Source organism: Vanessa cardui, chromosome 3, assembly GCF_905220365.1.
Source record: "Vanessa cardui chromosome 3, ilVanCard2.1, whole genome shotgun sequence".
Taxonomy (NCBI): Eukaryota; Metazoa; Arthropoda; class Insecta; order Lepidoptera; family Nymphalidae; genus Vanessa; species Vanessa cardui.
In genome coordinates, this window is record NC_061125.1 from 3,505,687 (window position 1) to 3,577,775 (window position 72,089).

At 33.9% G+C, this 72,089-nt stretch overlaps 2 long non-coding RNA genes across 2 annotated transcripts; both read left to right on the forward strand.

Moving 5' to 3' along the window:
• The first annotated feature begins 48,681 nt into the window (after nt 1-48,681).
• On the forward strand, nt 48,682-49,820 carry LOC124543729. The gene is made up of 2 exons (XR_006967489.1): nt 48,682-48,912; nt 49,623-49,820. It is a non-coding gene; the product is annotated as an uncharacterized LOC124543729 (long non-coding RNA).
• A 2,618-nt stretch (nt 49,821-52,438) lies between these two features.
• On the forward strand, nt 52,439-52,982 carry LOC124543921. Its single transcript, XR_006967505.1, has 2 exons — nt 52,439-52,591; nt 52,824-52,982. It is a non-coding gene; the product is annotated as an uncharacterized LOC124543921 (long non-coding RNA).
• Nucleotides 52,983-72,089: the final 19,107 nt, after the last annotated feature.

The window sequence follows — 72,089 nt, forward strand, 5'->3', positions numbered from 1 at the left end:
GCAATCACGTTTTTGAGGGACCTAGAGGCAGAGTTGTATTCCTTTTTAAATGCGCTGGTATTTACATCACGAGACGCAGATGCATTAACCCAGGTTTGATAGCGTTCCCACTTTCGGCGTGATGCCGTTTTGCAGAAGCGACCAAACCAAGGCTGGGACTTGCCACCGATGGGTACTGCAGAGTAAGGAATGAATAGTTCCATACCCTGAAGCACCACATCGGCAACAGAGTCAGCAGCAGCGTTCGGATCATCCGGCGAGAAACAAATCTGCCCCCATGGGTAAGATGCAAAAAAAGACCGCATCCCATCCCAATCTGCTGACTTGTAGTGCCATACTCGGCGGCACCCAACAAAGCGAGGCCGTGAGTACCGCACAACCGGCACTGTACTCCGGACGAGACAGTGGTCAGACGAGCCCAGAGGGGGATCGACGATAACCTGATAGCCATCCGGATGTGAAGTCAGCAGAAGGTCCAACAGGGAAGGTGTATGATCCTCCACATCCGGTATTCGCGTTGGCGAGTTGACCAGTTGTGTCAGATCATATGCTAGAGCGAAGTCCAGAACAGATCTACCCGCATGATCGGTGGTGCGTGAGCCGAGCCATTCTGCGTGGTGAGCATTAAAGTCACCCAGAATAATGATCTCTGCGGATGGAATCTGCTGAAGCACGGAATCTGTAGCCATTTGGACGTGCTCAACCAGTCGGTCGGTTTCGGCATTACCGCTATGGGACCTATAAAGGCACGCATAGATTCGCGGATGGTCATCGCAGTCTACACGCAGCCAGATAATCGATAGGTCCTGTCCTTCAAGGCTGCCGAGGCGTCGAGAACAGATATCATCTCTGACGTAAACGCATACCCCAGCTCGTGGTATAAAGGAATGTTCCAATTTGTACCCAGGGTACGAGAGAAAAGTCGTATCGGCAGGAGAAGATATCTGGGTCTCGGTTAGAAAGAGCAAGGCCGGCTTCGCCGTTTCCAGATGGTAGTGAACGGCGTTGAGGTTGGAGTTGAGTCCCCTTATGTTGCAGAAGTCCACAGCGAGGGTGGTAGGGGTTGCCTTATGATGCCTGCTCCGCTTGCCCCGAACAGTGGCGAGCGCAAAATTGCCCCCCCCAGAATTCGGAGGGCAGCCTGGGCATCCCTGCTCAGGTGGTGTATGTCCTGAGCATGGATGCCCAGAGAGGGATTCTCCACCGCTGTCGCTGATGGTACCCTCCTGGGGTAATTTAACCAAATTCTGCACAACCATCAAGTTTTGGGGGGGGGGGGATTGGGCCTCCGGAACTCTCACTTACCGGACGAAACGCGGTAGCATAACTACCACTTTACGCCGATTTTAAGTGAGAGAGTGGTACTTCCCCGGGCGTGCCGGCCCATTCGGCTGTAACCCGAAGGTATACAGCGTGGCACTACCACTTGAATATTTTTTAATTTATTTTTCTTTATTATGAAAAAGTTTCGACGTTCGTTATAAAATGTGGCCAGACAACGTTTCTTTGACCTTTCATTGTTGCCTCTTGTTCTTAGAGATTATTTGAGGGAATTTATTATTAAATGTTGAAAATAAGTCTTCTATAAGGGTAAATTCAAAGAAAATCTAATTATGGTACCTGTGATAACTTACTGCTACAAAATGTTTACGTAATTAAGGGCATAATAGTACGTTAAGATTGTCTCCTTGGAAAAGGTCCTGTGATGTCTTAAGGGGCTTTAAAAGGGTATTGTTAGCGGTTTTCTTTGTGAGAAATGGTCAGGTAGGTAAGTTACCTGATCATTTATTCTTTAAGTCGCTTATGGATGTAACTCGCTGCGTCCGCTCACAGTTAGTTTGATAAGTATTCCCGTAATAAATTTGGAAAACCAATGATAATAACTGTTCTTTTTTATATGTTACGGGTAAGTCACATACTAATTTGATTTACACTTTCTTGATAAAAGATACGGGTATGTTAAAAAGTATTCTGAAATTTCATTAATTGAATTTTATCATATCTTTTGTTTGGACTAACGCATCAAAAAAAAGTGGATGGTTAAAAGTATCACGTTCGCGCGTCTGTGTTGAAAAATAGCGGTGGCAGCATTAAATGGCCTCTATTTCCAGTCGTTGGTCCAGCTGTTAGCATACCAGGGCTTAGGTCTGAGGTTCTGTAATCAAATCCCGATTTCAGCTTCGAAGTAATAGGTATCTTTACATTAAATTGAATCTTTAAAAAAGAGAGTAAATTCAAAAGGTGTTCTTTTGTCTAGAAATTTGCAGAGCAGTCCGGAGTTGGACGTTAGCAGTTATACTGCGCTGCATATAAAGCTGCTGGTCCGTATCGAATTGTCTCTCAAGCGCATTTGAGAGACGCCACCTCGGCGCAGATTCGGTGTTTGTGCATGACAAATCCCAATCTGTGTCTAATAATACTATCTACTTGCCTTCATACGGGCAAAATCCTTCCAAAGTTAAACCATGCCATATCTTTTAGATCTTAACTACTGAATTTATCAACAAAAAATTGACGTGCACATTTTTAGGATAACAGAAAAATACATATAGTATATAATCAAAAAAAAACAAAATAAAATTTATTCAAGTAGGCTTTTGCAAGCACTTTTGAATCGTCATTTTACAATTAAGTGAAGCTACCAGCGGTTCGGAAAGTAGATTCTACCGAGAAGAACCGACAAGAAACTCAGTAGTTACTCTTCTTCAACATTTAAAAAATACAAAAACAAGTAGTTAAATACAATTATTTAAATTAATATATCCTGCTTGGAAGTCAACAGGTTTTAACTTCGCGCTTTTTTTTCATCTATAAACTCTTGTATCGAAGAACATACTTTTTTAAAATATGTATTTTTTATAAACGATTTAAACTTTTGAATATATATGTCGGAGACGGTCATGAATTCCTTAGCGTAACGAAGCGCGGCACGAATCCCGCGAGGCGGCAGCACTATCGTTACGTCACGACGCGACTAACTTCGTGCTACGACGGAGCCTACCCGGTGGAGGCGCTCAGAGACGACTCACTTACGATTCCGCTCTCGTGAAGATCAGTACCTCCATCCTAGGAACTGTCATTCGCTTCGTTGCCAAGTGTGAAACAGTGTGATACTGAATTTGTGTATTAAGTACTTTAAACGTTGAATAAACGTGTTCCTGTATTCGCGGTTTCCTCTTTGCTCGATCACCCTAGTAATACGCCCCTATGATGTCTGACGATCGTACTGATGTCGCTGTCGATCCGACATCAGAAGTGGGATTCAATCGAGTAAATGAGAAACCAAGTGAAAATAATATTCAAACAAGTCAATGGCAGAAGATGCTCGACATGCAAAATGAGCGAATGCACGCGCTAATACAAGCACTGAATACGCCGCGATCCAGCAATAACGTGACTCTGCCCGAGTTCAATCCTGACAAGCCAGAAGCGGACCCTCAATCGTGGTGTGCAACCGCAGACCTGTGCCTTTCGGACAACCCACTCGAAGGATCTCAGTTAATAGTCGCGCTCAGCAAAGCTTTAAAAGGAACTGCGTCGACTTGGCTGTCACAAGTTACCTACTCCGGAATCACATGGCCTCAACTCAAAGAGCTTTTTTCAGCGAGGTTTGTTCCGACGGAGACCATCCCAGCTATCCTCGCCGCCTATGCTAGCCGAGTACTGTCGTCATTGATGAATCGATGGAAGAATGCAAGTACTGAACAAATTGCGGTATCGGTTGTGCTAGCTCATTTGGCACAAATCGATACTAGATTACAACGACTTGCGTTCACTACCGAGATTTCTTCACGCCATAACCTACAGAAAGAATTACAAGCGTACTCATATTTGAAACGCAAACTGTCACAAGACGTAAACGACGCAGCGGACACTGCGCAGCGAGCCCCTATGTCAACGTTACCGCTCAAATGCTACGTATGCGGGAAACTCGGACACAAGCAAGTCGATTGTCGCTTCAGAGCGAAGGAAGTTAAGAAGCACCCCCTGCCAGTGACTACACAGGCCCGGTCAATGCAGCAGTCAACACCGAAAGGAGCCGTGCCCCGAGCTGAACGCTGAGTCGACATGTACATGGTCAAGACTCCCTCAGGATTACTAACGCATAACGGTCAGTCAATAATTTTTCACTTTGATTCAGGAGCCGAGTGCTCGTTAGTACAAGAAAGTTGTGCTAAGAATTTGTGTAGTAAACGTTTAAACAATGTTGTTACGTTGTTAAGAGCACTGTTTGAATGTTTTGTAGTATAGTGATTAACGAGTATCCGACAGAAATCTTATTTCATGCCTTGTCTAAAGAGTATTTACGTAGCGATATTATTATGATAGGTCGCGAGATTTTGTTTCGGGTTTTGTTGTTAACATTGGAACGATCGAGTTTACTCCGATAAAAAGAAACTTTATTAATTCGCGTGCTACTAAAACTGTTCAAAGACGACCGTATCGTTGTTTACCGGAGAAACGAAAAGTAATGCACGAACGAGTAAATAAGTTTTTAGATGCCAAAATTATACGACCGAGTAATTCACCCTTTGCAAGCCCCGCTAATAGAGTTAACCGTGAGCTGATCAAAAATACCGTCCCGGATAGGTACCCGTTACCGTTAATTTCTGATCAGATTTCGCGACTTACCGGTGCAAATATCTTCACAAAATTAAATTGCGCTAGTGGTTTCCATTTAATACCGGTTAAAAAAATAATCAATTGCACGAACCACGTTTGTAACGCCTAATGGGCAGTATGAATTCTTAGCTATGCCTTTTGATCTTCGTGACGCTATTTCAGTTTTTCAGTGTGCTTTGATGATTGCATTGGATGATTTAAGCTACAGCTACATTGTAGTGTATGTTAATGACCCTTTGATTATTTGATTGAAACTGGAGAATAGGGCTTAGAGAGATTAAAAACGGTATTGGAGGTTTTATCTAAAGCAGGTTTCTCACTTAACTTCAAAATAATGTTCATTTTTAAAGACGCGAGTAAAGTTCCTAGGTTTTGAAGTAGAGGCAATTGAAATTCGCAACCTAAAAAAAAAAAAATCGAAGCTTATCGCGGTTGAATCGAGCGATAAGTCGTGGCAGGATGCATTAAGCGACGTAAAGCTTGCGTTAAATAGTACAGTCAATAGGGTGACGAAAAGCGAGTCCACTCGAATTACTTATCGGTAAAATCGCACGCCCTCTTAATTTAAAGATTTATGACGGTAATAAGGACGTAGATATCGAACGAGTCAGAGAAAACGCAGCTCTATCGATTTCAAGTGCGGCTCAGTATGACAAAAAACGGTTTGACAGTACAAGGCGAGTTTGAATAAGTTTTCTGTCGATGGCTTTGTGTTACTTCAAAACAAAGAATTCAACCAAAATAAATAAGACCCAAAATTTGAAGGGCCACTTAAAGTTGTTGACGTGTTAGATGGGATACGCCATAAATTATGAGCACTAAACTGTAAACGTACTTACAAGTACGCGCATGATAGATTAGGTCGAATGCCCGAGGGCCAAGTACCACTGGAAGTTGAAGAAATTGAATTGAGTGATGACGGTAATGATGGTGCATCTTAGTTCGGCTGGTCGGACCGTACCAGTAGCCATTTCGTAGCCGTAGTCCGTTAGAAATCGGTATCTGCTTTAAGTAGTCCGTGGATACGCGGTGCGCGAGTGGCTCTGGCGGAGGTCGGGTCTTGTAGAGACCATAGACTCTGGGAGAGTCGGCATTGGTAGAATGCAAAAGAAAGAACACAAGGTGTGTTGGATGGGCTTATGGAAAAGCCACAGGCCACGAATAAGATTCATTGTTCAAGATTCATGTATAGTGAAGTCAGATCAAGTCCAATAAATTTTAATGATTTAATGATTGTGGATAGTGACACAAGCGGTACTTAGCTGCTCTAGCATTTCTGGTTGTCTTAATTGTAATTTCATTAGATGATTTGTTTGTTTCTGTTTTCTTTTGAAACTTAAATGATAATAAATCAAAATTGTTACATAAGCCAGGAAGTTTATTTTAGTTTCATTACAATGCCAAGTTAGTTGTTATGTTTAGTGTCAGAGGTGGCCGAACGGTGTATACTGTGCTACGATTTCATTATTTCAGAATAACACACGGGGACGTGTGTAAAGCAGGATGGCCGTGTCGGAGACGGTCATGAATTCCATAGCGTAACGAAGCGCGGCACGAATCCCGCGAGGCGGCAGCACTATCGTTACGTCACGACGCGACTAACTTCGTGCTACGACGGAGCCTACCCGGTGGAGGCGCTCAGAGACGACTCACTTACGATTCCGCTCTCGTGAAGATCAGTACCTCCATCCTAGGAACTGTCATTCGCTTCGTTGCCAAGTGTGAAACAGTGTGATACTGAATTTGTGTATTAAGTACTTTAAACGTTGAATAAACGTGTTCCTGTATTCGCGGTTTCCTCTTTGCTCGATCACCCTAGTAATACGCCCCTATGATGCCTGACGATCGTAATGATGTCGCTGTCGATCCGACATATATATATATATAGACTATCATGTGATCCTCGTATGTGATCGAAACTGGGGAAACATTACAGTATATGTGTGAACAAAGTAAATAAATAAATAAACACCTTATAACTTTCCATATCATTACGTGTGATTGGTATCAGATTCCTGTTCTTTCAGCAATACAATCCTTTGTATATATTCTCCCTCGCTTATCTGAAACAGAAATAACCGTTTCTAATTTTATTCGTATCCTGTAAAGAGGATTTGTTGCTACTTTTGTTTCAAAATATACTAGACTCGAATACGTCATACAGACTTCCCCTAAATATTTAATTTCAAAAAAGCTGCAACAACAGCCTGTAAATTCCCATTGCTGGCCTACAGGCCTCCTCTCCCTTTGAGGAGAAGGTTTGGAACATATTCCACCACGCTGTTCCAATTCGGGTTGGTGGAATACACATGTGGCAGAATTTCTATGAAATTTGTCATATGCAGGTTTCCTCAGGATGTTTTTCTTCACCGCTAAGCACGAGATGAATTATAAAGACAAATTAAGCACATCAGAGGTGCTTGCCTGGGTTTGAACCCGCAATCATCGGTTAAGATGCACGCATTCTAACCACTGGGCCATCTCGACTCAATATTTAATTTAATCTAACAAATATAAGCCACCCTCGGGATGATAAGGGTTAGTGGCGCTAGAAATCTATACACCTATACTAATATTATAAATGTGAAAGTAGCTCTGTCTGTCTGTCGCTCTTTAACTACCAAATCAATGAACGGAATTTGATGAAATTTAATGTAAAGCAAACTTGAACTACTAGGGAGGACATACGCAGTGGCGGCGCAAGGTCGAATCTTAATGTGGGCAAGATACCTTGCGAGGCCCTTTTTTTTGCTAAGTACTCTGATCCCTGATCTCTGATCTGATGATGATGATGTTATGTTGTACTTTTTCATATTTCGGGCGAGAGGCATTTTGCACCGCGAGACTGTGGCTGTTTGGCTGGCGCAAGATCGAATCTTAATGTTGGAAAGAGTTTGCGAGGCCCTTGTTTATTTCAAATTTCGGGCGCGAGGCCCTTTGCACCGCAAGCACGGCCTTACGCCGTCACTGGACATATGTTACTTTTTTGTCTAACAAATGATAACAAATGCTCTAAAACGCTAGCGAAGTCCCGGACAATAACTTTTTTTTATGATATAGTTTGGCGGTCGAGCATATGGGCCAACTAATGGTAAGTGGTCACCATCACCCATAGACTGACCCACCCAATGACGTTGTAAGAAATATAACAATTCCTTACATCGTCAATGTGCCACAAACCTTGGGAACTAATATGTCATGACCCGTGTGCCTGTAGTTAGACTGGCTCACTCACCCTTCGAACCGGAACACAATAATACTGAGTACTGTTATTTGGCTGAAGAATAAATGACGAGTGGTTGGTACCTACCCAGACGGGCTTGCACAAAGCCCTACCACCAAGTGAAGTAGTCGCTTATATTAGCCGAATATGCAAATCATTGTCTTAAAATAAAATATCAGATATATAATTCATGATTTACTCAGAACTAAGAAGTTTAATGAAGACGATATAATTTTATTACTGTACGAAATTTCTACGAACAAAAAACTCATTGTTATGTAAGAGACTTGACGGGGAAGGTCAATGAATTTTTGATGTCGCATAATTAGGGTTGGGCAAGATAATGAATCTTTATAGTTATTTTTTATACATGTTTTTTAATTCAATAAAATTAATATAATAGAATAGAACAGAAAGTTTAAAGAGCTGAGATGGTCCAGTGGTTAGAACGCGTGCATCTTAACCGATGATTGCAGGTTCAAACCCAGGCAAGCACCACTATATATGTATATGTGCTTAATTTATTTTTAAAATTCATCTCGTGCTCGGCGGTGAAGGAAAACGTCGTAACTTCTCTTCAAAGGAAGAGGAGGCCTTTGCCCAGCAGTGGGAAATGTACAGGCTGTTAATTTACTTTAATAGAAAGTTGCACAAAAAGCATTTATAACTCGTTTGGTTAGTATTTATATAAAATATATTGAATACTATGTGTTTAATTTTTATTGATTGTGTGAAAAACGACATGTTCGGGAAGAATGTTACTTGTGAAATGACGTCCGATAGAGAATATGGAAGATAAGGAAGATGATGCAGGAGGATGATGATAATGATGTTAATGATAATTGGTAGTGCGTTTGTAAGTTTGAGGTAATCTTGGTACGAATCAACTCATTCGATATGAAAAACACCAAAATTTAATATTATACTATAGGATGAAAATGTATCTTGTTTTTTATGTTATTAAAAACAGGCACAAAATGACATAACATCTCATATCCCAAGGTTGAGGTGCATTGGCGATATAATGGATGGTTGGATGGCTTGCTACATGACATCGGGTAAACAATTTATCGACCGGCAATTTTTTTTTTTCTTGTTGGTAGGGCTTTGTGCAAGTCTTACCACCCACTCATCAGTTATTCTACCGCCGAATAACAGTACTCAGTATTGTTGTATTCCGGTTTGAAGGGTGAGTGAGCCGGTGTAACTACAGGCACAAGGGACATAACATCTTAGTTCCCAAGGTTGGTGGTAAATTAACGATGTAAGGAATAGTTAATATGCTCGTCCAGCAAACTGTATCATAAAAAAAAATAACATGATTGTGAAAATAGCATGAGTTCGCTTAGACAGCTAAAGTAAATAACAATAATACCAAATATTGGGGTTTTTAGTACCTATATAAAAGAGCAACTACTGAGTTTCTTGCCGGTTCTTCTCGGTAGAATCTACTATCCGAACCGGTGGTAGCTTCACTTACTTGTTAAATGACGATTCATAAGTGCTTGTAAAAGCCCACTTGAATAAAGTTTATTTTGATTTTAACAAGCATTGGAAAATATACCCAGTAAATAATTATACCAATCTTCGTACATTAAGTAATTTCTGGTACGGTACATATTTCTCAGACCGATAGGTACGGAACTTTGTTAATATCTGCTTGTTACTTACCTTGGCCGTTTTTATTTTTATATGGCTGTCGCTATAATTGCAATAATAATTATTGCCTCGTTAGACTTTCTTATTAAAGTCCTCTTGGAGCATTTTAATAAACATTCTTAAGTTGCTTTGTTTAATGTTAACGACTTTTTCTTTACATGAGCAGTTCCTGAGATAAGTGAGCATTCCATCGCTCAACATAGGTATCCTTTTTCTTAGAGTATTCCATAATTTTCTTTAATAGTTTTAAAATAGATATTATATAAATATCTAATAATAAATAATTGTTATCTCGTAGAAAACTAGTTTTATATATTGCTCATACTCAGAATTGTTTTGTAAATTTTATTTATAGTTTACAAGTATACTTATTATTAATAATAGTGACTTAGTTATTATTGAAAACAAGGATCTCTTCTTTGGTTTCAGAGTTTAAGAGAATAGGAACAATTATACTGTCAACTAAGAAATTCTTAAAAAACAAAAACATTAATTAATTATCGAAGATCTTATTCAAAACGATGGCTAACACGCTGAATTGTATCATACATTCTTTTATTGTTATCAGTATTAGGTTTATTTTGTAATAATTATACGTATTATACAGGTATTCGGAATATACCCTTCTCTTATCCTTCTGGCTTTCTGACAAATAATACAGACAATACAAATGTGAGATCACTCCCAAAGAAACACCACAATCTACTTATTAAGTTTATTAGACTTTACACTGCACTCATTTACATATAATATTCGATCAAATATTATAGCAGTACTACAATATAAATTATACAATTATATCAATATATCTCGACATACAATTATATCAATATATCTCGACTATAATTATATCAATATATGTCGACTAGACTTTCGTCTTTTCAAGTTCGCGCCAGAATGCCCCACCGCCAACCAGCCAAGAAGAATGTCACTTTTTCCCGCCATAAAACTCTGCTCCCGATTGGCTCATGTTCCTGACATCACGTTGTCATCAGCCAATCGTCGAGCAGCCCGCCAAATATTTTACGTATTAAGTGTTGCTATACTAGAAATTAGTTTTTATAAACAAGCCTTTTTTTAAATATAAATCAAAAATTAAAAGACTTAACACAAATAAGATATAGGTATTCTTTTAACAGACTTTCCTTTTTATAACAATTGTTTAAACTTGGAAGTTTGACAATAGTTGGATCAAATCCAAGACTGCGGCCATTGTATGCGATACACAACTAATATGTTGTTATTCGTAAAAGAGAAAAAGGTATCAAAACAATTATGATATAATGCATAAATAAGTCGTATCTACACAAACTCTGTATCTATGTACAGCCAGTATAAAAGGTTCGTCACCTTAAGAGCTATTTTCGTGTGAGCGATAATCTGCTTTACCGATCCAAAATACAGACTGTCAAGTATAAGTTGGCGTTCCTGCAGCAGCACCTGCCACACCCTTTGTCTTGCCACGTTTTTGTTTATTTTACCAATATCTCCCTACAAAATAATTCTCTACGTCTCATTTTTAATAGATTTTGGGTAAATTTTCTTAAAAAGGGTAAATAAAACAAATAAGATATAAATGAACAAAAAAAATTAGTACATGTTTTTGCTGCACACCAACTTACACTTGACGCGCTATACCGAGAATATATGACACTGATAGACATATTTTGACAATTTAGTAGAAGACATCGTATCTAATTTAAATTTGGAATGACTAATTACCCCATTAAAGAGATTTCATTTTGATATAAAACTAGACGTAGTCCAAAGATGTTACACTATTATTAACCAAGTTATCATACTATGTATGTTTAATTTTAAGATACTTTACGACTTAATAAAGGAATGAATTTAAAAACTGACGAAGGTTTTCTTACTCTGACCACAAAGAAATGTCACAAACACACACAAAATATAATAATTAAAATTAAGAAAGAGCCTTACAGTAGTCGTTATATGTAACATCTTATCACCAAGGTAATAGGAATTAATATCATGATATTCCGAAATATACATAAATTATAATAATACTATCTGACATCATGATATCCTCCAGAAAATGAGTTCGTATACCCGAAGGTCAACTCAAGCACCGCGCGCTCATTGGTCAAATCAAAATAGCTCCCTCCCAACTTCCTGTTTCACACACATTTCCGTCCCTTTTGCTGAAACCTCTGACCCAGATTGGAGGAAAGCGATAGGAAATATGTTACATATCTAATCTCTCTTGGCAGAAGCTTACTCTATACAGGCAGGATTGCTTACTATATTTTCTTTCAACACTAAGCACGAAATCACTCAATCACCGTGGAGACGTTCCACTGGGCTCTATTATTATTTATAGTAAACAATTAGTAACTAAACGAAATAATTCTACGTGACTCGCAACATGTATGCTCTAATACAATTATAAATATACATTTGTTTCATATATATGTGGGGTTTTTATTAAAATCATATCTATTTGTATCCTATTCAAACCACAGGATTAATAAAGTAAAATAAACAACTTTTGCATTGAATGGACGCGATATCCTGAAAAATATTTGAAAAAAAATATTAATAATGGATTCACTAAAGGTATATAATCACTTGATGATTGATGGATAGATGAGAAACATTGTAATTTATCTTTTAAGTTCGAAAGACTACAGTTTGCGCTGAAAGTCAATTAAAAAATAATGTCAAATCTTTAATATGGACTGCATGGAAATGAATGAACTATCAGTGTTCTTTACAGAGAGGTCCTAAATTAAAGTAATATTTCAAATTAGTCTGTTAAATTATTTATATTCATATGTTACGCGAGCAAAGCCGCGGCAACAGCTAGTCTTATATATTATAGTCTGAAATAGTTTTTCTTACAAAAGAGAGAGAGAGAGTTGTTTATTAATCGGTTTTGAAATTGAAATAATTCGATTGTTTTTCATTTTAATATTACAAACTTGGTACCGTTTAAATCATAGAATTTTCGTAATTTTTACATAAGACAATAAATACAACTATACTGTTTTCAGACTAAAGGGCCCCCAGAAAAAATCTTAAAGAAAACTTGGCTTATAGTTATCTACTCTAGCGAGCATATTTAAATGATCGTTTTGTGAGATTTATAGGATTAAATTAATTGTCTGACTGTAGACTTTATTGAGAGGAACCGATAAGAAACTTAGTAGTTCCTCTTTTCTGAAAATTAAGGTATTTACTTTATTAGGTAAATGCAATACTATTTACCCTGCACGGAAATCAATGAATAATACATCACATATTTATATATTATTATTTTTGTATATCTATTTGAAAAGGGCTTATACAATCAATTATTAATAAGTGTGCATTATTAGGTAAATGCAATTTAATTATGATTTATCCAGCACGTAAATTCATGAATAATAAATTTACATTTGAAACGGGCTAAGATAATCATATTTTAATGGCTGTGAAGTCATGGGCGGAGCTAGTAATATTTTTAAAAGAATAAACTAAAAATCTAGCAAATAAAATGCAAGCGCATTCAAAATAAATTCAAACAAAATAGAAAGATGCAGCGGCACGAACGACACGTCTGTGGAAACTTGTTAAAAAAATAAAACAGTGAACTATGAAAGAGGATTTTCTACTTAATTAATGCAAATATAGTTAGAAGCACCTTTATTTAATTTACGATCTTTTATTTAAAAATAAGCATCGTTGAGTTAAGCTGGAAGATTATGCCTTCCACTTACTTGTTTTGTTATTTCTAAACATGCGCTTGTGTACATGTTCAAAAATAACTTTTTCTTAAGAAGTGTAACTTATCGTGTCTGTTAATTGACTGAGTCTTTGACAAATTAAATTAAAAAAAAAAACAAAGTAATTTGAATTATTTTATTTAATTGGCGTAGGTTTATTTTAATCAACAATTAATATTGTTCCCTATTTAATTACTATGGACAATAACAGACTTAATCGCAAATAGTCATAACAACAAATTAGCGTAAATTGATCTATTCTGTATTTTTATATTCGTAAATATGACGTCAAATTATATCATTTCCACAATCTGCATGTACGCATGTTTAACACGTGTATTGTTTATATTAAATACAAGGAAATAGCATGGGTAAAATTTTCTATAGATTAAAATAGGATTGTTAAAGCATGGATCAGCAAAATAGTTTATCAGGAGGAAAATATTCAGAATATATTTCATTTAAATAGAGGGGTGCAATATGGATACTATCATTCACAAAGAAGGAGAGCAGGACGTCAGTTGAACGAGAAAAGATTAAAGAATAATAACGATGAAGTTTTCAAATATTTTTGTGATTTTGATGGCAGTCCTCGCTCTCTTCGCTGGCCAAAGTAGTGCAGATCCTAAAATCAACTTACAGGCTGTTAGAAAAGGAGGTCGTATGATCGTGAGTAGTTATTAAAAATTGCTTTTAGTGGTAATAAAATTTTGCAAAGCGGTCAAGCTCTATTACGACTAGAAATATAAAACGCGATCCTGAGCTTCAATTATGTGTTAAATCCTTCAACTGGTATTCCAAAAAGTTTATATATTGGCAAAGCGATATAAATATTTTGTATGTGAATTTTAGTTGGTTAATGACAAAGCCATAATAATAATCGGATGTTTGTTTAAGACTTCTATTGAAAAACACGATTAATATTTTAATTTTTTTATAAATAAGAATGTGTATTTTTTTTTTATTTTACAGAAAAAGGGTCTTGGAATAATCGCTGCTGCGGCAACGGCTCATGAACTATACAACGAAATCCGTAATATAAAAAGAGCTAAAACTGTAACGAAAGACTAATTTTACATACTACGAATGAAATAATGGAAGATTAATTATTTTGTATATAAAATGTTGTGGCCTATACATACAAAAATGACTTACTTATGAATAAACTTTCTGAAATTATTTTGTTTTTCAATTACAATAATATGTTGAATAACTTTTTAGAATTTTCAAGCTTATTATTTCAGTAATCTCTAATAATATAATATACTTACTATTCCTGGAAAATATATTTGCTTTTAATTACGTTTTTCTGTTTTAATTCGCAAATGGTTGAAATACAAAAATATAATTTATATTGTCTATAAAATTAAATCAAAGAGATACGACATTTGTAACTTATTAATTAAATTCAACAAATTGGAAATTGGACATCAAATTAGCTGTAAGCTTACATCTTTGTTTTTTAAGAATTTTTGATATTTCATTTGTACACGTAAGATCTGTCTCACTATAGATATGCGTGCTATAAGAAATATTAGCTATACCTTACATCGCAAACGCGCCATCAACCCTAAGTTGTGTCGTTACACAACAATGCTATACAGACGGGCATTCACAAAGCCCTACCACCATTTTAATCCATATGTGTAATGACATAGGCTAAAATGTCAATGTCGATAATACCTCTAAATATTAATTAATTACGGAATGCTGTATTCGCAGACAATTAAAATTAAACATTAACATAGCCGTCCAAGTATATTGTGTTTTTTTACAAGTATCTTTATTAAAATAAGAATTAATAATAATATTAAATGCTTAAATATATACAAATATGAACTAAAACTAGTTACTGTACAGATTTTGACCGCGTGGAATGGTGGCAAGAATGCTAGCAGCATTTCCCCGTTGAATCGCAATTCCGATCCTCTGGGCAAAAAACGAACCAGCCCTCCTGTCACCAGTGGAGGCAATAAGGTGAAGTGTTATACTTTTAATGAAGCTTTTTGCACCACTACTCCAAGAGCCAAGTGTTTCGACAGAAAATGAAAGAAAAAAGTAATCTGACATAAGACAAGGGTGCAATGCTGATACTAAATATACTACAGAATATTTTACAACGGTCACAAATTTTTAGTCTTTAGACAATAGGGGAAGGTTGCTATGACTGGACCATTTAACTTTATAAAAAAAAAAATATTGTTATGAAAAGTTAACATAGTCGCAATACATCCATTAGCACAAGTCAAGCCTGTTTTGCGGGTACCAGCTACCGGTTACAATTTCATGTTATTAACAGGAGTTCGGACTATATTATACGATCACATATCCAATTATATAATAATACAGCATATATATAACAAATAGAAAAATATGTAATACCCAAAGAACAAAAACAATAAGTGAAACAAAAATAAATATAACAATAATCCGTATAATTGATAAGAGAGCCGATATAGAATAATGCGCAAGTGTTACTGAATAGAGCTTGAATATTCTCTTAGTTTATAAACTAGTTTAAAGGTGCCAAAAAATGTTCAACCTCGTCGTATGTCATCGAATTTAACCAGTCAAATACTTTTTGTTTTGCTTCGCGAATTTTATGACATCATATCTCATGAAATATCATCGACAAACGGAAACCAAATGTTGTAATATAATGCTATTTATGTAAATTAATCATATATAAATTATTGGCAATGTAAGTTGGAAGATTTTAAAAATATACTAAAATAACTATTTAACGAGATATAGATATACCATTTTAGACTTTTTTGAAGATCTTGTTTAAGGTGTACATTTCGCTGTGTACGTGTACTCTCGTACATTATTTCGATCTGTCTCGTAGGGTTCAGCCAGCTCTTGCAATGTAAACGCAAAAAATGTGTTCATTATTAACAGTGTTTATTTACTATACTGTCCATTATTACATACAAAAGCTTTCCTCTCTGATCACTCTATCTTTTTAAAAGACTGCATCAACATCCGTTTCGTATTTTTAAAGATATTAGCAGACATAGGGACAGGCGGCAGTAAGCGACTTTTATACTATGTAATGATATAACACAGTATAATTTTAGCATTACTTCAACATTTTGTACTAAAAGGAATGGGATTTAAAAAATGGTCTATATTTTTACCTCGCTTCGTTGACAGCATATAAGAATGAAAAAATACACAAAATAAACATTACAAGTTGGTCTCCAATTTCAAATATATCCGCAGATACAGGAGGTCAGTTTCGAATGGCCCATTCACTAGAAGCAACGCAGGCGGTGTTGTAAATTAATGCAGAAGCGTGTTTGTTTGTTGTTTGTGACGTGGGCTGCCGAGTGTGATGTGCTTTCCGAATCTGAATCATTTATTCTACAGCTATTACCGGAATTTTACTATCAAATTTTGAGTTTATCGATAGCAAATCTAAATATAAGCCGAAATTCGAAATTTCCGATTCTACAAACGCAACGACCCAACGGTTTGATCAAAGTTGGATCGGAATAGAACCGAGCACGTATTTTACCGTTATAAGTTTGTAGAATCTCTCCCAGGTTATGGCACTTGCAATACATTTAAATCCACGTAAGCACCAAGATTGGTATGCAAACATAAATTTTTTCAATACAAAAGTAGTATTGAGCTTAAGTACAAAACTACATTTTATTATATTGTAGAACGTAATATTTGACACAGATTATTAACGACAGAACGGAGTTCTTATGGTGTGTATACTATGTTCAAGTGTGCGATAATTTATAGTATTTCCAAGATCCAAGAATTTTGAAATCCTCGGAAGTTGTATTAACGTCATCTATTCGAAACTATATTAAAGTAGTAATTTTATGGAATAGGTAATAAGGCCAAGGTAAAGAATTTTAGGCATTTCTTATATAGGGAATTTGCCAAATACCTTAGACACTTATATGTCCCTTGTGCCGGTAGTTAAATTGCCTCATTCACCTTTGAAAGAGGAACTTAACAATACTATATATCACTGCTTGGTGGTAGAATGTGTAATGACTGGGTGGTATACTCAGACAGGCTTGCACAAAGCCATGCCACTGTAAACAAAAGTATGTCAACGGTTTTTTTAACAATTATGCACATATTTTAAAAAATGATATAAAATATCTGTGAGACGGTTGTTTTTTTGTCAAGGTGTGTTATCACTACGATCTCAATATTTGTGTAATAATCTGTTAAAAATAAACATTCCTTTATGTTTTTTAGTTAACAACAGCGAAAATTTAAATGCTTTCGGGAATCCTGTTGTAAAACCGTTTATATGGCCTCATAAAAGTTACTGCCTCTAATGATGTCGAGGAACAAAGGTAATGAGTACGTTGTCGTTTCTTGTACCAATATTATGAGTTCACATTTTCTCGAGAATTCATTCATTCTCTCCGGATATATATAACATTAGGCCGAGGTTATTGAGAGCCGAGATAGCCCAGTGGTTCAGACGCGTGCATCTTAACTGATGAGTGTATGTTCAAACCCAGCAAGTACCCAAGCACTACTGAATGTTCATGTGCTGAATCTGTGTATGTTATCCGCCTCTTACTCACGTTTCGACGAAATTCTGCCACGTGTAAATCCACCATCCCGCATTCGGGATGCGTGGTGGATTATGCTCCAAACTTTCTCCCCAAAGTGAGAGGAGGATCTGTTATGTGTAATATTAGACAATATTAATATAATTATTTATTTTTAATTAGTTGCGACCAATTAGAATAATACAATTTATTTGAATTACTTTAATTACTGAAGTTACAGTATAAATTTGACGACTGTAATCGGCGTGGTCTTTTCAGTTCAGTGTTTTTAAATACACTCGTAAAAATGTAGCGATCTTGAAAGGAGATCTCAAAAATTACAATAGATAAGTAAGTATATTTGTTTTAATTCATACGTGTAAAATAAGTATTTTATTCAAAGAAATTTTTTAACATTCGCCGACCGATTTAATCTTCCACACAGTGCTAATGCATCGTGAAACTCGCCTGACGCTTTCACCCGTTCATTTAAATTTTCCGTAACGTTCTTAAAACTATGATTCGTATTAAATTTTTTTGTTTCTTATATGGTTCACAAACAACTTACAACATTTGTATAACAATGGTTATGATTACATCATATATTATTTATTCACGTAAAATGTTAAATGTTTTTTTTTTTTAACCGACTTCAAAAAGGAGGAGGTTATCAATTCGTCTGTACTTTTTTTAAATGTTTATTACCTCATAACTTTTCACTGGGTGGACCGATTTTGAATTTGTAATTTGTATAGAACATATTTCTTAAAGAATTCTGGTATTGTTTTTTGATAGATATACTATAGGGTTTTCTTGGTTGACACCGACTCCAAATGCAGCAATAATTATAACTACGTTATATAATCGTAAATCGACTTTTAAGTAGTCTAATATTTTTCATTTCATTTTACCTAGGAGGACTCTAAAAAATATGTTAAATATGCAATTATTTTTATTACTTTTTAGTGCATTTTTATTTGTTTAAAAATATTGTTTTGTTTGAAGTCGGTTTTTCTTTTTGTTAAAATATTTATTTATATTTTATTTCGTTAAATATAAATGTGCTGAAAAAAGATCACAGTGGCGTGCATCTAGAGAGGCCCAAGTCCAGCATTGGTCAAATATGGGCCGCTGATGAAATTTTAATGTTGCTTATAGCATTTTAATAATAATGAATTTGTTAATCTAACATAACATATTATAAGTATATGTAGGTATTTGTTGTCTTAATTTTTCGCGATTATTACACATTGAAATAATTTCACGAACGTTCGTTCGTCTACCCGTGACCACGAACGCTGTAAAGTGCTCGAAACGTCGGGATGTAAATAATTAATATACGCGATTCAAATCCTTTAAAACTAGTTTTATTTCAATATGTTGTTGATGATCTTAGATTTTGAATTAGTACACGTGATCAAAGGTGCAGGGGAGGACATCTAACACCCGTCACCTTACACGTGGCCGTTCGTGAATTTATGTTGCAACAAGAACATGAAACTCACCCCTGTTGCGTCGATAAAATATTAGTCTTATAAGTCATCATTCTGCTGCCCTTATCCCAATTTTATTTGGTGCCAGGGCGGCATGTTTGCTTTCATACTTCTCTGTCGGACGTCATCTCATAAGTAGAATTCTTTCCAGCGATGTATTATTTGGGAACTTTCAAAAAAAGAGCGTATTTTTAAGTTGCATTTTTGACAAATTTTGAAAAAAGGTAAAAAATGTGATAACTCAAAAATGGTTCACTTTTGGATTATGCATATGGGGGTTAAAATTATTGCAAATAGTCACCCTTATCACCTCCTAACGAATATACTTCGAGTTACCAATAACCCTCTATATATGTATTATTTCACACAAGTTCTTTGCTTATAAGTAACTATCTTTAAAATATTATTCAATAAAATTTTACATTTTTGTGGTTTGGGGGGTTTTCAGTTAGCTGTTAAAATGCATCTGATATACATACATTTCATATAGAAGATTTTTGAAAGCAAACATTTTTTTTAAAATAATGACTAATATAATTTTGCATTCCAAAAAATAAACATGAATGATTCTAAATCTTGCATTATTTTACCAAGTTTAGCTTAGTCATGTAAAAGTAAACAGTAATAGCCAGCAATGTCGAACTTCTTATTTTTAATGAGAAGGCATGAAGCAAGCGCCGGGAAGTTAATTCAATGCGATTGAATGGATACTCGTGGCAGATTTTCATCAGCCACATACAGGTTGCCTTACGAGGTTTTCTTTTACAGCTGAGCATGAGATTAACTATAACCACAAATTATGCGAATGTACCTGACATGAAATTTCAGTGGGGTTTGTCCGGGTCTAAATAGGAATCTAACCTGATTATATTATAGAATGAGATAGAAAAAAGAAATTTATAATATATATTCTTGGAATAAACAAGCAACATCTGCGTCAAGTCACACAACTTCCCTTAAAAAAAAGGCGGGAGATTTGCGGCTGACACATTGGGATCGCCATTATGATTATTACGGTGTAATGTGATTATTGATGAGGTTAGCTTATTTAATACTTCTGGTTCTAAAAATATATTTAATTGACGTATTATACACATTGAAACATATTATGTACACGTACACACTGACGCATGAAGGGTAGGTTTCGTATGAACTAGTTTAAGCCTTGCGTCAATTCCTGTATTGTTATATGTTAAATAATAGTTTAAAATAGAGTATTTGTTATTGTTTACAGTCTATGTGTATAAAGTTTACTGTTATCTTAATTTTGCTAGTCTGTGAACGTGCGGTCTGTATAGTATGCAATACTGTGACGTCCAAAATGTATCGCATAGATAAAATATAGGAAAACCCTATAGACTACAAATTTACCAATTATTTACGAGGAAAACAAGTTAATACTGTTTTAAATAAGGGGTTAAAATTGTGGTTACATCATTAGTAAAGTAGGTGTTCAACACTGAACTTGATCGTCTGTAGGCAGTTCGTAAGAAACGTTATAAAAATGAGATTATCTATAATTTTTGTTATGTTGGTAGCAGTGCTTTGTATCTTCGCCGGGCAAAGTAGCGCAGCTCCTAGAATGAACTTTAGTGCTATCAGGAAGGGAGCACGATTCATAGTAAGTTGATAATATTTTATTGTGCTTCTTCAGTTTCAGAACTAAAGTTATTTCTCCTATGGATATATGTACGTAGCTACTAGTTGACGCATGTCCCTTCGCTTACGTTTTGGTCATCAAATATTATTAGCCTGGAGTTCAAGCTGTTTCATACCAAGTTTTATTAAAATAGACTTGAATTATTATATTATATCAGACAGAGTTACTTTTGCATTTATTAAATTGGTTTGGATTATATCTACTTTATCAAAATAAATGGCTTTTACAAGCACTTTCGTATCGTTGTTTATCAAGATAAATTTCATAATGATTCCTGAAATTTTGGTAAGCAACTCAGCGGTTAAAATAAACATAATATTTTATTAAAACAATATAATTTAATGTTAAAACATCTGGTTAAGCTTCGGCGATTGTTTTAAATTATTATTTTCATCATTCAGATTATCCCGCTTTAAAATATATTCATAGATATTTTTTTTATATTTTCAGAGAAAAGGTCTCGGAATCATTAGTGATATTGGATCATTAAATGAACTTTACGACCATATTCGGTTCAAAAAATAGTACTTACTGATGCTGCTGTTTTCATTAATAGGTGTATTTTTATAAAACAATTGAAAATATAAAATCATAGTGAATTTATGAATATGGATATTAAGTAAGTTTGTAAGTGTTAATAAATGTATGTATGAAATTGAGTGACTAGTTTAATTACCTAACTATATCAAAGCTAACGCATCTCAATCGTCCGCTGTCAGAAGTTATATGTGGTCGTACGCCTTATCCTAAGGGTTGTTCATACTGAAATATATTTTATAGTACTAAAACATACTTTGACATCAGAAGCGACTCTTAGGATAAAGTGATGTGCAGCCATTGTTGCGGAACTATACTATGTACTAAATTAATATGTCTATGTAAATTGTTTCTTACCTTATATGATGTCACTCGTTTTATCTCGTTACAAATTGTGGCATACAGAATCAGGATCTTGATTAAAATATTTAACAGTAAACAATATTTTCTTTTTTCATTTCGTTTCAAAACCCATATATTCCGCTGTCGGGTTTTAATTTTGACGTTATATTTCATATTTTGTTTATATTCATAACTTTATCATATAGTTTTATATATATTTTCGTACCCTAGAGTCGTGGGGAAGAATTATATAGTTGCATAAATAAATACTGTACCTAAATCGGTATGAGAACGTTGATGTAATTATTAAGGACATTTATGTTATTTTTGTAATATTAAAAGTAAAGTAACAGCCTGTAAATTTCCCACTGCTGGTAGTAGCCCAGCAGTGGGAAGGAGCGACTATGCGAGTTTCTTGCCGTTTCTTTTCGCTAGAAGCTGCTTTCCGAAACGGTGGTAGTATTTAATTGTTGACGATTCAAAAACTCTTCATTGTGAAGTTTACTTGAATAAAATTGATTTGATTTGATTTAGTTTGTATTTAGATTCATATTTTTTCCGTGATGGAATAAAATGCTTAGATGCAAGCAAATCTAGTAAACTAAGTTATAATTGTGTTAAAGTATACCAGACTGACATTGATAATGAACGATTAGGAAATTGGACGAGGGCGGGCAAGGAATTATCTTCTATAAAATTCTGCTCATATTATACTTAATTTTATTATTTATATTGAAGAACAACAACGAGAAATGAGGTTCTCAATTCGACCTGTACTAATATTATAAAGAAATTGAATTTGTTTGTTTGTGTTTGTTAAGTAATCTTCATAACTGCTGATAAAATAAAAAAAAAAAATTGCTCGTCACATAATGTAGTTTACATTATTCCTGAGTGAAAATACTCCACTTTTTTTTCATCCGTTCTTGTTTTGATAGTAACTGTATTAAAGTACAAGCGACCCGCCCCGGCTCCGCGCGGGTACTTGATATGTATCATTATATTATTACCAAATAACGTAAAATTATTATACCTGAACTTGGCTGACACGCTACCACGTGTCTAGATAAATTGTTCATCATCAATCATTAAAAATTTCATCCAAATCAGTTTAATAGTTTTTTCGTAATAGATTAACAAACATACATACATACATCCTAACAAACTTTCATATTAAGGTATAATATTAGTAGGACAGGATATACGTTAAATATTATTATAAATAAAATTTTAACAAAAAGAAAAACCGACTTCAAACAAAACACTATTTTAAAACAAATAAAAATGTACTAAAAAGTAATAAAAATAATTGCATATTTAACATATTTTGTAGAGTCCTCCTAGGTTAAATGAAATGAAAAATATTAGACTACTTAAAAGTTGATTCACGATTATATAACGTAGTTATAGTTATTGTTATATTTGGAGCCGGTGTCAGCCACGGGCACACGCTTCAACAATCAAAAGAAAGAAGCGATACGAGCCTCTTGATTGACCCAGTATTATATCGTATAAAAGTTAATTTGTAAGAAACATATTTCTTAAAGTATTCTCGTATTGTTTTTTGATAGATGTAGTATAGGGTTGGCTGACACCGACTCCAAATATAGCAATAATTATAACTACATTATATAATCGTAAATCAACTTTTAAGTAGTCTAATATTTTTCATTTCATTTAACCTAGGAGGACTCTACAAAATATGTTAAATATGCAATTATTTTTATTACTTTTTAGTACATTTTTATTTGTTTTAAAATAGTGTTTTGTTTGAAGTCGGTTTTTCTTTTTGTTAAAATTTTATTTATTTTTTGATTTTAGGTGAAGCTGATGTAGACTAACATTTTTTTCTTAATATGGATAGATTAAGCGTGCCGTTTATATGAATCAGAAACTACTTCGGGGACAATTTCAAAAGAAACTTTCGAATAAAGCAAAAATAGACTTTCGAAAATGCGGCTTTAATACGTAATGCGGCATAAACTACAAAGTACCACCCTCGAAAGAGCTGTAACTCGGTGCCCTTGCCCCAACAATCAAAAGAAAGAAGCGATACGAGCCCCTTGATTGATCCAGTATATTATTGTGTAAAAGGTAATTTGTAAAAAACATATTTGTTAAAGTATTCTCGTATTGTTTTTTGATAGATATACTGTAGGGTTTTATTGGCTGACACCGACTCCAAATATAACAATAATTATAACTACATGATATAATCGTTAATCGACTTTTAAGTAGTCTAATATTTTTCATTTCATTTAACTTAGGAAGACTCTAAAAAATATGTTGAATACGCAATTATTTTTATTACTTTTTCGTGCATATTCATTTGTTTTAAAATAGTGTTTTGTTTGAAGTCGGTTTTTCTTTTTGTTAAAATTTTATTTATTTTTTGATTTTAAGTGAAGCTGATGTTGACTAACTAATTTTTTTTAATATGGATAGATTAAGCGTTCCGTTTATATGAGTCAGAAACTACTTCGAGGACAATTTCAAAGGAAACTTGCGAATAAAGCAAAAATAGACTTTCGAAAATGCGGATTTAATACGTCACGCGGCGTGAACTACAAGGATCCCTCGAAAGAGCTGTAATCGAACTCAGCAAAAAAACTTTGAAAATACCAACTATATTTCGTACATCATATGACATCACATCACATACACAAAATTTGATTAAAGATAGTAAGAAATTCTGCCCCATATCGCACCCTAACTGCGAGTCGTATAGGAGTTCCATCACTACATAATATATATAAAACAAAGTCGCTTTCTCTGTCCCTATATCTTTAAATCCACGCAACGGATTTTGATGCGGTTTTTTTTAAAAGATAGTGTGATTCAAGGGGAAGGTTTGTGTATATAATACATGAACAATATAGTAAAGAAACACTGATAATTTTAGAAGTTTGCGATGTGATGTCGTATATAAACAAATTCTGTAGTATATTTAGTATCAGTATTGCACCCGTGCGAAGCCGGGGTGGGTAGCTAGTTGATTATAATATTCGACTATGATAATTACATAAACATAACCACATTACGGAAGGTGACTCAAATATCCAAATAACCTATAAATAAAAGATTCGACCGAGTATCGCTAACGTGCTCCTCAGAATTGTTCCGTTCTCTTCCGTTCCGTCACTTTGTCATGGATCCTGTGCTCAGAACCTTACCAAACTTTCACCAAATTACCCTTGAAGTATATATTTTATAATAAAAAAAGAATTATCAAAATTGGTTAACGCGATTTTCAGTTATTCACCTATTTGTCGCGCATATACATAACGCAAATTTAAGACTTATGTCGTTTTCACATGGATACCATCATCGGAAAAAAAAATAAAAAAAATGGGACCCCACGGGAAGCACTACCTTTCAAACAAAAAAAAATTATCAAAATCGGTCCACCCAGTGAAAAGTTATGAGGTAATAAACATAAAAAAAAAAAAAAAAAAAAAAAAAAAAATACAGACGAATTGATAACCTCCTCCTTTTGGAAGTCGGTTGAAAAGAAGTAACTATTGAGTTCTTTATTAGTTCTTCTCGATAGTATTTATATTCCCGTAAGCTTTAAATTATATTTATTATTCAAAAGATCAGTAGTGCTAGTGATACGTGCGTAGTCTAAAATATATTCTTATCGCCTAATGCATGAATACCTTTTAGCTAATCTATATATATAAAAATGAGTTGTTGTTCGTTAGTCTCGCTAAAACTCTAGAACGGCTGGACCGATTTGGCTAATTTTGGTCTTGAATTATTTATGGAAGTCCAGGGAAGGTTTAGAAGGTAAGTAAGTATGATAAAAATGCTAAGAATATAATAAAAACAACAAAATTGTTTTCCCTTAGAAATAGATTTATTAGAGGATTATCATTGATTTTCTATGATTATCGATGTTAGACAATAAAATATTGATGTTAAAAAATTTATTTTGCATTATTTGCATCATCGTTACATCAATTTTTCGAATCTATATATATATAAATGAGTTGCTGTTCGTTAGTCTCGCTAAAACTCCAGAACGGCTGGACCGATTTGGCTAATTTTGGTCTTGAATTATTTGTGGAAGTCCAGGGAAGGTTTAGAAGGTGAGTAAGTATGATAAAAATGCTAAGAATATAAGAAAAACAACAAAATTGTTTTTCCTTAGAAATAGATTTATTAGAGGATTATCATTGATTTTCTATGATTATCGATGTTAGACAATAAAATATTGATGTTTAAAAATTATTTTGCATTATTTGCATCATCGTTACATCAATTTTTCGAATTCATACATATAAAAATAAGTGGCGTTTTCGATATCAATTTATTACTCAAGAACGGGCTCACCTATCCTAACCAAATTTTCAGGGGTTGTTCGGACTATTTAGTAGATGGTTTATGTGAAGTTTGCATAAAATCGGTAGAGTGGTTCTTCATTTATCACATTTTTTGTAACAAATGAATTCAATAAATGGCGGGCCATTTTGTTAATGGACATTTTTTAGACGGGGAATTGTGCTGTCAAAATTAAAGTAAATATTAATTAAAAATTTGTACATTCATCCAAGAATAATTTCAACTTAATATTTAAAAAAAAAAGAACTTTTGAACGTACAGCGTGTGCATTTATTTTCATGTCTAAATATGCAGAAAAAAGGTTAGTGCCATGAATTTTTATTCGTATCGATTGATGGTTCGTCCACTAGCACAAAATTATATCTCGAGATATGGTAAACTATATCATCAGTACATCGTTGACATGCATGCCAAAATAGAAACTGACCGTTTTAATTTTAATCGTTAACCACGCAAAATTAAGATCCGAAGAATATATTCATTTGCAAGATGCGATAGCGAATGATGCTAATGCAAATGACATCGGGCGACTGACTATATTGCCATCTTCGTTCATTAGTTGCCCACGGCATATGAACGAATATGCAAAAGACGCAATTTCTTATGTGGTCGACATAATCGTATAATGGTCGACCGGATCTGTTCATTACATTTACATGTAATTCGCAGTGGGATGATATTAAAAACAATTTATTTGAAGAACAGTCGACAACTGATCGTTATAAAATAACAGAACGTGTTTTTCGGCAAAAATTGAAAACACTTATAGATTTAACTGTAAAATTATGTATATTTGGAGAGGTGTCATATGTACTCCATTGAATAGCAAAAGAAGGGATTCCTTAATGCAAATGTATTAATTTGCCAGTTCCTTAAAATAACTCCGGATCAAATTGATAACGTTATATCAGCTGAAACTCAAGATCAAACTCTTGATCCAGAGTTATTTTACGTTGTAACGTTAAACCATTACACGCAGTGAAACTGTGGTCCCATGTGGTCCCATTTTAATATTATCCAATTCTGATGATGGTATCCATATAAAAACCACATAAGTCTTAAATTTGCATTATGCATGTGCGATAATAAATAGGTAAATAACTCAAAATTACGAAAGCAATTTTGATGATTCTTTTTTTAGTAGAAAAGGTATACTTCAAGGGTACTGTTATCTATTAAGGGGTGAAAGTTTGGTTAGATTCTGAGCATTGGATCCAAAGTAACGAAACTCTTCAATTCTGAGGAACACGTTAGCGATACTCGGCGGAAACTTGTATGGGTTATTTGGACATTTGAGTTACCTTTCGTAACGTGTTCAAGTAATACAAGTCAACAACAACAAGTCATAGTCGAATATGATCAATGCAACTCCTAAAAAGCTTACAGCGAGAGTGCGGTAGGTGGGTTATTGTCCTTAGTAAAATGTTAATGGGCTTACGTTCGTTGCTGCATTTCAACATGATGTGTGACCTTATGATGTACGACATACATTAGCTCTTTTGCAAAGTTTTTTTACTAAGGTCAATTAAATAAATAAATATGAAACAACATCACATGCATTACTCTGATCCCAATGTAAGTAGCAAAAGCACTGTGTTATGGAAAGTCAGAAGTAAATACTATACCACAAACATCCAGATCCAAGACAACGTAGAAAACGAATGATAATCTACATCGACTCGGCCGGGAATCGAACCCGGAACCGCGGAGTGGCGTATCCATGAAAACCGGTGTACACACCACCCGACCACGGCGGTCGTCATATTTGGAGTCGGTGTCAGCTCTTGGCTGGCTTGGTTTTATACGATAATATACTGACTCGATAACAACAACAACATTAACAATAATTGTAACTACGTTAATATAATCGTAAATCGACTTTTGAGTACTCTAATGCTTTTCATTTTATTTTACTTAGAAGGACTCTGATAAATATTTTGAATACGCAATTATTTTTATTACTTTTTAGTGCATATTAGTTTGTTTTAAAATATTGTTTTGTTTGATGTCAGTTTTTCTTTTTGTTAAAATTTTAATTTATGTAAGTATCTAATTGTTGTAACGTGACTATTTATGAGCAATATAAATCAGACAATATTTTCAAAATATTATAAGCAACATCACCATAATAAAACTTGACCACCTATATTATTTATCTGTGTTGTATTTAGTGATATTATATTGATTTGTATTGCAAATGAGTTTCAAATTAAATCTTATGGTTTGGCCAGTTTACAATAAATGGTTTTGCAAACTTTATGTTGTAAGGACTTAATTATAGCGACATGGTAATTTATCACACAATCTCATGATTCCTGTGTCATTGAAAATATAGAAAAAAATATAGATAGTGTCGCTTTTAATGTTAGTATCAGTTATTTATTGTTACTGTTAGATCACCAGTGTCGCTGCGTGCAATGGTTTCTATGCTCATCACATTTGGACTATTTAAGTATTTCGATTGTGGCAGTACGAAGTTTGCCGGGTCAGCTAGTACTTTATAAAAAGTGGACTATTGCTTCTCACACAGGCTTGAGTATGCTTTTTAGAAATGCATCGGACACATATTTCGGAGACGTAGACTACATTTCGTTTTAATACGTGCTTGTTATTTGTTTATATGAGGCCAGATAGTTATATTTACGTAGAATATTCAGTGAATTGAAATAATAATCACCTAAATTATTAATTATAGGCATTAGGCGTAGAATATTTTATTAAAAGGAGTGATTCCATGCAGAAACTTACTTTAATAAAATCTTTTCTGCTGTTAAAGATTTGTAATGATATTTTGTTTCAATAAAATCTGCTTTTAGCATTCACCTTTAGAGATGTAGAAGAAGATTTAGTACTCAAAGTACTTAGTCCATTACATCTACTTCATCGCCTAGCACGAGTTTAATTACAAGTACTGAAAAAGCAAATAATAATCATTCAGTAGTACTTACAAGAATGACTCGCTACATTTTGATGCTATTGATGTTAAGATTCACGTCGGCAATTAACCGTTTAGATTAATAGAAATAATGTATAATTTGAAATAATTCAATTCATTTATGGCTAATTGAGATTTACACTTTTGCTAAGAACGCACCTTTTTCTTCATTGGTAATGAAATGTTATCAGGTAAGTGATATTTAGAGTTGAAAGAGATAGTTGCTTAACCGGATACCGGATATTCGACGACCTGTAAGGCCTGAAACGGTTATTTCGGATATTATGTCTGTGAAATAGTTCTCAAATAAGGGCTATTTTTTCGTTTGCTTATTTAATAAACGTTGGTTGTTTGAAAAAGGAATGAAGTATTTCTTTCTTTTAATTTATGATTTAAACTTATCATATTACTGATTGCCTTCAACTTCGCACAAGTTATTTAAAAATGATGAGTCCATTTATTATAATTAAGCAGGAAAGAATAATTTGCCCGAGTAGTTCAACTTTCAGCGTTATTGCTGTAACTTTATACACATACTAATACATAGGTACGAATAGCTATTGTTAGTATTTGTTACATTGTTGTTGTTGTCTTTAGTGCATTTATAAATAAAAATTTTAACAAAAAGAAAAACCGACTTCAAACAAAACACTATTTTAAAACAAATGAATATGCACGAAAAATTAATAAAAATAATTGCGTATTCAACATATTTTTTAGAGTCTTCCTAAGTTAAATGAAATGAAAAATATTAGACTACTTAAAAGTCGATTAACGATTATATCATGTATTTATAATTATTGGTATATTTGGAGCCGGTGTCAGCCACGGTGCCCTTGCCCCAACAATCAAAAGAAAGAAGCGATACGAGCCCCTTGATTGATCCAGTATATTATTGTATAAAAGGTAATTTGTAAAAAACATATTTGTTAAAGTATTCTCGTATTGGTTTTTGATAGATATACTGTAGGGTTTTATTGGCTGACACCGACTCCAAATATAACAATAATTATAACTACATGATATAATCGTTAATCGACTTTTAAGTAGTCTAATATTTTTCATTTCATTTAACTTAGGAAGACTCTAAAAAATATGTTGAATACGCAATTATTTTTATTACTTTTTCGTGCATATTCATTTGTTTTAAAATAGTGTTTTGTTTGAAGTCGGTTTTTCTTTTTGTTAAAATTTTTATTTATTTTTTGATTTTAAGTGAACTACAAGGATCGCTCGAAAGAGCTGTAATCGAACTAAGCAAAAAAACTTTGAAAAAGACCAACTATATTTCGTACATCATATGACATCACATCACATACACAAAAATTGATTAAAGATAGTAAGAAATTCTGCCCCATGTCGCACCCTAACTGTGAGCCGTATTGGAGTTCCATCACTACATAGTATAAAACAAAGTCGCTTTCTCTGTCCCTATATCTTTAAATCTATGCAACGGATTTTGATGCGGTTTTTTTTCAAAAGATAGTGTGATTCAAGGGGAAGGTTTGTGTATATAATACATAAACAATATAGTAAAGAAACACTGATAATTTTAGAAGTTTGCGATGTGATGTCGTAAATAAACAAATTCTGTAGTATTTTTTGGTATCAGTATTGCACCCGTGCGAAGCCGGGGTGGGTAGCTAGTTGATTAAAATATTCGACTATGATAATTACATAAACATAACCACATTACGGAAGTTGACTCAAATATCCAAATAACCTATAAATAAAAGATTCGACTGAGTATCGCTAACGTGCTCCTCAGAATTGTTCCGTTCCCTTCAGTTCCGTTACTTTGTCATGGATCCTGTGCTCAGAACCTTACCAAACTTTCATCAAATTACCCTTGAAGTATATATTTTATAAAAAAAATAGAATTATCAAAATTCATTAACGTGATTTTCAGTTATTCACCTATTTGTCGCGCATATACATAAAGCAAATTTAAGACTTATGTCGTTTTCATATGGATACCATCATCGGAAAAAAATAAAAAAAAAAAATGGGACCCCACGGGAAGCACCACCTTTCAAACAAAAAAAAAATTATCAAAATCGGTCCACCCAGTGAAAAGTTATGAGGTACCTCACATAAAAAAAAATACAGACGAATTGATAGCCTCCTCCTTTTGGAAGTCGGTTGAAAAATAAAAGAACATTACGCCATTTTTTGTATCTCTTTTTTCCTTAGATATAGATTTGCTCACACACGAAGTTGTACTTCTCGATAAATTATCGGCGTTTTAATAAAATAAACTTAACGAATATAATCTAAATTAAATATATTTTTATGTCAAAATAATCTCAGCATGATAAATAGATATATAAAAATAGCTCAACGAATAAAATCTCAATACAAAAGTCGTCTAAACGTGTAAGAATATTCATAGCAAAATATTACCTGATCACAAAGTAGCGTTCTTCAATTTGACGTAAAAGTTACTTATAATATGTTGTCTCTACAGGTTTTAAAGCAAAATTGTTTCATAGAAAATAATAATAATACATGCTCGATATAAGATAGCATGACCTTTAATATCGGGATTGAAACTCAAGTGCACAAATCCCTCTTAAAGTCTGCAAAGCGAGCGCTCCGTGTGCGGTATATGTATAATATTACTTTGCTTAACGAACGCTTGGCTTCAATAAATGATTTTAAAAGCGTTTATTTATTGAGTTACATATCTATTACTACAAGATTGTTTTGTATCATTCTCCTCATAAGTCGGTTTTGTGCAATATGAACCTTTATAATCATTGCTTACTTAAAATTCCAGACATAATATACAATTTGGATATTTATGGTTGATTTGAGCGGGAAATACGAAATACTATATATTTATATTAGAAAAAAAAATGTCACTGAAGTAAAAGCGAAGTTGTCATCGAAGGATACGAAAGTTTTTAATAGCCTATTTAAATAATTATACGTTGATTTTGGAAGTTAAAGTGTATTTATACAGTGTATTGAAGAATACTATAAACATGGTTGACTCAATATAATATATGGTATACAAATGGTTAAAGTTAGTTTATAGAGGCAATAAGATCTTGGCACAGCCATATCTTACACGGAAACTTTTTCATAATTACATACTCTATATCAATGAATAAATACTCAAATAAACCTCGAATGGGATTTTTATAAAATCCTCACCAAATAATAAATCATAAATGACATTTAATCGTCATTTGCATTTCGTGTTTATGATGAGTCATTTCAAATTTTAGCAGACAATGCTGTTTGCATATTGACAAACCATACGTCAGCGGATGAGTGTTCCAGGAAGGAGTGATATAAGTCAAAGTTATTATATTTGATAGAGTAAATAAATAATTCTTCCAATATTTTATTTTTACAACAACCGTAACTAAGAAATGCTCAGCTTGAAATCGCAATTAGTTTTCACAATTGTTATTAACTTACACTCAAAATTACAACAACAATAAAAACAACAACAGCCTGTAAATTTCCGATTGCTTTCCCTTTGAGGAGAAGGTTTGGAACATATTCCACTACGCTGTTCCAATGCGTGTTGGTGAAATATACATGTAACCGAATTTCTATGATATTAGACACATGTAAGTTTCCTCACGATATTTTCCTTCAGCGCCGAGCATGAGATGAATATTCACTGGTGCTTACCTGGGTTTGAATACGCAATCATCGGTTAAGGTGCATGCGTTCTAACCACTGGGCTATCTTAACAACACAATGATTAAATTACATTTTTTTTATTTGCATTACCTGTAAACTATGACAATATATTATTTATTTTAAAACATGGTCTAATATTTATAAATTAAACGATATGGGTATACATCTGTTTTCCTGCTGGAATGCAATACCCCTCCCGCTTCCCCCTTCACCCCGCCGCGCTCGCCGGGCGCCACACATACCGTTTCGCCGATATGTCATTTACGCCAGGTGCACAGATATTTTAATAAGGAGTATACATACATTTTTCTGATGTATTTTATGCCAAAATGTTTTCCGCAAATTCCTTTATCATCTGTCAACGTTTGATGTACTTATATTACTTTAGTTTTTCAGTTAGGAAAGCACAAAAATCTCTCCTTTCGTAAATGATTATAGTTTTCTTTTTGAATTTTATTTCATTAGTTAGGTAGGAAGTAAAATTCCTATGTGGTCAAATTGCCTCAATTGCAATTGCCCAAACTGTTGCAATAGCCCCTTATATTCTCAGCCAGAAGTTTTGGACCTTCTGCCATTAATGCGAGTTGTAACAGAAATTCATCCAACTTTATACCTTATACCTTATAGTTTTCATCCGTAAGCAAGTTATACATTATTTATTATTTACCTCGCCTCATTGCCTCCACTGGTGACAGGTAGTTCGTTTTTTGCCCAGAGAATTGCGATTCAACGGGGAAATGCAGCTGGCATTCTTGTCACCATTCCGCGCGGTCAAGATTTATATAGTATCTAGTTTTAGTGTATATTTGTATATATTCGTATTTAAACATTTAATGTTATTAATTGTAATGTTAATAAATGTTTTTCTCAATAAAAGATTATAGTAAAAATAAATAAAGTACACATGTTCAAGATCAAATTAATATTTTGGCAGCCTTTCTGCCTGGCTTATGCCAGGCTGCTTACATCAGAAACGTCAGGTGCACACGAGTTTGAGGACGCTGGTCAGGTATCCTTATAAATGCTGGTCGCACATAAAAATGCACGAACTCCTCGATAATGCTCGTCCTGGTTTTACGATTAAGAACATCTATCTTCAAATACCTCAGAATCGATAACATCAACTATCAAACACATTATATTTTAATATATCGACCGTACTTTTTTCGTCACTAGATGGGTTTTGGTGTATTCTAAACGGTGCTATAGTTTGGTATGTGTGATGTCCTTTATTTATATTTCGGGATTATAAATAAAACCGCTAAATTATCAGTAAGTAGATACACAACTCAAATGAACGTTTTCCCGCCCCCGATGACAGATCGAAGTGCTAGTGAGGCGCCACAGTTGATTTGTGTACTATATTTTATTATATGTCACATCTCTTCCTTTTTATATGTTAAATTATTATTTTAATCACAAGTTACTTTAATTTTAAATACAATTATTTAGAAACAACAAAACAATATTTTTCATTTAAATCTATCTATTATTAACTAAACATCTTTATCAGAATTTTCTTCATTATCAATTACTTTCCATTGACCTTCTACTTTCTTGAGGTGAACGATATTTCTCCTATATTCCTGGCCTGTTTCGTCATTCCTGACATTGATGTCGCTTCCCTCGGCACTGACAACAGTATGTGGTGTCGGATTAAATTCAGAAGCTAATTTATTTTCTTTTATTACATTCTTTACATAGACTTTTTCGCCAACTTCTAATTCTCTTTAGCTGTAGCTTTCCTCTTCCTGTCTTCATTTAATTTATTTTTCTCCTTTTTTTCTTTATCTCGGTCTCTTATTTCAGAATCATCATATTTATTTTCAAGGTCAGTTAAAAAAGGTAACTTGTCTCTGAACTGTCTTCCGTAGAACAATTCGGACGGGGTTTTTCCTGTGGAAGGGTGAGGTGTGCTGTTATACATCATTAAGTAACTTAATAAATCATCTTTCCAATCAGATTTTTCACATTGACTGATCCTCAGTCGCTTAAGTATATCCCTGTTTTGCCTCTCTACCTCCCCGTTTTGCTGTGGCCAGTAAGGAATTGTATTGAAAAGTGTTATGCCTTGTTCAGTGCAGAATTTTTTAAAATCCTGGCTACAGAACTGTTTTCCATTATCGGCTGTTATACTAGCAGGATTTCCTGTTCGTGCGAATATTCTTTTTAAGACTTTTATTGTGTCATGAGCCGAAATAGATTTCATAGGTTCAATCTCTTTGTATCGGCTGTAATAGTCGATAATTACTAAAAGATGATCCCCACTAGGCAGTGGACCTAAAAAATCAATAGCCGTATCTACCCAAGCTTGCGAAGGAAGTTCACGCCTTTTCATGGGCATTGGTGGGTTTGGGGCTGAGACTAATGTACATCCTCTGCAGTTTTTTACAGTACTTTCGGCGTCTTTGTCAATCTTTGGCCACCAAACCTTTGTGCGCAATCTAGCTTTTATGTTAACAATACCAGGGTGGCCTTCGTGGGCTGCTGCTAATACTTGTTTTCTCAGATTAGTTGGTATAACAATTTTGTTCCCTCTTAATAAAACGCCATCATGTAACCAGAGTTCATGCTGAAAGAGCTTATAATGATTTATTGAAACATCCCACGTGTTTTTTATCAAAGCGTCCTTAATCAATTTAAACTCTTTGTCATCATTCGATGCTTCAACTATTGATTTAAGAGATAATGCTGTGGGTCGCGCATGTTGGACGATTTGGTTAACATGATGTTCGTCTTCAAAAGAACTTGTTTGCGTCTCGTTATTACTACTTTTACACAGACGGGATAGTGGGTCAGCTACATTGGATTTTCCAGGCTTGTAAATCACTTTATAATCATACGATTGTAACCGAAGGACCCATCGCTCTATCCTAGCACAAGGTTTTGATCGCGTGCCAAATATGACTTCTAAAGGCTTATGGTCTGTGACTAGTTCAAATTTTTTTCCGTACAAGTACATGTGAAAGTGTTCTATCGCCCAAACTAGAGCTAATGCTTCTTTCTCAGTCTGACAATATCGTTTTTCGACATTTGTCAGACTCTTACTTCCAAAAGCAATAATACGAGGTTCTTTGTTATCATACTGAATTAGTACAGCCCCTAAACCTACAGGACTTGCATCGGCCATAACTTGGGTACGGTCTTTCGGATCATAATAACCTACGGTAGGAATCTTAGAGAGGCAGTATTTTAATTTCTCAAAAGCCTTTTCTTGGTCTTTTTGCCAAAATGCCGTGATATTGGCGTTTTTATAAACTTTTTCGCGTAATAATTGCCGAATTGGTTCTGTTAAGGTTGACAGATTGGGGATCCACTTTCCCACAAAGTTTATTAATCCCAGGACACTCTGGATTTCTTCGATGGTTTCCGGTGGTCTAAATGTCTCAATTGTTTTAATGTATTTGTCAAGTGGTTTAATGCCTGATGACGAAAATTCGTGACCCAGGAACTGTATAGTTTTTGCATTAAAAACACATTTTTTTGTATTTAATAAGACATTGTTGTATTTTAGCACTGACAATACTTTTTTGAGCCGGGTATCATGCTCATTTTTATCACGCCCAAAAACAACGATGTCATCTATAAAATTTACAACTCCTTCACATGGCAATAATATTTTTTCCATAATTTTTTGGAAGTGCTCTGGTGCGCAGGATAATCCAAACATTAATCTCTTATACCGGTAAAGCCCTTTGCTAGTTATAAAAGTTGTAATTTCTCTACTATTTTCTGTAAGTTCCACGTGGTGAAAAGCATTTTTTATATCTAATTTTGAAAACAGTTTTGATTTACCAAATTTAGGAATTAATTGATCTATCGTGGGCAGGGGATGATTTTCCCTGATGATAGCTTTATTGGCAAGTCGCATATCCAGGCAAATACGAATATCATTATCAGGTTTTAGAACCGGTACCATCGGAGAAACCCAAGAGGATGGTTTGTTTACAGGTTCAATTATGTCCATTTCTACTAGTTCATCGATTTTTTTATTTATCTTAGATTCCAAAGGAATAGGAACTCGTCTATAAGGTTGGCAAACTGGAGGAACCGTTTTATCTATAGTAATTTCTAATTGGACATCTTTGAACCTGGGAAATTGTTTTTGTTCAATTGAATTTACATCAAAACCTAATTTTAACAAGTTGAGGGAGACAGCAGTTTCTTTACCCAAAAGATTTTTGGAACCATTTACTATAATATAAAATTTAGCAGTTATTGATTTAGAACACACTTTTATTTGTGCATCAAATAAGCCTAGCACTTTTAGTGGTTCTTTAGCACCGTAGGCTAGAAACGTTTTGTCTGAATATTTTTGTGGATTAGAAACTGTAACATTCGATTTTTTCATATACTCCCAAGTTGTATGGTTTATTATATTAGATTTACTACCAGAATCTATGAGCATTTTGATATTTACCCCTCCTACCTGACAGTCTATAGTTCCATCATCATCGATGTGAAATATGTAGTCTACAGACGTAGGCTCTTTATTTTTGGGTGTATCTTGTTTGTACTTTTTAACTATATTGTTGTCATTCGACCGGAAATTAGTATTTTTTCTTTTATTGGCCCTTGTTCTACAGTGCTTCTGAAAGTGACCTTTGAAACCACACTTCAAACAATTAGTATTAATTGCAGGGCAGGAACTATTATCACTTTTGTGGTTTTTACTACCACATCGGCTACAGCTTAGATCAATGTCTTTTTTCATGTAACGTTTGTTTAATTTAGTATCTATTTTATTAATACTGGAACTAGTGTTTTGTCTATCGTGGAACTCATTTAATTGTCTTTCTACAGTTTCTAAAGAATTTGCTTCTGTAATAGTTTTTTCTATCGTTGCCGTGTCACCAAGTATCAAAATATTCTTTCTTAGTTTGGTGGAGCTACACTTTTCTACTATTTGATCTATAAGATTTTCATCCTCGTTAGCAAAGTTGCATTTTGAGCTTTGTCGTCTTAAGCGAATCAAGAATTTTTCGAATTTTTCGTCTGGTTCTTGTTTCATTAAACGAAATATATGTCTTTCAAACAAATAACTTTGCTTTGGGGAAAAGTAATCGTCTAACTTTTTTACTGCAATGTCATAACCGTCAGTCGTGTCAGTAACATGAGCTCCAGGTATGTTAAAATATATATCTTGTAATGACATGCCTCCGGAATGTAATAGAATTGCACGTTTTTTATTTTGATCATTTGTGTTTGTAGCTACAAAGTAAATTTCTAATGCACGTTTCCATCTCTCCCAACGCGAGCCTAAGGAGGTTGGATCACCTTCACAATCGAATGGTTCTATTGTCGGGACTTGTGTTAGGGACATATTGGACGATCTGCAAATAAGGTCAAAAGAAAACCTCTTAAGTATATTAACGTAGTGCAAAATTTCAAGCTTTCTAGTATTATATTATTATTTTTATATACTAGTCAATATTTATTTTATTTTTTATTATTATTAAGTTATAAATCACTATTGTCTACTTTAATCACTATGATAAACGATGAAAACTTTAGTATGTTGTATTATTATTATTATTATTTTTTTTTTTGGCAACAACAATTATTTTTAACTTAACCGTTACCTCAATATATTTAATTTCCACATGGTTTTAAAACATGCAATTAGTTTATAACGATAGACATATGCATAAAGAATATATTATTTATCCTTATCGGGTTTTTTACTTTCGTTTTGTATAATAACAAGATAGTTATTCAACTTCAAACTTGAATAGCATTTTGTTAAAACAGGTACTTAATGAAATATATTCATTGAAACATTTGATTATTTGATCGAATTATATATTCGATAGGTATTTGTAAATAAAATTGGTCAACGATACATATAGGTTGTAGTAATTACAGTTAAGTATTTTCAAACAACGTATTTGCTAGTGTATTATTACTACGGTTCTTTTGAATATAAATATAAATATGAGAAAAAAAATAGATTCAAATATTCAACACTCACGAGAGAATTATTTGATTATGTTTACATTTCATGTAGAAGAAATCATATTACGCATACTAATTTTGTTTATACGACTTTGACGTATTTTCAACAAGTGGGTAAGTATATCGGTAATTAACATATAATAATAACTTATTCATGGATCTACGCAGCGTAAAAATCAAACCCAATGTAAATAATAAGTATGCAATTACTCATTGTGTTGTTTTAAAACATTTTTTTTTTCCTTTTTCAAAACTTTGTAAAATTTAAACTTTTGTTGGCCGGTATTCTATTTACAAGTACATTATTTGAGTGATAATAATTTACTTACTGCGCTTTTACTCGTCGCCAATGTGATGTCCTTTATTTATATTTCGGGATTATAAATAAAACCGCCAAATTATCAGTAAGTAGATACACAACTCAAATGAACGTTTTCCCGCCCCCGATGACAGATCGAAGTGCTAGTGAGGCGCCACAGTTGATTTGTGTACTATATTTTATTATATGTCACACATATATTATTTATCCGCTTATTGTATATAATTTATTTACCTCCAATCTTTTTACCGCCCATCCACGAATCTAGCTTTCTTCTTCCCTGCCCGTGCAAAATCCACCGCCTTTTGTTTTTCTCGTGCCAGGCAGTACCAGTCGCCGCACCACGCCACGAGAAGAAGTGACGGGAGTCCCACTATACGGTGTCGATAACCGAATTAATAAGTATACTTATAAATGTTATTTCAATTAAAATTATATAAATATATTTAAAAAAATCATGACAATCTGACTAGCAGTAATTATATCATTGTTATATTCAAAAACTTTCAACAGTTTTGTATGATTATGATATAGGTTTTGATATATTGCACTATCGGGTATTTTAGCGTCGATTAATTGTTACCCGGATTTGAACGCATAATCTTCGCCTAAGATTCACGTGGTCTAGCAAAAAGGTTCTCGTTTGCAGAATTACAACAAAAACGATGAAACGATTTAATAAAATTAAATTCACTTGGTGGTAGGGTTTTGTGCTAACCCGTCTGTGTAGGTACCACCCACTTATCAGTTATTCTTCTGCCAAATAACAGTACTCGGTATTGTTGTGTTCCGGTTTGAAGGGTGAGTAAACCAGTGTAACTACAGGCACAAGGACATAGCATTTTAGTTCCCAAGTTCGGTGGCGCGTTGACGATGTAAGGAATAGTTAATATTTCTTATTTTACAGCGTATTCTTAATTTACAGCGTCATTATCTATGGCTGATGGTGACCACTTACCATCAGGTGGCCCATATGCTCGTCCGCCAACCTATACCATAAAGAATAATTTTAGACTTGTAAATTAAAGTGTATACTTTGTTTTTATGTTGCTCAGCCCGACAGGTTCATAAGGATTTTATTATATACACTTACTGCCTGAATACATAATTATAAATAATAATAATAAATAAGAGACAACATCACATACATTACTCTGATCCCAATTTAAGTAGCTGAAGCACTTGTGTTATGGAACATCAGAAGTAACGACGGTACCACAAACACCCAGACCCAAGACAACATAGAGAACTTATGATTATCTACATTGACTCGGCCGGGAATCGAACCCGGAACTTCGGAGTGGCGTACCCATGAAAACCGGTGTACACACCACTCGGCCACGGAGGTCGTCGAATTATTGTGGAATACAATACTGACCATGAGTGAATTGAGCATAAGAGCGATATTATATTCTTGCGTTATAATATCGATGTTAAAGTTCTTTTCATTTTATATTCTCGCTGTTTTATCTGAAGAATTAATTATTCGTTGATTGTAAAGAGATATTTTCGTTTATATTTGTGCTTGAATATATTATTCCAAGAAGGTCTTATTTCAATTTGAATAAAAAATAATATTTAAAATTTATAAAAAACGAAATAATTTATCTCTTATTTATCCAGCATTCGATGTTTTGTAATCATTAAGTAATATTTTCATTTAACACGTGGATATGGAACGAAGGTATCTTACAAAAGAGAGATAACAGATGTCGCATCTCTTTTCAAGGCCGACGAGACAAGAAAAGTGTTATGAGGTGACATAATGCAGAAGGTTTCTTTAACGAAGATGGCTTTTTCCACCAAGAGGCTTTAATCATGGTTCGTAATGACAGACATTCAGCACATGCAGGTTTCCGGTTACATCCGGTAACAAATATATTAATTATATGAAACATACGTTACCAGTAAAATAAAACGTTATAAATATATAGTGGAAAATCTTTATCCAAATAGGTGGATAGTAGGATAAATTTTCAAGTGCGGATTTGGTTAAGCACTTAATGGGCTGTTTCAGCTAAAAATAATATCATCGTTCTCATCATCCTTCTGCCCTTATTCTAATTTATTCGGGGCCATAACAGCATGTTTGTATTCTTCCACACTTCCTATCTGACGTCATTTCACAAGTAAAATTCTTTCCAGCCATATCTTTCACACAATCCATCCATCATTTCATTGGTACTCTACTTACTCTACCTCTGTAGGTACCATCCACATTCATACTCAAGACCTTTCTCACAATATGTTCCCCATTTATCCGTATAATATGCCCATACCATGATAGCCGCCTTTCTAAATAAGATTACCAATAGTTCTTGGATATGGTTTTCATTACATTTGCCTCCCTTTTGATACCATTAACGTTAACTTTGCGGTTGGCACGGCTTTGTCGAGCAAATAGAGCCAATATCTCCACCAACATTACCAATATTGCTACCAGTATTGTCAATGCTACAACAAATTGATGATTGTGGTTATTGTTTCTTTTGTACTGTGTTGTACTGTATTTACGCGCGATCGCTTGCTCACCCGCTGCGTGAATGATATGACGTATGCCAATTGAACCCGCTATATAACTGGTTATTATAGATTTTTTCTTATACCACATGACTTTGGGGTTTTTCTGGCTTTCCAAAATTAAAAATTCTTAGGCTTAACATGAATATCTTTTCTTAAAAGCATAAAAATCCAGTTTCAAACTTTTCATATAATTTAAGACAAAATCAATTTTGCCCCGATCTGTAACTAAAATCAATAAACAATTTCAAATATTTTTTTACTTTTGATAATCGCTGTAAAAAATGAAGAATTTCAATAGTCTGTTTGATTTCTCTTTGTTACAATCGTTTAATTTTTTATATCCAATATTAACAAATATAAACTACAAAGAGGTTTTCATTCAATTCGGAGCGCATATTTTTTTCGTTTAATTAAAATTGAAATAATTTAGGGGGTATGTATGCGGTTTTTTAATTATTTATTCGAGCCGAGTTATTGCCGAGAAACAAAATACCATTTTTTTCAAGATGGCGGCCTTAACGTCCCGGAAATCTTGGTCGAAAAACTCAAGTTATACTTTTATAAGTATTCCCTACAACATTTTCAACATTCCCAACAAAAAAATAGCTCGTTAATTTCATTTTCATTTATTTTCCAGTTGTTCCGACGAAATGACTGGACTGATTATGACAATAACAAGATTATCTGAAACATTAATTGCCTATATGTTAAATAAAATAACATCTTAAAACCGAAGCAAATATTTTCATTATTCTTCCTGAAGGTCATAAGTAAACTGATAAGATATTCACATTTACATTTACATTCTATAAACATAATTTTTAAGTCATAGCTAATCCTTAACTTGATCCCTAAACCATACAATCCCGCGTACCACTCACAGCTCAAATTAAATTAGTCTCTATTTTAGTACTCTATAGGAATGAAAAAGTTAAATATTTTGTAAAGATAATAATTATCTGAAGTGAGTCCAAATATATTTAATTAATATATACAAATAAATTAAATTAAGTACCTCTTTTAAGTTCGTATAACTATTTGCGAGATACCAGGGTAAAAAAAAACCATTTTTTTTCTGTAAGTTTGATTGTTTGTCTTCAAATTGCTTAAAATTACAAATACAAATAACTGCATTTATATAAGGAGTATTAAAAGGTATTGTTTAGTGTTTACTTCATAAAAATCAATTGACTTCATCAAACGTTACAAGAAGTTTTATTTTACGTACATCTTTACTTCACGCTGAATATAACGCGGGTAAACCTGCGGGCACGGTAGCACCGTAGGCTAGAAACGTTTTGTCTGAATATTTTTGTGGATTAGAAACTGTAACATGCGATTTTTTCATATACTCCCAAGTTGTATGGTTTATTATATTAGATTTACTACCAGAATCTATGAGCATTTTGATATTTACCCCTCCTACCTGACAGTCTATAGTTCCATCATCATCGATGTGAAATATGTAGTCTACAGACGTAGGCTCTTTATTTTTGGGTGTATCTTGTTTGTACTTTTTAACTATATTGTTGTCATTCGACCGGAAATTAGTATTTTTTCTTTTATTGGCCCTTGTTCTACAGTGCTTCTGAAAGTGACCTTTGAAACCACACTTCAAACAATTAGTATTAATTGCAGGGCAGGAACTATTATCACTTTTGTGGTTTTTACTACCACATCGGCTACAGCTTAGATCAATGTCTTTTTTCATGTAACGTTTGTTTAATTTAGTATCTATTTTATTAATACTGGAACTAGTGTTTTGTCTATCGTGGAACTCATTTAATTGTCTTTCTACAGTTTCTAAAGAATTTGCTTCTGTAATAGTTTTTTCTATCGTTGCCGTGTCACCAAGTATCAAAATATTCTTTCTTAGTTTGGTGGAGCTACACTTTTCTACTATTTGATCTATAAGATTTTCATCCTCGTTAGCAAAGTTGCATTTTGAGCTTTGTCGTCTTAAGCGAATCAAGAATTTTTCGAATTTTTCGTCTGGTTCTTGTTTCATTAAACGAAATATATGTCTTTCAAACAAATAACTTTGCTTTGGGGAAAAGTAATCGTCTAACTTTTTTACTGCAATGTCATAACCGTCAGTCGTGTCAGTAACATGAGCTCCAGGTATGTTAAAATATATATCTTGTAATGACATGCCTCCGGAATGTAATAGAATTGCACGTTTTTTATTTTGATCATTTGTGTTTGTAGCTACAAAGTAAATTTCTAATGCACGTTTCCATCTCTCCCAACGCGAGCCTAAGGAGGTTGGATCACCTTCACAATCGAATGGTTCTATTGTCGGGACTTGTGTTAGGGACATATTGGACGATCTGCAAATAAGGTCAAAAGAAAACCTCTTAAGTATATTAACGTAGTGCAAAATTTCAAGCTTTCTAGTATTATATTATTATTTTTATATACTAGTCAATATTTATTTTATTTTTTATTATTATTAAGTTATAAATCACTATTGTCTACTTTAATCACTATGATAAACGATGAAAACTTTAGTATGTTGTATTATTATTATTATTATTTTTTTTTTGGCAACAACAATTATTTTTAACTTAACCGTTACCTCAATATATTTAATTTCCACATGGTTTTAAAACATGCAATTAGTTTATAACGATAGACATATGCATAAAGAATATATTATTTATCCTTATCGGGTTTTTTACTTTCGTTTTGTATAATAACAAGATAGTTATTCAACTTCAAACTTGAATAGCATTTTGTTAAAACAGGTACTTAATGAAATATATTCATTGAAACATTTGATTATTTGATCGAATTATATATTCGATAGGTATTTGTAAATAAAATTGGTCAACGATACATATAGGTTGTAGTAATTACAGTTAAGTATTTTCAAACAACGTATTTGCTAGTGTATTATTACTACGGTTCTTTTGAATATAAATATAAATATGAGAAAAAAAATAGATTCAAATATTCAACACTCACGAGAGAATTATTTGATTATGTTTACATTTCATGTAGAAGAAATCATATTACGCATACTAATTTTGTTTATACGACTTTGACGTATTTTCAACAAGTGGGTAAGTATATCGGTAATTAACATATAATAATAACTTATTCATGGATCTACGCAGCGTAAAAATCAAACCCAATGTAAATAATAAGTATGCAATTACTCATTGTGTTGTTTTAAAACATTTTTTTTTTCCTTTTTCAAAACTTTGTAAAATTTAAACTTTTGTTGGCCGGTATTCTATTTACAAGTACATTATTTGAGTGATAATAATTTACTTACTGCGCTTTTACTCGTCGCCAATGTGATGTCCTTTATTTATATTTCGGGATTATAAATAAAACCGCCAAATTATCAGTAAGTAGATACACAACTCAAATGAACGTTTTCCCGCCCCCGATGACAGATCGAAGTGCTAGTGAGGCGCCACAGTTGATTTGTGTACTATATTTTATTATATGTCACACATATATTATTTATCCGCTTATTGTATATAATTTATTTACCTCCAATCTTTTTACCGCCCATCCACGAATCTAGCTTTCTTCTTCCCTGCCCGTGCAAAATCCACCGCCTTTTGTTTTTCTCGTGCCAGGCAGTACCAGTCGCCGCACCACGCCACGAGAAGAAGTGACGGGAGTCCCACTATACGGTGTCGATAACCGAATTAATAAGTATACTTATAAATGTTATTTCAATTAAAATTATATAAATATATTTAAAAAAATCATGACAATCTGACTAGCAGTAATTATATCATTGTTATATTCAAAAACTTTCAACAGTTTTGTATGATTATGATATAGGTTTTGATATATTGCACTATCGGGTATTTTAGCGTCGATTAATTGTTACCCGGATTTGAACGCATAATCTTCGCCTAAGATTCACGTGGTCTAGCAAAAAGGTTCTCGTTTGCAGAATTACAACAAAAACGATGAAACGATTTAATAAAATTAAATTCACTTGGTGGTAGGGTTTTGTGCTAACCCGTCTGTGTAGGTACCACCCACTTATCAGTTATTCTTCTGCCAAATAACAGTACTCGGTATTGTTGTGTTCCGGTTTGAAGGGTGAGTAAACCAGTGTAACTACAGGCACAAGGACATAGCATTTTAGTTCCCAAGTTCGGTGGCGCGTTGACGATGTAAGGAATAGTTAATATTTCTTATTTTACAGCGTATTCTTAATTTACAGCGTCATTATCTATGGCTGATGGTGACCACTTACCATCAGGTGGCCCATATGCTCGTCCGCCAACCTATACCATAAAGAATAATTTTAGACTTGTAAATTAAAGTGTATACTTTGTTTTTATGTTGCTCAGCCCGACAGGTTCATAAGGATTTTATTATATACACTTACTGCCTGAATACATAATTATAAATAATAATAATAAATAAGAGACAACATCACATACATTACTCTGATCCCAATTTAAGTAGCTGAAGCACTTGTGTTATGGAACATCAGAAGTAACGACGGTACCACAAACACCCAGACCCAAGACAACATAGAGAACTTATGATTATCTACATTGACTCGGCCGGGAATCGAACCCGGAACTTCGGAGTGGCGTACCCATGAAAACCGGTGTACACACCACTCGGCCACGGAGGTCGTCGAATTATTGTGGAATACAATACTGACCATGAGTGAATTGAGCATAAGAGCGATATTATATTCTTGCGTTATAATATCGATGTTAAAGTTCTTTTCATTTTATATTCTCGCTGTTTTATCTGAAGAATTAATTATTCGTTGATTGTAAAGAGATATTTTCGTTTATATTTGTGCTTGAATATATTATTCCAAGAAGGTCTTATTTCAATTTGAATAAAAAATAATATTTAAAATTTATAAAAAACGAAATAATTTATCTCTTATTTATCCAGCATTCGATGTTTTGTAATCATTAAGTAATATTTTCATTTAACACGTGGATATGGAACGAAGGTATCTTACAAAAGAGAGATAACAGATGTCGCATCTCTTTTCAAGGCCGACGAGACAAGAAAAGTGTTATGAGGTGACATAATGCAGAAGGTTTCTTTAACGAAGATGGCTTTTTCCACCAAGAGGCTTTAATCATGGTTCGTAATGACAGACATTCAGCACATGCAGGTTTCCGGTTACATCCGGTAACAAATATATTAATTATATGAAACATACGTTACCAGTAAAATAAAACGTTATAAATATATAGTGGAAAATCTTTATCCAAATAGGTGGATAGTAGGATAAATTTTCAAGTGCGGATTTGGTTAAGCACTTAATGGGCTGTTTCAGCTAAAAATAATATCATCGTTCTCATCATCCTTCTGCCCTTATTCTAATTTATTCGGGGCCATAACAGCATGTTTGTATTCTTCCACACTTCCTATCTGACGTCATTTCACAAGTAAAATTCTTTCCAGCCATATCTTTCACACAATCCATCCATCATTTCATTGGTACTCTACTTACTCTACCTCTGTAGGTACCATCCACATTCATACTCAAGACCTTTCTCACAATATGTTCCCCATTTATCCGTATAATATGCCCATACCATGATAGCCGCCTTTCTAAATAAGATTACCAATAGTTCTTGGATATGGTTTTCATTACATTTGCCTCCCTTTTGATACCATTAACGTTAACTTTGCGGTTGGCACGGCTTTGTCGAGCAAATAGAGCCAATATCTCCACCAACATTACCAATATTGCTACCAGTATTGTCAATGCTACAACAAATTGATGATTGTGGTTATTGTTTCTTTTGTACTGTGTTGTACTGTATTTACGCGCGATCGCTTGCTCACCCGCTGCGTGAATGATATGACGTATGCCAATTGAACCCGCTATATAACTGGTTATTATAGATTTTTTCTTATACCACATGACTTTGGGGTTTTTCTGGCTTTCCAAAATTAAAAATTCTTAGGCTTAACATGAATATCTTTTCTTAAAAGCATAAAAATCCAGTTTCAAACTTTTCATATAATTTAAGACAAAATCAATTTTGCCCCGATCTGTAACTAAAATCAATAAACAATTTCAAATATTTTTTTACTTTTGATAATCGCTGTAAAAAATGAAGAATTTCAATAGTCTGTTTGATTTCTCTTTGTTACAATCGTTTAATTTTTTATATCCAATATTAACAAATATAAACTACAAAGAGGTTTTCATTCAATTCGGAGCGCATATTTTTTTCGTTTAATTAAAATTGAAATAATTTAGGGGGTATGTATGCGGTTTTTTAATTATTTATTCGAGCCGAGTTATTGCCGAGAAACAAAATACCATTTTTTTCAAGATGGCGGCCTTAACGTCCCGGAAATCTTGGTCGAAAAACTCAAGTTATACTTTTATAAGTATTCCCTACAACATTTTCAACATTCCCAACAAAAAAATAGCTCGTTAATTTCATTTTCATTTATTTTCCAGTTGTTCCGACGAAATGACTGGACTGATTATGACAATAACAAGATTATCTGAAACATTAATTGCCTATATGTTAAATAAAATAACATCTTAAAACCGAAGCAAATATTTTCATTATTCTTCCTGAAGGTCATAAGTAAACTGATAAGATATTCACATTTACATTTACATTCTATAAACATAATTTTTAAGTCATAGCTAATCCTTAACTTGATCCCTAAACCATACAATCCCGCGTACCACTCACAGCTCAAATTAAATTAGTCTCTATTTTAGTACTCTATAGGAATGAAAAAGTTAAATATTTTGTAAAGATAATAATTATCTGAAGTGAGTCCAAATATATTTAATTAATATATACAAATAAATTAAATTAAGTACCTCTTTTAAGTTCGTATAACTATTTGCGAGATACCAGGGTAAAAAAAAACCATTTTTTTTCTGTAAGTTTGATTGTTTGTCTTCAAATTGCTTAAAATTACAAATACAAATAACTGCATTTATATAAGGAGTATTAAAAGGTATTGTTTAGTGTTTACTTCATAAAAATCAATTGACTTCATCAAACGTTACAAGAAGTTTTATTTTACGTACATCTTTACTTCACGCTGAATATAACGCGGGTAAACCTGCGGGGCACAGCTAATAAATAATAAATGACGTCACGAAGCGTGAGTTGACGACCCCGGCCTGCGGGAGACGGTAGAGTCCCGTACCCGAAGAATACTTTTATCTTTGTTAACAATTAAGATATATAAGTCAGTGTGTTCGTCAAATCATTATACACGATTCAACCTCGAGCTGAGAGGAACAGTGAAGATACAACATCAAGATGAAATTAGCAGCGCTTTTTCTCATCATAATGAGTGTGTTATCACTCTTTCTCGTGCCAAGTGAGGCGAGGCCGGGAAAAATACCAATAAACGCTATCAAGAAAGGAGCCAAATTTGTCGTGAGTGTCAATTATTGATAATTGTTTTGTTTAGAATGCGTTGACTTATAAACTTATAGATAAAGCAGAATTATTGCGTCATCAGTATTAATTCGTAATCGTGATAACATTTTATGAGTAATGTTATAAAGTTTGTTTATTTATAGAGTTACTCTGTTCAAGTAAACGATTATTTTTGTTTTAGTAAAATGTATTTATTCCATCTAATTTTCAAATGTGAGCTAATATTTGGATAAACTTAGTTTACGGTCAGAAATATTTGAAATTTAAACTCTAGACAATCGCTGCCAAGTTTGCATCACTTATTATATTTGCATGTATTATTGTATAACGTATCTTGTATTCGCTTGTATATTTTTTCCATTTTGGTATATGAAAACATTATGAGAAATATACGTGATGGCTGAATTATCGATAATAATGTAGTGTTATTAATAATATTAATCATCCCAAGATGAGCCAGGTAACTCTTACCCAGCACTAGGCAAAATTTAGTTTACAATGTGAAAAAGTAAATTTAATAGTTTGAGGGACAGTTTCATAGATAAAATAGACGAATTATTGTTTTGACATCTGTACCCGTTCGCAGTCCCAGAAAGTGATTGATAAATAAAACTTAAACTTATTTATGTGTGTTTTTTTTAAAAGTATTTTTTTTATTAATAAGGACTTAAAATCTACATATAAATAATTTGGTTCTTTTGTTCTAGGGTAAAGGATTAAGAGCAATCAACATTGCAAGCACTGCACACGACATATGGGGCGCATTACACAAGAAGAAACATTAAACAACCTATTATGTGTATATTATTATATGTACAACTTAATTTTAAATCAATTTGTGTAAATACCTAATCAGTAATTACGTAGTGTTTAAGTAAAAGCTTATTATAATAAAAAAAAAATAATAGCCAATTTTTTTTAGTTTAACTAATTCCTAATTTGTCTGAAGATAAGCAGTTGTAGCAATATATATTAAACTTACGAATTTAATATGATACAAATATTGTCATCAACATATTGATGTCATAGTTTGGTAGTACGTTCAGCTGATTCCTCAAAAGGGATAAAATATTTATGGGACGAAATTTCAAGGCCATGGAAACTGCTTAGACATAGTATTTACCGAAGTTCATGTTTTGGGAAATCGCACATATAATTATTACTCATATTAGTAACTCTCTTAAATTACAGAAGTGCATAAAATGGAATGGAATGCTTGCGATATAAAAGGAAGGATCGAAAATTACAAAGATCATTTTAACGAATAGACAAAAATGCAGTATATGCAATGAGTTTTGATTTACAAAATTCGTGGTCAACTGAAGAACTAGCTTTAGATTAGCAAATGGATAGGTGGTCTTGTTAAAATTTTCTCTTCATTTACTTCCAAATGACCTTGATCCTCGATTAAGGTGATGTTATTAGATGGGGATGGCAATGGAGAACGCTTCTGGAAAATCTTGCTATAATACTGGTGAGGCACAATTGGTAGGTCCAGGTGTTTATCGGCAGGTTGCAAGGTTGCCTTTGATAGGGTCATTCACGAGACCAGAAATAGTAGATATTATTTTCTGTAATTAGTGCCCAAAAAGCTTTGAACAGGAATAAAAAAATCATCTTTATAAAAAAAGTCACAAAGGGCAGCTCTAAAAGCAAGTCCTATTTAATCCTAGGTGTAGTCTTTTTAATCAAGTCAACTGATTGGAATAGTCCGGCTATTTCAATGAAATCTGAAAATGAAAAGCACTTTCAAATCCCATATTTTTTTCTGTAGATAACCGAAACGTACATTTCTTATGTAGCACTTTTTGTACAATGGAAAGGAACTTACCAAAAGACCACACAATAAAAATTAATAAACATTACGAATTCTCCAAAAACTGCTATATGGTTAATTAAATGCTGCGAAAGTGGAACCGAGAATTGTACCAGCAGAATATCATTATAACCAACTAAATCTTGGCCTGTCGAGATATGCAGTAAATTCTATGGAGCTAACAGGTTTACTGCCTTGACAGAGAGCGCAACCCGACAAGGCAAAGTGAATTCATGGAATACTAAGTAGTTTTAGTAGTTCTAGTACATAATTTATGAAAGTGACCGACTTTTATAAAAAAGACAGCAAATCTGACACGACCACTAAAAGATAATTCGCAGATCCAACGTTTTATGTAACACCATCTGGGGGCACGGCAGTGCCCCAGCCAAGTCTCGAGCAAAACGGGCACGGCCGTACCATCTTTTCTCGAAGCGATTCGCGTCTGTTTCGCCCCCAATGTATCTTCGAAGTGGACAAAGCTAGGAGTTAAGGTTTCGGTGACTAATAGTAGGCATTATAACAAGCTTAAGTTCGAAATTACATGTCAATTGAATTAATAGTTTAGGATTTATGATCGATCAAAGTTACACCATTTTGTCACTCACTGACTCACTGACCGATCATCAAAAATCTAAGGTACTTCTAGCAGACTTAGAAGCTTCAAATTTTGCATCAAGATAGGTCATTAGCCACATATAAAGGAAAAATTATAAAAACATTAAAAAATAATATACCATAGAAAACTATTTTATATTTGCGGTTTGGCAAGAACATTGTGTATGGATTTTGACTGCATTATAAAAAGGCAATATAATTATAATATAAAGAAAACTATTGATACAATTACTAAATGTTGATTTATAACTACATATTAATTTGAATAGGACGTGGCTTCTATGAGATCTCAAAACTTTTTACGATGGAAAGACTGCAGCGAGAGGCTTGGCATTTTTTTACATTTAATGTTTTGGTGAGATTATATATTTTCCGAGGCATGGGATTTTTACATTTCCAATTATCGAATCCGTTCTTTTACTGATAATTACTTTTTATCGGTTCGAACAATGTACAACTTGCACACAACTTTTCAAATCAATTCACCAATAACATTTACCCCTAGCGAATTAAAAATTTTTACTTCGTACCAAATTCTATCAAAATCGGTATAGTGGTTTTGCTGTGAAAAGGCAACGAAGTAAACTATTGGAATAATATATCTCACACCAATAGACTTATACTAATATTATACATAACAAGAGACCCGATCCGTTTTCGCACGCAATTTATCCATTTTAAAAAACGCATCAAAATCAGTTGCGTAATTTTAAAGATCTAAGGACAGACAGCGATACGCGACTTTGATTTATACTATGCAATGAAAATTTACAAAATAATAAGTATATTACTTGTATCGATGACGTACCGATTAGTTTTATTGTTATATGAAGTGCATAAATAAGGTTTCATTGACACATTTTTAATGATCTAATTTATATTCACATCACGATTCGAACGATATCTATAAAAATAATATCAATAATGCTTAAGCGTTAGTAACGTAGGCATGATTAGGGTTCTTTGTTGTAAGAACATGTTGCAAAAACGCTTCCCTCAAGCAGAGAGCGAACGGGAAGTTTTTCCCCGTGGCCCGTCACCCTACATATAAAAGTCTCATCACACTCACAAACATTATCATTAATAATTCATTTTCCTCAAGACTCGGATAGTATGAAGATTATATTGCTCTTTGTTATCGTAACGTTATGTACTCAAATTATGGGAAATGAAATTGTGGGTAATGTTCCACCGACTACTTCAACCCCTAAGCCATGGAGAAAGAAAATAAGTGATGGTCTGGTGCGTATAGAAAAAACAAATACTAAAATAAACATGCTTTATTTTAATCTGTACTTAAACGAGCCGTGATAGTACAATGGTTAGGAAACGTGAATCCGGTTCGAACCTAGGTTCGATTAAAAGAAAACATGAGGAAATGTGCATGTATCACATAGAATACTTGCCGCATTTTTGTCATCCATTTCTGTATTTCCAATACTGCTACTAATAATAATTTATCTTAATTTTTCAGGGGAAGTTGTTCCAGGGAGCGGCGATTCTAGGAGCGATACAGCAAGCTATTCATGACGGGAAAAGGGGCAAGCATAAGTCACTCCACACCAATTCTAAGCATTAATTTTTATTTTTTAGTCTGTATATATTTTTAAATTAAATTTGTACAAATATTTTATTGAACTTATTTAAATCCTTATATTCTGTCGAGTGGGCTTCTTAATTGTTCTAGTTATAATTTAATACAAAACATATATTTAAAAAAGTTCCTGGTTAAAATATAGTAATTCAAAATTACATAATCTCGCACTAGATTCTACATCCCAATCTAATAACGATACAGCTTACAAAATACTTTTTGTGCTAACGACTTTTTTTTAAATTATTTTCGTTGTCGTATTCATGTTTGCAATTGATTTATGACACGCCGTATTTCAAAACAATTTTATATAGCAATCTTTTACAATATTGCAGCGTCATACTCTCCATCACGCAGTCATCGTATCTGGCTCCTGATCAACATATTTCAGCCATAAAAACTGATAAGGGAGTATTACATGCAGACAAGTAATAAATAAATTACACAAGGGCAGTCCCTTAAAAAGACCAAAGTATGTTTAAGAAGTAATCATATTAATTTACTAATGACCTGCCCCGGCTTTGCACGGATGCAACAGTAATTTAATGTAAAAAATGGGAAGTGCGCTTTTTTGTTGGTTGAATTGTTCGTAACATGAGATATATGTATGTGCGTATCTCATTTTCGTCAAGTTACTGTTTTTAACGTACCGTCTATGACCTTATGTAAACTGGGTAAATGCAAATGATATGCTGACACAAAGCAGTGCACGTGAACAATTGTTCACACACGTTCACACACAAATCATAACAGAAGATCTTAGTAAAATCTGAGCAAGCACCACTAAATTTTCGTATACATAATTAGTGTTTGTATTTTATCCCACACTTGGCTGTAAAGGGAAACATCATGAGGAAATTTTGACTCAATAAATCTGACACATATGGAATGGGTTTCAAATATTGTCCTCAAAAGAAGACCAAGAAAGCTGATGCAGAGATAGGTTGGTTCATATGAACTGAGATGACAATGAAATATGTTGCAAGTTAATTAGTTGTAGGTACTTAAAAAGTTTCCAAAGCTTCAATTTTCTTTTTGTTTTACGTCTAAAAGGTGAACATATGGCAAATATAATGCCAATTAATGTCAAAAGTTACCCGTGTTTAAGTATCTTATACATTATCAACAAACAACGGAATAAAGATCCTTCTAAGAAGGAACGATGTACTTTCTCGAAAACTCTAATGGGACTTACTTCGATGTCGCCAAAGTTCCGTTTATTTGCAGACAATAGTCATATTCTTCTGATCGAATTTAAATATCTATACTACATGCATATTATACAATTTCCGATCTTGATTTCGTTGATAAGGAAAAAATATTTGCAGTAAAACACAATAACGTTTAAGTGATTGATCCGGTTATTATAAAAAGACTTATCTTTAAAAATCTTCAGCTTTATAAGCTAGCTACTAGGTAACGCCCCCCCCCCCCTACCGCGCGTAAGCAAACCATCTTCAATACAATAACATATTGGTAGAGAAAAATAAGTCGTGTCCTATATTTATAAGGGCGTAAGTATGTCAATAGAAACGATTAAGAGCAAATGTCGACACGATACTTGAAAAAACAGTACACAGTCCTCTGATAAACAAACGTCTTTACAGTTTTATTTCAACGGAATCTATCGAGAACACACTCGGGAATACAGACCGATTTGTTTTTCTTCTTCATTGTCGATATAGAAGTGTTGACAAACAATTGTGATATCATTTTCGTCAAATAAAATTCAGCTTCATTTGATAATAATGATAATGAAATATATTAATATGTACATGATAATTATATTATCGTTATTTAATTGCATAAATGTTCTGGCGGATAAGTCCTCAGACAATTGTATTCGTCAGCCTTACCAGTCTTTATTTTTTGTTTCGATATGGATATCTTCAAAGAAATACTCGGGTCGTTGAAAGTGAACCGATGATGTTGTACATAGCTGGATACTAATATAACCTTGGGATTGTCGTCCTTTGATTTGGATCTGAGAGGCTATGACCGTGCTGTTCTCCGCTCATAGCATCAGTACGATTTTCAGATGGTGAAAATTTATCTAATTCACCCGAAAACAATGTACATATGAACGGCTTTCCCACGAGACCAATGAATACTGGACTATTGTTACAATGTACAGCCAGAGTAAAAAAACCTTCGTCAGTTTTCAAATTATTTCCTTTATTAAGTCATCAACTCTTAGTACCCTTTGAAACAAAAACAACTGATAATTGACAACTGCATATTAAATAAAACTCACATAGAACTTTTTGTTAGACGTGACTAATAATGACATTGCGATGAAATATGTCATTTTCGTTCGGTAAAGCAGATTATCGCCGATACTGAGCACACGAAAATAGATCTTAAAGTGACGAACCTTTTCTTACCCTGACTGTACAAAAAGACTTTTCTTAATTGACCTGATTGACCAGTTAGAAATGAGATACGAGTATTATTAAGAAACAAAGGCCGGTTACATTGGCCATAGCAGACACGTGCGAGCGTCTCGAAAAACAATTTGATGGCGTTAAACTTATACAGAGCATGTTGTACGAAGTGTTCCCCCTGTCTCATCTAACTTGAGTTTAACCCTTCGGGTGCCTGGTGGGTCTGACAGACCCGTCACTTCGAAAAATCAACGATAACTTTTAAATTTTTGGAGCAAACCTGCTGCACTCCTGAGTAGCTTCGCGATACAAACTAACGGCTATTTTGACTACTCTCCCGCTGTCCGCCGTATACACCCATCCGAACAACACGCATTTTGTGTGCGCTCGGGTCTCAGGGACCCGACCAGGCACGCGGCGTAACTTTTAATTTTTAAGCTATTATTTTTGTTTTGGCTCTTTAATTTATATTGGGAGGTAAGTTATTTGTGGAAAAAATATGAATACAGTTATAATGGCTGGGCGATTAATAAATGATGAATTTCGCCAAGCTTTAGAGAGAAATTTTGAAGAAAATGAAGATGAGGATGTATTTTTTGATGAAAGTGAATGTGACTCAGACACATGATTCTGATGATGACAAGGAAGAAGTAAAAGTCTATAACGAACCAAATAACAGTGATATCATATACACAACCAAATGAAAGTGATTTATATGTCCCAGACATTATGTAATTTTGGTTACAGATCAATATATAAAGGTCTTGATTATTATTTCTGGATTCTCAACACTACTGGCATAAACGCAAAAGTTAGTAATATGTTAAACAATTCTGATACAATTACAACTAGAAGGAACTTTATAAAAAAATGGGCATGGTATTGACTGCTCCACATCAGACTAAACGACGTAATAGTTGAAAGAAACAAAATCTTACAAATACTTTACGTAAGAGAATCAGCTCTCATTTAGGGGAACCTTCAGAACCACCACCCAAAAGACATGATGCTGGTAGAAAAATGTGTTGTTATGTATGTCCTAGCCAAAAAGATCTTAAGTCTAAATACATCAGTGTCTCAAGCACAAGTCAGATTTGCTTGGAACACGCAATTTTCGTTTGCGAAAATTGTCACATAAATACTGATTAGTTATAAGCAATACCTTTGTTACTTTTAGATCAAAATATAATAGTTTGTAAGTTAATTAATTAGTGCCTTAAATTAATGTGAAGTCTGATTGTTGATCACAATTAAAAAGTCTAATATTGTTGATTTAAACATAAGTGTTTATTTTTATTACGTAAAATTAGAGTCTTTTTAATTTTTTTAATGTGATTTTGTAGAACAACTTTAGTTACATTTTATTTTTAATTCATATGACTAAACAGCTCTAAAATAAATATAAACACATTATGTGGCGTTCTGACTAATGAAATAAGTAAAAAACAAGCATTTTGTTACCGGGTCCCACAGACCCACCAGGCACGCCATGTAAGTTTTACCCACCAGGCACCCGAAGGGTTAAAACTAGAACTAACCATTTTCAAAACGAAGATATATGTTCAATAAGAACAAAGTTGCATTCCGAGTCCGGTCGGATTCTTCCCGGACCGAATAATTCTAATTTAAGTCTCATGAGTTCGTGAGCGGTATTTCCTTAGATCCAATATAGCCAAAGTTTAGCAGTTTAAAAATTCGCACTCACACGAGCTTTTATATGAATATGTAAGCTAGAAATTTCTTTAAATACGCAATAATGACCAAAAGATACAGAAGAATCGTCCGTTTTGATCGCTCACTTCTTCTAAACTTCTCAATAGAAGCAAAAGGCTCCACCTTTAGCGGAGACTCTATTGTGTAAAAGATATATTAGTGGACAAATTAGATTTCATAAAAACAAACATTTCTCTAAGCATTTTACTATGAATGGTTCACTCACAAAGGTTCATCAAATTTATGCTAATTAGTATTGACCTAATTAACATTAAATTAATTCAAAGGAATAATTCAATTATTAATCAGTATAAGTTAATTTAAAATTTCGGTAAGGCATAGTTACTCAAAATTATTCTGTTGATAAAGGGCTTAATGAAGAAAAAGTTTGTTGAAAAGATTTGTAACTTACTATTTTCAGTAATTATTAAGGATTACAATCAGTAGTATTTTATTACGTAATAACAAAATCATGAGCTTTTCATGGTAACTAAATATAGAAATTGTTGCCTCTTTTCAGGCACGCATGTACCATCAAACGTACATGTCTAATCAATCATATACACAACATAAACTATACATTTTTAAACCAGTTTTCGGTTCGGTGGTAAGTGTTCACCTGACTTGCTTTTTCATGGCATCACTAGACAGACGGACCAATGGGTAATCTAAGAGTGAGTTGTCATCACATTCCACTGACATTGACGCTGTAGAAACTTTACAATTTTACACATAACTTTGGTAACTGAGATGTCATGCCCTTTTTGCCTGTAGTTGCACTGGCTTACTCGCCTTTCAAACCAGTACACAACATTTCTTTAAAGATAATATTATAGTATTTATTTACGGACATATATAATATATAAGTAATGTAATTTATTTGCTCAACCATAGTAGCTGTGATTATACACCCATACGCACACAAGCTTAATGATGACAGAAATTGACAGCCGCAATTGGAGTAAGCTCTCTTGAATTACGTTATATGTATTTATGTGCAGTTGGGGATCATGTGTGCTATACGGTGACTTAATAACAATGTATATGCATCACGCGTAGTGTATAAACGATAGGCAATTTATCAAAAAACATGATTAAGTAATATTTAAAGAGGGATCGATCGCGGGCCGCAGTTGGTGTCTATCAGCAGAAGACATAGGGTCCGTAATTATAATGTATAAACATTCGGAGTCCAATTTAATTTCTCATAGTCAGAGGTAGGTAATTAAAACAATAGAAAAAATAAACCAAAGGCACAATAAACCACGTTTGTCAAAAAAAAAAAACTATATTTTGAAGCAACGACAAGTTTAATTATGATTTTTTTATTTTATCGTCCATGCTGGCTATGTCAGTATGAAGTAGAAAACGACAGCCGAAAAGTCATATTTCAGGGAAGAACGAAAAGAGAGATATTAAGAACGTGAACGACTAGACTTACGTATTGAATATCATCATATGTGATAACGAGCTGATGCCTGACTCCTCGTTACATATATTTAAATTTATAAAAGTGTATCACAGAATAGATTATAGCAAGCTTTTCAAAGTAAATCCGTAACGATTTGGAACATGAACTATATTGTGATATTGAGCGACGCTCTGCCTTATCACGCCACAGAGTACAAACTGCTCATAAATTCGAAGCCTATTTTATAGACGACTGAACATCTAGCGAAGGTTCGCGCTCGTTCACTGGACGTCACAAAACGTTAAGCAAGATTGTGTCTAGTAACCGCGCGCATTACTCGTCTGAGCCAACGAAATAATGATCCCTTCTAAATTGTTTTTCTTCGGTTCGTGTATTGAAAATATGACGGCGGAATAAATATCGAGAAATTCTTGAATTTATGTAACGTTTATTCATCAACGTGATTCACCCACTTAAATGTTTTCCCATACAAAGCGAGATCAATTACAACATCACAATGGACAGAAAACGTTGAGATTCACGGGGAATTCGCCAAAAAATTAAAATAAACAAGAAATATATTTTCAATTTCGGTTTTATAAGTCCTTCGTTTTGCTAAACTCATTTACAAAAAGGATTATACGCGATAAACAAAGTCCCTACCTTATAAAAGCAAATTAAAACCGTTTTAATTAACCAGAGGGAAAAATAATTACATATGGAATCCTAAACATATTAAGATAAGATAAAAATTAAACGCGTAATATTTGATTAGAGATAAGTTTTTAAAACGGGCAAAAGTTACCCTGTTCTATTTATTTACTACCGTCCTTATATATGTTTACTATTGGCCGATTAACTGTAGTCTATTCAAATCGAAGTAGGAATTAATTCAATCAAACCTTAAGTTTACGTATTCCATATTATGCAATACTTTAATATATAGATATTGATGAAATACAGACATATTGAAGATAAATAAGGTGCATAAATTATAATTAAAAGTAAATATAAAATAAAATCAAAACTACTGATAATGCGTAATTAATATATGAAAGTATCAAATTACTTCAAGTGTTCTTTGAGTAGCTTGTCTATGACTTCTTGTAAAATTAATACTTTGAAAACAAATATTAAGGCGGAATCGTATTCAGAAATCACTTCCACGGTATCCATGACAAGCTCTTTCGCTTAATGTGTAGATTCAAAATGGTCATTATGCATTCTTCGCGGCGCTACTTCGTATGTACGACTTCAAATGTCCTCAAATTTATCTGCGTCATTAAGCACATTACAGTCCGAAAATTTCTTCCGAAGTTAGAATTTATTTTTCCATTCAGTTCAGCACATTGGTAAAAAATTCAATTAATTTATATTATGACTATGCATTGTTGATGTGTTTACTATTAGTTTTCGGTGTAGGTCCGGTGGAAAGTATTTCTAAATGTTTAAATAAAATATGAATAGACAAAGACGGTATCGATCAGTAACTGTATCACCTATGTATATAACGAGAAGTTAGCATCAGCTCGTTATCAGACATGATGATATGATATTCCAAATATAAGTATAGTTGTTCACGTTCGTAATATCTTTCCTTCGATACCATTTAAATATCTCTGTTTCGCTTGCGTCATGTGTTTTACGTTATACTCAGCCAGTATGTACGATAAAAAAAAATCGTAATTAAACTTTTTGACGCCGTGACATATATACATATAATATTTTAAATTCAGTAACTCTAATTTTACAATTTAAAAACGAATAGAATTAAATAGCTACTAAAGAGATATTGTTCTTAGTAATGCCGACCCCATAAGGCCAGGAAACTAGTAAGACGGAAATTTTAAAAAATATTATATTAGTATTGTGAGTACATACAAACTTTTTTTATTATTTTAAAGCGTCTACGCTTAAGCTCTAGCTTAACTGTAATAATCACACATAAGATTAAAGTCTTAATTATCCGATGAGTCGTTTACATATTAAACAGGGTGACCATCACGGTTCTTGGTCGAGACTGACATTAACCCAGCGGGAAAGAAAAAAATGGGATTATGTTTAAATAGACATCGCATCGCGCCGTAGCGTCGGAGAATAAAACGATTAGGTTAATATCTAGGACTCCAAATTAAGAGCTTTTCCGAAGACAGAACTGATTAATGAACTGAGTACGCCCCCCAATCTATCTGGGGAGCTGAAGTCGGAGTTAAGCAAAGTTAGGAGTATGTCACATTAAGTCGAGCAGTTTACTAAATATAAACTTTTTTTATGTTATTGGTTGGCGGATGAGCATATGGGCCACCTGATGGTAAGTGGTCACCATTACACATAGACAATGAGGCTGTAAGAAATATTAACTATTCCTTTAATCGTCAATGCGCTACTAACCTTGGGAACTAAGATATCATGTCCCTTGTGCCTTTAGTTACACTGATTCACTCATCCTTCAAATCGGAACACAACAATACTGAGTACTGTTGTTCGTTTCGAGTCGAGGTGGCCCAGTGGTAAGAACGCGCGCATCTTAACCGATGATTGCGGGTTCAAACCCAGGCAAGCACCGCTGATTCATGTGCTTAATTTGTCTTTATAATTCGTCTCGTGCTCATCGGTGAAAGAAAACATTGTCAGGAAACCTGCACGTGACAAATTTTATAGAAATTCTGTCACATGTGTATTCTACCAACCCGCATTGGAACAGCGTGGTGGAATATGTTCCAAACCTTCTCCTCAAAGGGAGAGGAGGCCTTTAGTCCAGCAGTGGGAATTTACAGGCTGTTGTTGTTGTTGTTGTAATTTGGCGGTAGAATAACTGATGAGTGGGTGGTACCTACCCAGACGGGCTTGCACAAAACCCTACTACCATAAACTTTATAAAAACAAGTTTGCCCAAAACATTATTAAAATTTTCAATAAAATAAAATTTTCAATTATTACGGAGACAATGCTTCAATTAATGAAATATTCAAATCTTTAATGAATAAATTAATTTTCACATTCGGTATGTTTTAAGCAATTTACTTCGTCGGGGTTATTATGAGTAACGTAAGGTTGTATTGACTTAAAATTATCACAAACAAAATTTCATTATTATGTTGAGACGTATACACACGTGGGTGTTTAGGTTTAAATCTAAAGTGAGCGAAATAATGCTTGAATTAATTACAATCGATATTTAAGGGTGCTGATTGAAAAGCCGTGCCAAGGCTTATTTTAAAACGTTAGTATATTAATACGTTTTTTTGAATATACTCTATTTCATGAGCTATAATGAACGATTATATCTTTATTTATACCAACAAAAAATGGTTTGCATATTTTGCTGCCATTTAGGTAGTTTATGTACACATTAATTAATATTTGAATATGTGTATAGCATTAACTGTTTATTTTTTTAAATAATGAAAAGAAAAGCATTCATCCGATTTTTAAACCGATTAGAAATGTAAAATAAATGAAATGGAAACATGCGTCAGCTGTGAATATTAATAGCCGTCTGGAGAACGAAAACGTTTACTATTATTGCCGCCTTGGAATTTGATGCCAAAAGTCTCAAAAAGACTCGCTCTAGAAATTGTAAAATGAGTCTAAAGATAAAAAGTAAATTAGAATAATGGCATAAACAAAATACGGGCATATTAAGTCTCAAAAAGTATCGGAGCAAAAGTATGTTTTGTGTCTGAAGACCTCGAGGGCTTATCACATACGTATATGACAAGCCCCGATGATAAGTGCTCTCTCATTTCTAGTCAATTTCCTTGTTCCACGTCACTTCCTTTAACCCCAAGTGCAGAGTATAATGTGTCATATATATTCACTTACAAAGCTGTAAATCTTTTCAGGATCGTGCGTAATTCATTCAACCGATTTTGATAACCGGTATTTTTGTTTATAGATCATTCATTTTTTTGTCCAGATTCTTGCCATCATTCCACGTGGTCGTGATTTATAAATGAACTTTTTTCTTATATTTCGTCATGAACCGTAGGACGTCCACCGTTGGACATAGGTTCCCAAAACCGCCACAACGACCGGTCTTATGTAGCCCGCAACCAGTGGCTTCCTGCGACCAACTACTGGTAGTAGTTGGTCGCAAGAAGGACCAGGTCGACGAATCACCTTGTGAGGTGCCTACCCACGTTGCGTCTTTCGGTCCATGGTTGGTGAATTAAAACCAGAGTATGTCATATTTTTTGGTTGTTATGAAATGTATGAACTATGGTCAGTGGTTAGAATCGGTATATTAAAGCAGCGTTTTGTACTAAGAACCAAAGTAACTCTATGACTTGAGATACTAATATGATATATTGTACGATTATTTTTTAATTTATTGGTTATAAAGATATTTTATAAGGGTAGTGCATAGCATTATAGTTATTTACGGGAATGTAGGTAAAAAATAATTAAAAATTATAATACAAACTATATAAATTACTAACAGAAGCGTAATAAAGGGATTACGCCTAATAATATATACTTAATATTGCTACATTATAACTTTACTTATTAATACACTTTAGCAGATAAAGCTTGTTTCACAATGCAATTTTACGTGATATATTATTTAAATAAAATAAACGAGTATTTATATACTGATTCTTAAAAATTAAATCAAGACAGTCAGTCACCCTGAAATTAGAATTCACTAAAGAAACCATAGTGTACGGAATAATCGCTTGAACATAAGACCGGCTGTTGTTTGCCGCTTGACTCGCGTCAAGAACGTTACTGGATTTGGAACTTTGTATTCTCAGGCTAACCTGGATGGAAATCTGTTACGTCACTTTTGAAACGTCATGATGTGTTGAATTAAATGTCATATGTGATGTTTATTACGTTTAATTTTTGTTTGGAATGTACTAAGAATTATTTCCGCCTGTTGTCGTGTAACATGCGTTGTGAAGTATCATAATGTAGGCGTAAAATTTAATTCACGTTAAGTGTCATTGACCCTTGTAGATAATTTTGTTCGCGTATAACATTAAAACTCAATTTACTTACAAATTTTAGACGAGTAGATAACTTCGTTTATTAACAAGTTTGATTCACTTTTCTACTTTATCAGAAGAAAAATATAAGTATTCGTGGTTCTTTATACTTCGAATTTGATTTGGAACTTCTTTTTACTTTGAATTTCTGGAACAGTCATCCCAACCTGAGCTGAATTCAAAATTTCAAGTGCATATTAAAATATGCTTTATCCAAGAATCTGAAGAATTGTAATAAAGTAAAGCCACGATTCTACTGAGAAGAACCGGCGAGAAACTCACTAGTTACTCTTTTCCAACATATGGAATAAAAAGTTATGTTAGTTAAATACGTATGTACTGTATCATACCTGAACGTCTACACGTATCTATGCTTTTTTATTAACTATATAAGCTTAAATAATATAGATTATGTATGAATGGCTATCTGAGCTGAGATGGCCCAGTGGTTAGAACGCGTGCATCTTAACCGATGATTGCGGGTTCAAGCCCAGGCAAGCACCGCTATATATATGTGCTTAATTTGTGTTTATAATTCATCTCGTGCTCGGCGGTGAAGGAAAACATCGTGAGGAAACCTGCATGTGTCTAATTTCATCGAAATTCTGCCACATGTGCATTCCACCAACCCGCATTGGAACAGCGTGGTGGAATATGTTCCAAACCCTCTCCTTAATGGAAGAGGAGGCCTTATCTCAGCAGTGGGAAATGTACAGGCTGTTACTTTACTTTTACTTTTATGAATGGTTTTTCAATTTAAAAAAAATCATGTATGTATTATTACTGTGTATATATATCTATAATATAAAAATAAGTCGGGTTTTCCTTCCTGACGCTATAACTCCAGAACGCACGAACCGATTTCGATGGTTTTGCATTCGTTGGAAAGGTCTCGGGCTCCGTGAGGTTTATAGCAAAGAAAAATCATTAAAGATTTCAAAGAAAAGCAGGAAAACAGGGAAAATCATTTTATTATCGCCATCTCTTATACATAGCATGTACTACAACGGCGACAGTAGGTGGTGAGTGATTATTCTCACGATAATAAGTACGTTTCATTTTAAGAAGATGGCGCCGGTGAGTGATAAATTGTTTGACAGCTTTTCATGTGACATTTATTTTGCGCGCGTTCTTTCAAACGCTAACTTTAAACTGATATATTGTTCACTGTGAAACTGAGGTTAAAGTTATCCGTTTCTTAATTTGAGGTTAAATTCACAAGTCTATTCATAATCCAAAATGCCGAGAGTACGACGTGCGAACATCGGCCGTCGCACAAAACATGCAAGCCAGCAACAAGTGTATTCACAGAATTTGAGCGAAGAAAGACAAAATATAATAAGAGAAAACGCACGATTGAGACAACGCGTGAGCACACGAAGATCATTGACATCATACAATCGCTCGGCATTCCAATATGATCCCACCGCGAACTACAGTGATGATGAAAATTTAGATATTGGACCGATGACGACTGTATGCCGATATTGCAATGTGTTAAGGTTCAAAAGAGAAACGGTTGGATTGTGCTGCGCAAGTGGAAAAGTCAAACTGGATCCATTGCTTACACCACCACAGCCACTGAAACCATTGTTCGATGGAACTGATCCCGATTCCAACCATTTTCTTCAACGCATCCTTGAATACAATAACTGCTTTCGCATGACTTCCTTTGGAGCTAATATCATTCGAGAAGGTGGCTTCATGCCGACTTGGAAGGTAAAAGATACAACAACACACACAACCAATCACTCACACCAAAGCAATCAATTGCAATAAATAACAACTACACATACACCACACGCTGCACCATCACACGATCAGAAGAATAATTAATTAATTATACTTATTGTTGCCATCACAGATACAAGGACAAATATATCATTTGCACGGTTCAATGGTACCAACACCAGATGAACCTCATCAACTTCTGCAAATATATTTGATTTCGTCGATGGTGGATCAGCTGAATGTGCGGTGCAATATACAGGGAACACAAAAGTTAAAGAGACGAATTATTGAACAGCTGCAAGCATTTTTTCACGCTAGTATCGCTGTGGTTAATATGTTTAAAACAGCATTGGAACGAATGCCATCGTACACGCACAAATTTATCATAAGAGCGGATCGTACCCCAGCAGGTGAACATGTGCGAACATTCAATGCACCCATCGTTGATGATGTTGCTGCAATTATTGTTGGCGTCCAACTACATCACCAGATATTATCGTTCAGCGAAGAAGCAATATGCACCGTGTAAACGAGACACATCGTTTGTACGATGCGTTACAATATCCAACAATTTATTGGCAAGGGCAAGACGGATACGACATCACGTTGAAGATGGTCGATCCAATTACAGGTACAATATTCTACAATATTCACACACTAATTATTACTATTAGTGGTTTAACAATCTATGTAATATAGTATTTTCAGGCGTATCAACGAACAAAAAACTAAGCGCAATGAATTTCTATGCGTATCGTATGATGATTCGTACACATGAGGAGAATGTTATTCTGAAGTGTCGTCGGCTATTCCAGCAATTCGCTGTCGACATGTATGTCAAAGTCAAGACCGAACGTTTAGCATTCATCCGATTCAATCTGGCAAAGGTTCGATCTGAGGATTATATACACTTGCGTGACGCTATTCATTCAGATGGTAATGTTTAGAAAATTGGACACCTGACGATTCTCCCATCATCTTATATCGGAAGCCCACGCCACATGCACGAATACGCTCAGGACGCCATGACGTACGTGCAAAATTATGGAACTCCGGATTTATTTATTACGTTCACATGCAATCCGAAGTGAACGGAAATTGAACGTGAGTTGGACCCGGACCAAAAACTGCTAGATCGTCATGATATAATCGCCAGAGTATTTCAGCAAAAACTCAAGGTTATGATGGATGTGCTTACGAAGTATCGAGTTTTTGGTGACACACGTTGTTATATGTACTCGGTGGAATGGCAGAAGCGTGGACTACCGCATGCTCATATCCTAATTTGATTACTGAACAAATTACATGCAAATGAATTGGATGACATCATATCCGGTGAAATTCCTGATCCAGTCACTGGTCTGCACGACATCACCTTTGAAATGGGCAGATACGTCAGTACTAATGAAGCACTGTGGCGATTATTTTCATTCCATTATTTTCATTTGGAAAATGGACAATGAGTTCACTTCACTGAGGCTAATGCGGCACAACGAGCTGAGAGACCACAATCGAAAACATTGACTAACTTCTTTGCAATGTGTGAAGCAGATCCATTCACAGCGACGCTGATGTAGGTTGAAATGCCCAAGTATTACACTTGGAATCAATCAACAAAGACATTTCAACGTCGCAAAGAAGGAAACCCAGTTTCAGATGTGCCACAGGTGTTTTCCACGGATGCGCTAGGTCGTATATATACTGTTCATCCTAGAAATAATGAATGTTTTTATTTGCGACTGCTGTTGGTAAATGTACGTGGGCCAAAATCATGCGCATTTGAAAACTGTGAATGGTCACCAATGCGAAACATATCGAGAAGCATGTCAACTATTGGGTTTGCTGGAGAACGATTCTCATTGGGATTTAACACTTGCTGATTCAGTTGGTTCATCAAATGCGTACCAAATACGAACGCTGTTCGCAATTATCGTCACCACATGTTTCTCTTCACAACCAATGCAGTGATGGAACTAATACAAAGCCGATATATGTGAAGATATCTTAAATCGCTTGCGCATTCGAACGAATAATCTCGACATGCAAATAACTGATGAAGTCTACAATGAAGGATTGATTCTGATTGAGGATCAATGCTTGACTATTGCAAACAAGCTACTGATTGAAGTAGGAATGGTTGCGCCAAATCGATCGATGCACGATGCATTCAACCAAGAATTAAATCGAGGGCTGCAATACAATGTTGATACATTGCAGGAATTCGTTCGAAATAATGTGCCGTTGCTGAATGAACAGCAAAAACCAGTATACGAAACATTAATGCAAGCGGTGGACAGTAATACTGGTAGTATATTCTTCCTGAACGCACCTGGAGGAACAGGGAAAACATTTGTCATTTAATTAATTTTGGCTAATATTCGATCAAGATGTGACATAGCTTTGGCGTTAGAATCAACTGGAATTGCGGCGACTCTTCTTGATGGCGGTCGTACTGCACATTCTACGCTTAAGTTGCCACTCAATTTAAACACAATAGATATGTACTCCAACATGCAATATTTCCCGATCCAGTGCAATGAGAAAATTGTTGATGCAATGCAAGCTCATTGTTTGGGATGAGTGCACAATGGCACATAAGAAATCACTTGAAGCACTTAACTTTACATTGAAGGATCTTCGGCGAATTTTTTGTAATCGAAATGAATTCATTACTGTTGTGAAATAAAATAAAATTTTTCCTTTTCAAACATTTTTCCATATAAAACAAAAAAAAAATTTCTTCATCTTTTAATCCCCAAACGAAATATTATAAAAAACTAAGCCATCTGGTGGTGAAACGGAGTTCGCTGGGTTTGCTAGTAGATACTAAAATGAGAACCACAAGACAATAGCGCAGAAAATGATTAGAACTTAGTAATGAAAAGTACAAGTTGTGGATTTATACCATCTTTTTCTTTACATATCTAATCAATTGGTCAAAATAAAAGAACAAACGAGGCAAGGCCTTTAAAAAGCGGTTTGTTAATTACATCATTGTTGCTCTATGTACAAAAAATACGATCTTTCTGTCTGAAAAACAAATTATGACAAGGCTTTTCATTGCGCTATGTAGAATGCAAGCATTAATCATTTGCCAAAATCGTACTAAGCGGATTTCATTTATGCAAATCGACTGAAGACTTTTGATAAATGTTAAAACCAATACGCATAAATCTTTCTACTTTGAATAATTACATTAAGTTCAGTTATGATGTTATATCCTCTGTGCCCTTAGTTACACCGGTTCGCTTACGATTGAAACTAGAACACAACAATACTAATTATTGATCTTTGGCAGAAGAATATCTGATCTAATAAGAGTGGCCCTTACCTACATAGCCGTTTGACCACAAAGCCGATGGCAGCTCTGAGTTAGGTTCTTCAACGGACGACAGTAAAAACCAAAGAATTAAATGAACAAAATATTTTTATGTATTATTTAATTTAAATGAGCCATTAAATTAAACTTAATAAAAGAATGGAAACAATCTTTGGGATAAACATTGCTGTCTTTTTATTTGAAATAAAGGAAATCGAGAAATTAATATTAGTGAGTAAATAGTCGAGTGGACGTGCCCGGTCGCGCCCGGAGGAGATGATCCCGCTCGGCGCGCAGGGCGGCGCGTTGCACCGATAGGGAATTTAATTTTTTCTCCAATTCCGTCTGACCTCTGCAACAGAAAATAGCTTGAGAACTACAAAAAATATAGAAGCGAAAGTAACTTAAGACTGAGTTGCCCTTTAACGGCCAAACCAGCATTTTTACTCAAGGGAATTTGATAAGAAGGAAAATTTAACTCTGAGGAAGGTAATATGTCACGTGACCTGGAAGGTGACCTGGCACCTAACTCAAGCGAAGCCGCGGACGACACCTACTAACTTATAAAACTGCTTTACGCTTCGAGAATTACTTTAGTCCGAAAACTAGATCAGTCAATTCATTTTAAATTTATACTTTTTAAGGTTTCCTCGAGAGTCGAGATGGCCCAGTGGTTAGAACGCCTACATCTTAACCGATGATTGTGGGTTCAAACCCAGGCAAGCATGTCTTTATAATTCATCTCGTGCTCAGCGGTGAAGGAAAACATCGTAAGGAAACCTGCATGTGACAAATTTCATAGAAATTCTGCCACATGTGTATTCCACCAACTGGCATTAGAACAGCGTGGTGGAATATGTTCCAAACCTTCTCCTTAAAGGGAGAGGAGGCCTTTAGCCCAGCAGTGGGAATTTACAGGCTGTTGTTGTTGTTGTTGTTGTAAGGTTTCCTCCGTGATAATTTTTTTAAAATTAAATAGCATAATTGATAAAATCAACTCTTTTGTACTTAAACGTGATCTTAAGATACAACTATAGAACATCATTTAATTATAATTGTATTTTTTGGCAATGAAGGAAAATGTCACAAAATTCCTTTTATAATAATCAAAATGTCAGTGTCAGTGTAAATAAAATTGTTATTAAGGGACAGAGGTAAAGCGAAAGAGAGGAAAGGCTCGTCTAGAGAAGGCACAGGAGATAACGCTTACCCTTACAAACGATTTCTGCCCCTTATGTCTACCGTGAGCCGCAAATAACATCGTTCTAAAAATAGTTTTTCAAAAATTAAATCAGAATTGAATTTCATAGAGGTAAGTTCATAATATTATTTAAATCTTACCCAAAAATCGCGGTTCAATTGTATCCAAATATTAACAGTTTGTAGATGATGAATTTTGGTTTATATTTAATTCCCTGAACTATTTGGGAGAAAACTATCCATATTAATATAAAGATACATGCCGAGCAGTACGGCAGAATAACTTTCACTTAAGATCAACGGAAAATGCACAAATAACACATGTAATTTGTATACTACGTCTATAGAACCTCTACTAATACACAGTACAATTGATTATTACCTTAGGCACACATTACTCCCTACGGTTACCAAGTCTACGGAATATACGCTAACTTTAAAATAATTACATTATCGAAAGAATGTCTCCCGGCACGTCGGCCTGCACGTCACTTAGCTCCTTCTTCAACTCGGAAACTTCACGTCGCAGCGCTGTTTCTTCGTTTAAGAGCTTCGAATTAGTTTCCTTTGCTATTTCCTGTTCCGCATTAATTTCCTCTTCGTTCTTTAGTTGGGAGAATATTTTATTACAAATATTAGATTAGGCTGGCTTCTTAAACGAAAGAATTAGAAATCGAACCTTCCTTGTTTCAAGGTGGAGCTTTTGTTAGCTTATTAAATTATATCTGATGCTTGCCTATGTTATATGACATCTTTGCTGATTGGTAGAAAATGTTATTTGTATAATTTTCTATAAAATAACGAAAACATAATCTTAAATATATTTGTTAGAAATAAGAATAAGAATAAGAATAAGAAATGTTTATTCGGGACAAACATACATTGCAAACATAATTATCAAAAAAAAAAAAAAAACACAAAAAATACAAATCAAATCATCATCATATTTAACCTTAGCTAACTAACAACATTAACTAGTGACTATAAGAAAACAAAAAAAAAAAAAAACTTAAAACATTTAAAGGAAATTAAAAAAAAAATAATAATAATAATATAACAAATGCCACAAAATTTATACAAATAAACAAACAAAGTCTTAACTTATGATGTCTGCAATCGCGATGTTTCCCGAAAAGGTGAACCATTCAGCTTTTATGTTGGATTAAAACCCAACGCTGATTTTCAATGGTACCCTTTGTGACTGTGACGAGCCGTGACAAAGTGTTGAATAAAAAAATTAATATAGTTATGTAAAATAATAAGAATATTATATAAATAAATACTTTATACACTTACATATTATAATTCAGGTTGTCGTTTAATAGCAATAAATAAATGCAAGTTTTTAAAGTAAATGCAAAGCGAACCGCCAAAATAATAAAATAATAGTTTTGAATTAGTAGAAAAAAAATAATAATAATAATTAGACATTATAAAAATAAATTGTATCAAAAATAGCAAGTTGCAGCGAGTAGTAAAAGTAATAAAAAAAAAAAATATAATAATAAATAATTAATAAGAATAGTATTTATGACGAATGTAGTTGCAAACTATATAAATATAACTTGTATTTGATACGAAACGTGTACAAGGTTTTTGAGTGCAAAAGGGGAGGTGGTATGTTATTCCAACATTTCGTCGCTGCATATCGAAAGCTACCACGAAAGTTCACCGTTCGATGTGGTGGCACACTTAGCAAGTACGAAGACGCTCTTGTAGGATACAGTGTATTTATTTCTTTTAACCATCTCAATTTATTGTAAAGATATATAGGGGCTTTATGTTGGACAATACCAAAGAGTAAGGTCGCAAGATGTAATTGTCTGCGATATTCCATTCTTATCATTCGTGCGTCATTAAGATAAGGAGTTACGTGAGTATGGGGTGGTATTTTAAAGCAATACCTGACACAGGCATTTTGTACACGTTGAATAATGTTCTTTGTTCGTGCAAGTAGTCTTGGTCCAATAACAACATCAGCATAGCTAAATTTAGACAGCACGAGAGAATCGCATAGCTTAATTCGCATGTCTACGCTAAGGACATCTCTTATTTTGTATAGTACCTTAAGCCTATAGAAACAATTACGCGCTGTATTAACCACATGTTTCTCAAATCGTAAATTCTCATCAATTAATAAACCTAAGTTCCGTGCCTCTGTGACGCGTTGAACTTTTTCACCATTGATATGTATGAGTGGATTTAAATGACTGATTCGGTTTATTTGATTTTTTGTTCCTAGTATAATGTATTTAGTTTTGGTTGGATTTAATATAAGGTTATGTGAGTCTGACCAATTTGATATACGGTTTAAATCCTCATTTAATTGTAATATGGCTAAATTAAAATCCGCAGGCCTGAATGATATATACATCTGTATATCATCAGCATAAATAT